Source organism: Capricornis sumatraensis, chromosome 8, assembly GCF_032405125.1.
Source record: "Capricornis sumatraensis isolate serow.1 chromosome 8, serow.2, whole genome shotgun sequence".
Lineage (NCBI taxonomy): Eukaryota > Metazoa > Chordata > Mammalia > Artiodactyla > Bovidae > Capricornis > Capricornis sumatraensis.
This window is the reverse complement of record NC_091076.1, coordinates 5371304-5443239: the sequence shown is the minus strand read 5'-3', so window position 1 is coordinate 5443239 and position 71936 is coordinate 5371304. Positions and strand designations below refer to the sequence as shown.

The following is a 71936-nucleotide window of genomic DNA, read 5'->3' as shown; positions in this document are numbered from 1 at the left end:
CCAGTCTCTGGAACTCTTTTCATCTTGCAGAACTGAGAACTTTGTACACATTAAACAGCTTCCTATTCCTCCTTCCATCTGGCCCTGGTGACCACATTCTATTCTCTGTCTCTGTGAATGTGTGTATTCTAGGCACTTCATATAAGTGGAACTATGCAATATGTGTCTGACCTATTTTAATTCTTTTTAAAAAATTGTTTATTTGGCTTTGCTGGGTCTTCGTTGTAGCACATAGGATCTTTAGTTGTGGCACGTGGGATCTAGTTCCCCAACCAGGGATTGAACCCAGGCCCCTGGGTTGGGAGCACAGAGTCTTAGCCACAAGACCACCGGGGAAATCCGTGAGCTATTTTATTTATCACAATGCCTCTGAGGTTCATCCATGTTATGGCATATATCAGAATTTTAATCCTTTTTAGCCCAAAAAAATATTCTACCATATGGTTAGGTCACGTTTTAAAAATCCACCTCTCCATTGACGGACACTAGTTGTTGCTACCTTTTGTGTGTGTTCAGTTGCTCAGTCCTGCCCAACTCTTTGCGACCCCTTGGACTGGGGCCCACCTCTGTCCATGGAATTCTCCAGGCAATAATACTGGAGTGGGTAGTCTCCAGGGGTTCTTCCCAACCCAGGGATCAAACCCAGGTCTCTTACAAAAAGTCTCCTGCATTGGCAGGGAGATTTTTTTACTGTTGTACCACCTGGGAAGTCCCCAAAATAGTGGATGCTAATACATACTGTAGACATTTTAAGAAATCTTCAAAAGGTAAATACATTTATAAAAATACATGTGCCTTGCCATTCATTCAATAAATATGATTTGTTTTAAAATAGGTCACAAAAGTTCAATTTACCAAAATTCTATACCTGTTTCCTGCCTTTTTATTTCAGTCTCAAATATGACTTTAAATCAAAAGCAGTCGTTTAAGAATTGATTCATAAGATTAATCCCAAGAGTTATGTGGGTAGCTTTCAAATTCATTCCTTGTAAATCACTGGAAAGTCTTGACCAGTGGTTTCTTGCATCAGACATATCTGGGGGGCTTCTTAAAATGTGCATAGGCCCTACCTAAGAACTAATGAGTAAAAATCTTCCAGAAACTTGTTTTTTTTTTTTTACGTTTTCAGGTGATAATATGCAGCCTACTGTGGAAGCCTCTGACCTGGATCACCAGATCAGTGGTTCTCAACTTATAAGGTACATCAGAATCACTTGACAAAATTTTTTAAAACAGGGGAAAAGAGAAAAACAAATAGATTTGCTTCAGTAGATTGTGAGTGATGTCCAAGAACCAGGATCTCAAATATTCGTTGCAGCGGGACCGCAAACCACTCCAAGAAACAAGGCGCAGCCTTTGTCAGATCATGAATTCACATTTCAGCTACTGTGAATAACGCTTCCGGGAACATGGCGCCGAAATACTTGTCCATGGGCTTGCTTTCAGTTCTTTGGAGGATATGCCGTGAAGTGGAACTTCTGGATCAAAGGGGAGCTCTGTGCTTAGTGTTTCGAGGAACTGCACACTATTTTCTACAACTGTACCATATGACATTCCCACAATGCACTGGGGTTGTCCTTTCCCCACAATTCACCAACACTTTTCTCTCTCGCTTCAATTTTTAAAATAAGGGTCCTAGGGATTTAGCTGGTGGTTCAGTGGCTAAGACTTCGCACTCTCAATGCAGAGGATTCAGGCTGGATCCCTGGTCAGGGAACTATATCCCACACGCTGCAACTGAGAATTCATATGCCGCAATTCAAGATGCTACATGCTGCAACTGAAGTAAGACCCGGCGCAGCCAAAGTAGAAAAAGAAGGGCATTCTAATGGGTGTGAAGTGGTATCTCCTGTTTTTTTTTTTTCTTTTTGACCATGCCACGTGTATTGTTTGGGGCTTCCCTGGGGGGGGCTCAGATAATAAAGAATCTGCCTGCAATGTGGGAGACCTGGGTTTGACCCCTGAGTTGGGAAGATCCCTTGGAGAAGGGAATGGCTTCCCACTCCAGTATTCTTGCCTGGGAAATCCCATAGACAGAGGAGCCTGGTGGCCTACAGTCCATGGGGTCGTCAAGAGTCGGACATGACTGAGCAACTAACACGTTCACTCTCACGTGTCTTGGGGGATCTTAGTTCCCCATCCGGAGATTGAACCTGGGCCCTTGTCAGAGGAAATGCCAAGTCCTAACGCCTGGACCACCAGGGAAGTCCCTCTCCTGGTGGTTTTGATCTACATCTCCCTGATAATTAGTGATGCTGAGCATTTTTTTATGAACTCATTGATCATTTCATACCTGTGAAAGCTTTTCTTAGAAATAAACATGCAAACGTAACACTGTGCCCAGTCTCCTCCTGTTTCCTGCATGGTAAGTCGCTCAGTTGTGTCTAACTCTTTGCGACCCCATGGAGTGTAACCTGCCAGGCTCCTCTGTTGATGGGATTCTCCAGGCAAGAATACTGGAGTATGTCCTCCTCCAAGGGATCTTACCAACCCAGGGATCTAGCCCAGGTCTCCCGTGCTCCTGCATTGGCAAGCGGGTTCTTTACCACTAGTGCCGCCTGGGAAGCCCCTTTCTCTGTCACCTTCTTCCCAAATTCCATCTTGGACACTGCTTGTGAGGAGGTCCTCCCTGTTCTTATTGCTCATCTTCTCCACCTTGGGGTGGAGCCCCCAGAGCCCTTCCTTCACACCTCTCAGGGCCAGAAGGCTTGGGGGGCACTTTGTTCTACTTCCTTCAGTCACTCACCTCTTCCCCCAGGAGTGTCAAGCCACATTTACAGGACTCAGTTTTGGTCCCCACATTCTGAAAGCCTCTGCTGGACTCAGAGTCCACCCAGGGTCTGAATTGCTCCTGGACAGTGGCATCAGCTTGGGTGCCACTCTTTCTGCTGTCGGAGGATCTCTGTCTTATGGAGAGGCAGACACGGACATTGCCCTGGACTGATGGTCTGCCCTGCAACTCCTCCTCCTTTGCTTTCTCCAGGAGATGGATCTGACGCTTGCTCAGGGACTTCTGAGAGTTTCAGAAAAACATCTACTTCTGCTTCATTGTCTACGCTAAAGCCTTTGCGTGAATCACAAAAGAGAATTCTTAAAGAGACGGGAAACCCACCCCACCTTACTTGCCTTCTGAGAAACCTGTATGCAAGTCAACAAGCATCAGTTAGAGCCGGATGGAACAACGGGCTGGTTCAAAATTGGGAAAAGAGTATGTCAAGGCTGTGTATTGTCATCCTGCTTATTTAACTTACCTGTAGAAATCATGTGAAATGTCAGGCTGGGTGAATCACAAGATGGAATCAAGATTGCCAGGAGAGATATCGACAGCCACAGATATGCAGATGATCCCACTTTAATGGCAGGAAGAGAAGAGGAACTAAAGAGCTTCTTGATGAGGATAAAAGAGAAGAGTGAAAAAACTGGCTTAAAACTCAACATGAAAAAGCTAAGATCATGGCATCCAGTCCCAAATAGATGGGGAAAAAGTGAAAATAGTGACACACTTTATTTTCTTGGGTTCCAAAATCACTGCAGATGCTGACTGCAGCCATGAAATTAAAAAATGCATTTTCCTTGGAAGAAAAGCTATGACAAACTTAGAGTATTAAAAAGCAGAGACATTACTTTGCCAACAAAGATCCATCTAGTCAAAGCAATGGTTTTTCCAGGAGTCATGTATGGATGTGAGAGTTGGACTTAAAGAAGGCTGAGCACCAAAGAACTGATGTTTTCGAAATGTGTTGTTGGAGAAGACTCTTGAGAGTCCCTTGGATAGTAAGGAGATCAAACCAGTCAATCCTAAAGGACATCAAGCCTGAATATTCATTGGAAGGACTGATGCTGAAGCTGAAGTTCCAGTACTTTGACCACCTGATGCAAAGAGCTGACTCATTTGAAAAGACCCTGATGCTGGGAAAGATTGAAGGCAGGAGGAGAAAGGGAAGACAGAGGATGAGATTGTTGGATGGCATCACTGACTTAATGAACATGAGTTTGAGCAAACTCTGAAGGACAGGGAAGCCTGGCATGCTGAGGTCAGAAAGAGGCAGACACGACTGAGTGACGGAATAGCAGTGACTTGTGGGGTTTTCCGGGGGCTCACCCTCCCTAGTGATGCAATTCCCACACCTGCCAATTTCCAAAGGCTAGGGTGAGGGTATAGCCCGCCCTTTACTCCCCCAGCCCTTCCAATGGTTTTGCAGCCCCTGAGGGCCTGAGTTCAGTCCCTCTCTGCTTGAAATCTTACTTTCTTGGTTGAAACTTACCTAAAACAGAACCTGGTAAGGAAGGTGTTAAAGGAAATAGTTGGGTGAAACGAACACGATTTACTTCAATTAAAAAGAAAGGAAATAGTTGGAGACACACTGGCTTTAGAACAGAAAAATCAGGGTTTAAAAACCAGCTCTGTCAGTTCTGTGGGTCTGTGGTATTTTGTGCATACGTGTAATTTGATCCAATCATTGAAGGCATCTTCCTCATTCAGAACATACCAGTGGGGAGGTCCACTGTACAGGGCTGTGGGAGAAATCAAGATAAGATAACAAATGGAAAATGCAAGCCCAGTGCCAACATTTAAGTGACAGCAGACAATTAGCTATGATGATGATGATTCCCATTTGGCAGATGAAAAAAGTAAGGCTCAGAGAAGTGACATTGTGTATCCCAAACCACACAACCAGGAGATGGCAGGGCGTGGATTCAAACCCAGGAGTGGCAAAGGCCCTTCCGGCCGCTGTGCATGCCCAGGCCTGGTGTGGGCAGTGTCCCACGGAAGGTGCAGCAGCTGCCAGCTGTCCTCTATTCTACCCTGGGGCCACCGAGTGGAGCCGGGCAGCCCTAGCCCAGGCCTGTGAGCGTCACAAGGCAGGGGAGGGAGTTGGCCGTTGGCAGAAGCTTGGAGCGGTCGTTGAAGGAAGTAGTTGGGGACACTGGCTTTAGAACGGAAAAGCCAGGGTTCAAACCCCGGCTCTGTTTGTCTTGTGGGTCTGTGGGTTTGGGGCCCAATGCTTGGCCCTGGGTCACTCAGCAGTTCAGTGACCTCACCTCCAACCTCCAACCCCATCACCAGGCCTGGCTTGCCCAGCACAGTAGCGAGGTGTTGAAGGGCTGGAGGACCTGGGCCACAGGCCCAGGTACCTGGGGTTGCAAAGCCGGCTGAATCCAACCTCCCCCCAACCCCCCACCGTGGTGACAAGAACATGGGCGGCAGCTCCCGACTCCCCTCCTGCTGATGAAGCAACCCCAGTGGAGAGAGAGTGCCCCTTGCCTCAGGTTCCCGGCCAAAGTCCCACAGTTGTGTTTCGTTGCCCTAACTTGGTCATAGTTCCTGGGGACAGGTGCTCTGATTGGCCAGCCCTGGAGTCAGGCGGGGATGTGTGGTCCACCCCGAGTCACATGAACTCAGAATGTTCCAAAGAAGGGGAATGGCCACACAGAGGGGCAGGTAGCAAGTGATCCTGACAAGGGAAACAGGGCCCCTGCCAGTGTTGTCCCAGCCCTGCTGACAGTGGCTTCTTTACCCCCTGGGCAGCAGGGGCTGGTGGACTTTGGAGGAGGCGGCCGAGATGTGCCGGAGCAGCTAGCTGTCAGCTCAGGTCCAGGAAGCCGTGAGGGAAGGCACGTCCTCTCTGGGGAGGGGAGATTTGGTCCTCTTCCTGCACACAAACATTGAGTGCCCCGGCCAGCCTTCATTGCAGGGCCCCCCATCTCGGGGGAGGGGGGACCTCTTCTAACAGCCAAGATCTGGGGCTTATCAGGAGCTGAGCAAATGCCAGGCACCAGGCTAAGCTCGAATCCCTGGAGGCTCTGACGGTAAAGAAACTGCCTGCAATGCAGGAGACGCAAGTTCAATCCCTGAGTCAGGAAGATGCTCTGGAGAAGGGAATGGCAACCCACTCCAGTATTCTGGAGCAGCCTGGCCGGCTACAGTCATGGGGTCGCATAGAGTCAGACACGACTGAGCGACTAACACTTTCACCTTCATGCCAAGTGCATGAAGCCAGTCCTCTTATTTAATCCTCCCCCAAGCTCTGCAAGCATCCGTATTACAGATGAGGAAACTGAGGCTCAGAAAGACGAAGGTTGCAGGTGGCACGTGACTGAGCCCAGGCTCAGAGCCAGGTCTCTCTGACCCCAGAGCCTGGCTCTATGACCGCCCTCCCAGGGCCTCCCCTCTTAATATTTTTGAACGTATCATCCATATCATAAAAGCAGAGGTCGGGGGCCGTGCCTGAGGCCTCCACTCTTTGCCCCGGGAGGGGGCTGCTGTAGGGGTGTGGTGATAGAGTGGGAGGGGTCTTTCCTCCTGGGACAGCTGAGAACTTTCCCAGCCCCTCCCCTAAAGGACATTTCCCCGGAGAAGCCTTCCCTGCTGTATTCTCCACCGACCCCTGTGTACCGAGGCCCCTGGGCTGCCCTCATCAGAGGCCCAACCACAGAGTGTCTGTGTGTGTCTGTGTGTCTGTGTGTCTGTCCCTCTGTCTGTCTGTCTGTGGACGAGGAGTTCCCTGGGAAGGGGCGGGGACCAGGGATTCCTGGGTGCACATGGTAGCTCCGCAAACACGCAAACACCCCACAAATGTAGGAATGTCGGTGGGAGGAGGCATCTCATCACGGAGCGAGGGCCCAGCTGGTGGTCCGGGGGTGGCTGGGGCTGGTCCTCCGCCGCTTCCCTTGGCCAGAGTCCAAGATGAGGCCCTTCTAAATCCAGCTGACACCGAGACCTTTGGAAGCCACGTGGCCCATAGCTCGCTGCCTCCTGGGCTGCAGTCTGACCCAGGGCCTGGCCTGGGGCTGCTCACACCCCAGCTCAGCGCATGGCAGCCTGGCCTTCCTCTTCTCGGGCTGAGGGCCAGATGCCAGCCCCGCCGCCCCCCTGTCCTCAGTCTGCCCACTGTCCGGGAGGGCAGGCAGGTGGCAGGCGGGGTGGGACAGCCCCCAGGGCCTCTGGGCAGCCCGCCACCCTGGCCCCCGTATTCCTTATCTCTGGGGTGGGCAGCCGAGGTGGCCCGTCCTCTTGAGCCTCCAGCGTGGCTCTGTGGTCAGGGTGCACTTTCTCCCCCGTGGGGAGGGTGCTTGTCCCAAAGAGAGAGAGTCAGGCCTGCCCTGCCCCTGCCTCGGGCAGACCCTGGCCTGCAGGGGGCCCGTTTCCCTCCCTGAGCTTCCTGGCTGTCTCTAGGCCGATCTGGACAGTTCCCTGAAGCTGGGTGAGGCTGGGTTTGTGCGCTCAGGGCTCACAGGGCTGCGTGGGAAGCCCTGGGAAGCAGGCGTTTCTGTCCCCAGAGCTGGGGGCGGATGCAGTCGGAGGACGGCTTGTGCCCTGCTCTCCCGCTGGCCCCGGCCGGCGGCGCCAGCCGCAGCATGTGGAAGCGAAGAGGCCGCGGCCCCCACCCATGTCCCCCTTGGCCAGCAGCCCCCCACCCCGACCCGGGGAGGGTGCCCAGGCTCTGCTCCCCGCCTCCTTCCCCCCAGGAGCCCCTGTGTGGAGACAAGCGTCCTGGAGCCCCGTCTGCTATGGCCCCTCCTCGCCAGCAGCCCCTGTGCATCCAGCTTCGCCTGGGGGGAGAGGCTGGCTCAGCAGGCTTTGGCTGTGTGTGTGTGTGTGTGTGTGTGTGTGTGTGTGTGTTTGTGTGTGTGTGTCAGGAAGTGGGAGTAGGTGGGGGGTGGTGGTGGAAGCCCCTCCCATCACCTGTGTCCCCTTGCCCAGGCCTTCTTGGGGTTGATACCTCTCCGGCCATGGGGACCCCTTAGGGTACCAGGACTCGGGCTGAGCAGAGAGGAAATCGGGGTGGAGTGGGGGGCAGAGAAGGGTCCAGGCTGAGGGAAAAGCAAGCAAAGACCACCAAGGGAGCCCCAGGTGGAATAGACAGAGCCCCACCCCGTCCCCATACTTCAGGCCACCAGGGCCTCCTAAGAGCTCCCAGCGCCCATCAGCCCGACCCAGACTCCTGTGGGCTTTTGTGAAGCTGGTCCACTCAGCAACCCAGGATCCTCCTCCTCCAGGAGGGCAAGAGGGGCCCACCTGCTGCCTTTGTGCGTCTCTCCCAGAGATCCAAGAGACCCTGGGAGGCCTCACCTCCCCAAGGCCAAGGCCCACTCTTGCCTGGGGGAGGGGCAGAAGGCTGTGGGCCCAGCACTGGCCTGGGGTCTCACTACCCAGCGCCCCCTCCTGCAGCTCCAGGGTTGGAGGGAGTTGAACATTAACCCCCTTGGCAAGTGGCCCCAGCTAAACAAACACCTGTTATCACATGTTCATATCACATATCATATCACAGGAGCGATCTCGATGGCCGGGCTGGCCACTGACTCAGGCCGCAGGGCAGGCCTGCCTGGGCACTGCCTACCGCAGCCAGCGTCTGGGGCTGAGCTGCCTGTACCACCGCGAGTCCAGGTCCCGCCTCTGCCTCCTGCTTGCCGTGTGACCCCCCGGCAAGGCACGGTCCCTCCCAGTGGGCAGTGTTCCTCTCTATGTTGATGGCCTCCTGGGATGCGGGGCCACAGGTGGGGCTGGGGTCTGGAGGAAGACTGAGGAGGTCTGGACTGGACCTGGGTCTGACCAGCTCCCTTTTTCAGAGTAACTGTATCTCGTTTAGCGGACATACAGGTATCAACTCTACTAGTCTCGCGACTTTCTGTTTGAAGTTTTTCAAAACAGACATTTGGAACCACAGAGTCCTAGCTCTGCCATCTTCCTGCACGACCTCGATCAAAATGCAGCGTCTATTGTATCCCCTCAATTGTAAAACGGGGAGAATTGGACTCCAAGAAACCAGAGCGTCTGTTAGTCACCGATCACCACGCGTCTTTCTGCTCCATGAGTTGGACACCACTCCCGTCTCCATTTTACAGGACAGGAGACAAAGGCTGGGAAATTAGGAGGCAATAGAGACAGAATCTGGCCCAAAGATGCCTGACCAGAACACTGCCCCCTCACCCCACAGGGGGCCTGTCTCCCTCCCACCCCCGCCCAGGCTCCCCAGGGCTGAGGGCTGGGCCCACCTCTAGTCTTTCCTTGGAATCTTCTAGAGTGGCCACACTGAACTGCTCATCTTCCTTCCTGGAGGACACCCTGTCGTTTCCCATCTCCAGGACTTTGCACGCGTTGGCTGCCTCTCTGCTCTTTTTGTTTATGAGCTCCTATTCACCCCTCGGGCCCTTCTTAATCTTGAGTTCTCCTTGAAGCCTGCCTTGATTCCCCAGTAGAAGCTGGGGGTCCCCTCCTCTGTACTCCATCGGACTGCTCACACACCAGTCAGGCACTTCTCGTGCTGACCTGCTGTTTGTGAGGGAGGGCTGGGGCCGCATCACTCCTGTGCCCGTGGAGCTGTGGGGGGCAGTTTTCATGTCTTTGGTGCTCAAGGAGGGAAGGGGGTCAAGGGAGCAGGTGGACCTGAGACCCCTGTGGAAGCAGGAGAGGAAGGGGGATGGAACAGCATCCTTTGGTGAGCGGAGGGGGAAAGGACTGGAACCACCTGGTGCCATGCTAACAGCGGAGATCAGCGGAGACCAGCTCCAGCCGCCGGTGTTTTGAGGTTGGGATGGAGGGGGTCGTGATTTAGGCCCTTGGAGCAGGGGTCAGCAGGCGAGGGGGCTTCGCCCATGGCTCAGCGGTAAAGCATCTGTCTGCAATGCAGGAGATGTGGCAAGAGCTGCGGGTTCCATCTCTGGGTCAAGAAGATTCCCCTGGGGAAGGACATGGCGACCCACTCCAGTATTCCTGCCTGGGAAATCCTGTGGATAGAGGAGCCTGGCAGGCTACGGTCCATGGGGTCACAAAGAGTTGGACACGACTGAGAGACTAAATAACCACCACAGCTGGCGAGGGCAGAGGTCAGAGGACATTGAGGGCAGGGAATGCCATACAGGCTGTTGAGCTGGCACTGCTGGCTGGGGTGCCAGGCGCCACATGAAGGCCCAAGTGATGTTCTCACTTAACCCTCAAGCATCCCAGAGCCAAGTGGCAGTGTTACCCCCTGGTACAGGGAGGACAGAGAGAGCAGAGGGCTCAGGTAGCCATGAAAGGTGCTGTCTTGGAGCCCTGTGGGCAGCCTGGGCAGTGGGCGGGGGGTGGGAGGCCAGCTGCGAACCTCCGGCCGTGACCCCAGACCGGGTCATTTCTAGGGCCAGCTCTAGTCCACCTGGAGGCTGGCAAGTCATCCATCCCTCACCCTCGTACCCCATGAGGAAAAATGTGGTTTAACTGGTGAGAGCAGGAAGTCATCTTCTGTTTGGTTTTCTAGAAGAGCAGCTGCGAAGGGCCTCCTCCACCTGCCAGAAGCGGGGAGGGAAGGTAACAGCCTTGGGCTCGAGCCCGGGGACCTCTGCCAGTGGCTGCGTCCAGCCCGCAGCCCCAGGGAGGTCCAGGAGGAAGCACAGAGCCCAATCTCCCCAGGCCGGGGGCCGAGCCCACGCGAACCCGCCTCCTGGGGGGGCTTCAGGACCAGAAATCAGCTTTCTGTCCTAGAATGGAGCCCAGCTGCCCGGGCCTGTCGTGGCAGTGTCCGAAGTCTGTTCCGTCAGAGGCCAGCTGTCCGGAGGGTAACACAGGTGTGTTTCAGGGAATAACACAGAAACCTCCTGGTTGGATCTGGTCCCTCCTCCCCACCTGGACATTTGTGCGAGGTCACTGCCACCACCGCAATCACAGGCTTGCCAGGCTGGAGGAAACCCTGGACTTTTTCTTCTGCTGTCTAGAGGCGTGTTTGATTCACTTTTTCACACACAGACAAGCCTGCACCCCCTCGGGGCCCAGAGAACATGGGTGGGGGCCTCACCCACTCTGGGCAAAGTGGGCGGTCACCCCACATATCTGCACGATAACCTCTGGACAAAGTTCTCCCGGCCCCACAGAACCACGTGGAAATGAGGGTAAAAAGCCGTGATCGCTATTTGTCAGCAGCCAGGGGAATTCTTAGGAGAGAGATGTTTGCAGAATTAACCCGGGGAAGGTGGGGCCTCCAGACTCAGGCTGGAGTGACCCTTGGCTCTGTGACCCTCACCGGCCAGTGTGGTCCTGGCTTGACTCCACCAGGAGCAGTGTCCTGGGGCCACAGCGGCCACTTGCCACCAGCCACGTGGTCTCAGGCAGACTGATTCAGCCTTTTTCTGAACTGTAGTTACTGAGCACGTACTACCCCAGCTCTGGAGGTGGGCAGGGAGAGTCGATGAGACGCCCCTACAGCCTGAACCCGGTGCCCCCTACCCGTGTTTGTCCCCGCCAGGCTCAGCGCTGTCTGGCTTCGGGAGTGCTTGCTTGCTTCCCAGGGCTCACAGACAAGGCCATCTGCTGCCAAGGTTCTGCTCCCTTGGTTCTGCTCAATGTCCTGGCAACTCAGGACCATGACACTCTTCCCCAAACCCCATTGAAAATGCAACTCTTCCAGCCTCGAGAGCCTGCCTTCCAACCTCAGGTGCTTGTCCAGCTACTGCTGAGCTATTCTGACTGCAGGAGTACCACCAGGCCTTGGGCAACTCTACTTTCCCTGGCCAGGGGCCCACTCTTGCTGCAGACTCTTCTTCCCTAACCCAAGTGCATGCCAGCCATCCTCATTCAAGCCCTTTCCCACCCCCTGAAGCCTCCAGCCCTGCTGCCTTCTGAGGTCCCCCACCTGGCTGAGAGCCTCATCCCTGTGCTGAGAAGTGCTGCCACCAGCCTTGGCTCCCGTGGGTCCCTACAACACTGACTGGTACCTAGACTTCGGTGATGCTTCACACTGGGTTTCTGCAGTCAGCTCCCTTCCCCTCTCTTGATTTCAAATCTTCTCCATGCTCCTGAAGCTTTGGGCCCCTCATTTCCTCCCAATCAGATGACCTCACCTCCTGTGCTTTGCTGTGCTTAATACTCAGTCGTGTCTGACTCTTTGAGACCCCATGGACTGTAGCCTGCCAGGATCCTGTCCATGGGGATTCTCCAAGCAAGAATACTGGAGTGGGTTGCTATGCCTTCCTCCAGGGGGATTTTCCCAACCCAGGTCTTCTGCATTGCAGGCAAATTCTTTTCCAGCTGAGTTACCAGGAGGTCTGACCTCACCTCCTCAGTTCAGTTCAGTAGCTCAGTCGTGTCCAACTCTTTGTAACCACAGCACACCAGGCTTCTCTGTCCACCATCAACGCCTGGAGCTGGCTCAAACTCATGTCCATAGAGTCACTGATGCCATCCAACCATCTAATCCTCTGTCGTCCCCTTCTCCTCCTGCCCTCGATCTTTCCCAGCATCAGGGTCTTTTCAATTGAGTCAGCTCTTCGCCTCAGGTGGCCAAAGTATTGGAGCTTCAGCTTCAGCATCAGTCCTTCCAAAGAATCAGACCTCGCCTCCTCCTTTAGACCAAATAGAAACCTAGTGCTGGAACTGGCTCCCGTTGCACGTACCGTCTCTTTACCTCTTGTTGCTAAGACAGACCTGTAATCCTAAGACGACCCCTCCTCACTGACTCTGAGGAAATCACGCCCCACCGCCAGTCCCACCCTGTGGAAGTTTTCTGTCTCCATGGTCAGACCTGCTTGTCCGCACCGCCTTCCTATCTTAATCATTTCCATCTTCAAACGTCCTCTCCGCCTGCTCTCTCCTCAACCTGCCTGTCTCCTCCTGGAAGGGCCTCCCCAGACTGGGCTCCCACAGGTCATGAGGACCAGAGGCTGCACCTGCCACTCTGGTCGGAGCCTGCTCAGGGGCTCAGACCGGGGCAGCCCTCCTGCACGCCTGAGCAGACCCAGCAGTGCTCTGCTCGCCCTTAGCAGGACAGGGTAGGTGACCCCCAAAAGACAGAAGCCACTGTCCACTGCAACTGAGCAGGAAAACTCAGAAATCTGACAAGAAAACAGGGTCTGGTAAAATAAAAACTTTACCAAAGTTATTTTGATGAGGCTGTAGGCTTCCAACTGTTTCCAAGAACGAAAGCTTAACACCCTGGGAGAGTGCGAGGGGCAACAAGCAAGAAGGCAGGTGGAGGGAGCTCGAGCGGGAGACCGCGCCCCTCTTCCCAATTCCGCCCATCTATGTAGCCTGCCCCTTCCAGAAAAGTCAAAACCCACTCTCCCTCTGGGCCCGTCGCTAGCAAACACAAGCGATGCCCAAGCTCTGACATCGGGGAAGGGAGGAGGCTGGAGACCTTTTCGTCCTCCCTTGCAAGAGGGGTCATGCTTCCCAGTCCTGGGGTTTACCCGAGGTCAGAGGCAGGCTTGCACCTCACTGAGTGCCGCTCCAAACACCATGGGTGCACGCTCACAGTTGGCACTGGAGAAACAACTCACAGGAGGACTCTGGACGGCAGGCCACTGGTTATGGAGAAGGAGCAACTTGCTTCAGGCCAGACAGCAGACTCAAGCCTCTGAGAGTGGTTGTGGATTTACCAGGCCACCTCTTAGCTTCTTTTTCACACTGGGAACCCAAGTTCACGGGGGTATTTCAATTATTCAGGAAGTCTTTGCAGCCTGGTTGCACCTCTCACGATGACTGCCCTGAGAGTGGATGCAGCTCGCCCTGCAGCGTCACTGGCAGTAGGACCAGGCGTCCACGCTGACCTACAGGTGCTTCGAAGAGGTGGTCTGGGGGTGAGCAGCTTGTTCAGGGTCACCCACATTTTGCAGAGCTGGGCAAACTCAGGTTTCCTAAGTCAGTCTTACTACAGTAACTGGGAGAGAGACCCACACCAGTCCTGGACGTGCTAGTTCTGTCCAGTTCAATGTGGAAAAAAACCCAAGAAGTGAGGAACCATTAGTTAACTTTCTCAGGTTCAAGGAATTTGGAAGGTATGCAATTTACACGTGGTCTCCCCACTGGGCGGAACATATGCTCACCCTAATCTAATCCAAATGGCCCCAGAGCAGGAGACCAGGGCTCGGAAAACTCAACATGAAGAGACACGGAAAAGCTTCAGAAAGTGTGATTTTTACAAATTCTACTGCAAATGAAAACCTTGTGGACAAAGTCACCACTTTGATCTTCTCAGATACAGTGAACACCGGCCAAACTGTTTTAATTTCCGAATTTATTAAAATGATTAACCTCAATACTGCAAGTGCATGTACAAAATATTTGTAAAAAATGTTTTTTAATGAAACGTTAAAGAACTTACCTCAAATGCTGAAAAAGTCCTTTTTTTTTCATTCTTTCAGTACAAGGAATACATTGTATCTCAAAAGTATTACAACTCAGCAAAACAATTTAAAACAGTAATTTGAAAAATGATTGAAAATTGAATACTTTACATATATTTCTATGATCGTTTCCTAATTCTTACAATGCCACAATCTTTATCAATCATTGCATAAGCTCAGGCTAGTTTTATTGATTGCAACCTCTTCCAAGTGGTCGGCATTGTGTGGACTTGGCCGTTCCACACAGAGTCCTACAGCACAGGCACGCCAACTTCGAGGCCCCTCACTGTAAAAACGGAAGTCAGGTTTCCCTGGAAGGCGTCGGCTATGGCCGCCGAGCGCTTGTGCACACCACCTCCCGAGGCAGTGACCGCCGGGCATCACTGCTCCAGACCCACGGGAAGGTCGGCCCTCAAAGATGGGGCCTCAGTAAAGTTAAATGTCATAAATAAGTTACTAAAGTTAAGCTTAAAAAATGGAGAAAAGTGGGAAATGTGGTATTGTTACTTTTTCCTTTAAGACTGAAATTCCTGAAGTGACTATCGTTGGTATTCCAAAAGAATGGTTCAAGATGTGGTCTCTGAACCTCTTCTAGACTGCAAACTAGGTAGGGTTCCTACCAATCAAGGTGACCCACTGTGCTCCGGTGCTTCCTGGACGCAGGGTCCAAGCGTGACCTTGGCGCGTGAGCCCCCCTGCCACCCCCCACGGCCACCCAGAGACTCGGGAGGGCTGGGTGAGTCTGTAAAGTGCTCTGAGTGCTCGGGGACAGACCTGCAGGGCTGCCCGACTTCGAGAGGTGAAGATTCTAGATGGAGTGAGCCAAGGGGGTGTGAGTGGGTGAGGAGGTGGGCCACCTGATCCCACGTTAATACCTGAGGGATGTAACTGCACCGTAACAAACAGGGACGAGACGAGAGAAGACCACGGAAGTAATTCCTTCAAGGACAGAAGGAGGGGAAAATTTTAAATTCAGAGAACCTTTATGAATATTACCAATTTCTATTTGGAATCTACTAGCAATAGTTTTAAGGAACTTAATTTAAATTATGTCCCCAAGAACCCAGAAGCTGGCAGGAATCACGAAGTCCTAACAGTAAGCATTGAGGTTTTCCCATTGGACTGCTCATTACCTGCAGAGGCCTTTCAGTATCTCAAGATATGGGCTACTCTTCTAGACACTACACGAATTCCCTAAATTGATTTTACTCAGGAACACTGTATATCCGAAAGCACATGTACACATTTCCCAGAAATAAAGAGACCCACTGGTATCAAACACCTGCTACAGATTTATATTCTCAAATCCTTTGTCCAATGATTTGTAAAATAATCCAGAGAAATGGAAGGTTGGTATTGAACATAATCAAAAATTTGCTCATTAAGTTACTTAAAAATTAATTTCTCTTTCAAAGTGCTTCAAAAACAAATTAAATCTGACTCCTCTTTTTTGTTTAACTGAAAATATAGTAAAAAAAAAAAAATCTTTGATATTTTCAAACATAAACTAACATAAGCCAAGAACTCCCACTGATGCAGTGCTTAAAACTATATATTTATAATTTCCTATTTTATTGGCATGAATATTTCTAAACTTAAAAACCTTCCTGGTAAGTTCTTTTAATTTCTTATGACAAAAATTTCTCACAACACAAATATTTACAACATATACACTGTTTTCAGTTCTTTACACTGAATTTCAAAGACGAACATTTTTATAGGTTACCACAGAACAAAAGCTGTGACTCATGTTTTTATTTCATAAACTATTATAAGTTAAAGTGAATAGTTTTTTTTTTAATATTCCTTGTAGCATTTTACAAGTGCAACAGAAAACTCGAAGACCCAAATTAAGAGAGCTGTAGTTCATTAGATAAATGTTGCTTGTTGTCGTCACATTGTTCACAGCAAATTTTTTGAAAAAATAAGCACCAATCATTCTTGCAAAGAACAATTTTATCTAAAAGGATTGAAAAGTGTTAAATACAAGGTCTTTTAATTTACATGACAAGCAATAAATACGCTGTATCGAAACTCATCCTGCACACTGCTATCCTTGTACATGTAATGTACTAAAAATTAGCTGTCACGCATGTAATTGTACTTTTTTTTTTTTTTAAAGAAACCAATTTGACTCCCACCCGATGGTCTGCTATTTAACCAAGGTCACAAACAGTACACCTGGGCCAGCAAACAGCGTGAAACTGACAAAACTCCAAGGGGGAAACACCTAGCAAATAAATCAAAAAGCCAAAGGTCATTGCTGGTGATATTAGCATATACTAGAAAACCTTAATATGCTGCTGCTATGATTTGTTTTAAATTATTGTTTAGTCATATATTAAAGAGCCAGTTGATGCTTTTAAAGTTAAAAAAAAAGAAACTGTGTAGCCACATTATTGGTTTCAATGTCCTGTGTGGAAAGTTGCTATCACTGTACAATTTTGCTTGAGCCTTTATTTTACAACAGGGCTTTACCTCTAACTCAGAATTGCACATAAGAAGGCTATTTAAAAAGTACAATAAAAATTTGCACAAATCAGACTTTTTAAAGAAGAGTCAGTACGCTGTACACTTTCTACAGTATTATGCTGATAAGTGAAGAGACAATAGAAGTGCTGCCACTGAAACGTCTTCAGCTGAGGAATAATTGACTGGAATTTTTTATTTCTTTAACGTAGTTATCCCGGGTCAAGTTAAGACCAAGAGCTTATTATGCGTTAAGCCTCAAAGACTGATCTTCTCTCCTCCTGGAAGAAATGTCAATATCTATAGAGTCTTTCCCGACTATGAGCCTCAACCGCTTGGCCGGAGGCAGAGGGATGAAATCGTCTTCAAAGTCATCGTCATACTCCTCGTCCTCGTCATCTCCCTCTGAAGAGGAGGAGTCGTCTGTGCTCTCCTCCTCATACTGACTGTAGTCATCCACTTCCATACGTGACTCCAGGAGGGACAGGGGGTCACTACAGCACACCCCGTTTTCACGAAGCCCCTCTGTGTACGGCCCCCTACTTTCCTCGTCCCGCTTTAGCTGGATTTTTAACTTTGTGGAACTGCTGCCTGAACCTGAGTTAAATCCATTGTTCAGCTTTGCTACATAGAGGTTATTATCATTTTCATGGTCTTTACTCAACTTGATGCTGATTTTTGAAGAATTCATCCCATCGCTCTCTTGGTCATTTGTCTTGCTGCTGCTGTCATGACGTCTGCGAAGAGTCAACTTGGGAATCCCAGAGTTATTTTCCAGGATTAACTGTGCGTCATACCTCGTGATCCGCCTCTTTTTTTTGCTTTTCGCAGTTCGGAAGCCGTCTTTTGTTTTGAAGCTCTCTGACGTCACCACGGAAGCACTGACAGGCGAAGGGGCCCAGTCGGCGTAGCCCCCGGGCACGCCCTCCACGCCGCTGTGCTCGCCCGAGTCGGGGTGGGCCCCCGCCACCTCTGGCCCCACGCCGGCCCTGCCCGGGGCCTCGTGCACGGGACTGGCTTCCTCGGTCTTTGCCAGCTGCCGCACCAGCTTCCCCGGCTGTGACTTCTTTTTGGGCGTGCTGCTGTCGCTCTTAGGACACCTGGCTTCCCCTTTCTGTGCAGCTTCGTGGGCCAGCTCTTCGTCCGGCGCCGCAGGAGCGGGCTGCTCGCCGCCATGGGGGCAAGGTTCTGTCAAGTCACTTCTATAGCCATCCAGCGTATTTGGTTCAAGCTTGATGTCGGAGGTCTCCTTCAAGGTCATCCTCGTCCTCATGGACCGCCTGGTTGTGTAGGTGCAGGGGCCGCCCTCCGCGTGCGAAGGGGCACCTCGCTCCGAGTTCTGTCTGTGCTCTCTCGCCGCGTGTCTGGTTAAGCACCCGCTGGCCACCGTGGCCTCCACTGGTCCCTCTGGCTCCTTCTCTTTTTTAATGGGCAAATTTTTGTACAGAACGACTTTAGGCTCTTTCAGTACCAAGTTTCCCATTTCGAGTTTTCTCGAAGCACTCTTCGGCTCCAGCCGTTTGCAATGATTTCTTAATTTTATCTTTGATAGTAAAGGCTTTGCAGGTTTTTTCAGTTTCTTTGGTACCCTGGAATTATTTATAGGAGTTAGCTTAGATGAGGTAGAGTTGGGAGGAGCTGGAATTCTTGACATAGACTGCCTTGTTAATGCTCTGCTCTTGCTGTTCTTTTTTACACCAACTGAAGATTTTCGGTTAGAAGCTGTAAAGTTAAAAGAGAAAATAAGGGTGAAAAACAGTCTTGGTAACCCAGTTATGTTCAACAAAACAATGCCAACATCCAGACGATTCGTTGTGAAGTGTTTCACTTCCACACACAGGTGGTACACAGGCCCCAACTGAGCTTCTGTCTGCTCACAAGCAATTCCTACAGTTTTCCTTTATGTTATCCCTCTAATTTCTGCCTCTAACTTAAGAAGCATCGATTCACATTCCAGGTAAGTAAACTCAGGGTTAAAGAGTTCTTAGCACAGCAAGGACCTAGAAGGGTTAAAGAGTTCTTAGCACAGCAAGGACCTAGATTTCACTCTAAGCTTGTCAGGACACTAGTCCAAACTGAGGATTTCTTTTCCTGATTTAATATTTTACTACAGAAAATATGTGAAGTATAACCAGTATTTTCTTTTTTTGTTCATAAATTCTTCTTAAACTCATCATTTAAAATGTTTCCAGAATCCATTATTCATTAACTCAAAGCATAGTACTTGACCAGTAATCCGGAACAGCAACACATGACTAAAGGGCTCCAGGAGACAAATTCCATCACAATGTCTTCAACTGAGAAAGAGATCCTAAAAACCACATGTAGAATGCCAGGCTGGATGAATCCCAGGCTGGAATCAAAAGACTGCCAGGAGAAATAACAACCGCAGATACACAGATGATACCACTCTAATAGCAGAAAGAGGAACTATAGAGCCTCTTGATGAGGGTGAACAGGAGAGTGAAAACACTGACTTAAGACTCAACATTCAAAAAACTAAGAACACGGCATCCGGTCCTATCACTTCACGGCAAACAGAAGGGAAAAAAAGTGGACACAGTGCCAGATTTTCTTTTCTTGGGCTCCAGAAACACTGTGGACGGCAGCTGCAGCCATGAAATCAAAAGACTTGCTCCTTGGAAGGAAAGCTATGACAAACCTAGACAGCATATTAGAAAGCAGAGACACCGCTTTGCTGACAAAGGTTCGTATAGTCAAAGCTATGATTTTTCCAGTGGTCATGTACTGATGTGAGAGTTGGGACTGTAAAGAAGAGTGAGTCCTGAAGGATTGGTGCTTTTGAACTGCGGTGTTGGAGAAGACTCTTGAGAGTCCCTTGGACAGCAAGGAGATCAAATTGGTCAATCCTAAAAGTTACTGGAAGGGCTGGTGCTGAAGCTGAAGCTCCAATACTTTGGCCACCTGATGCAAAGAGCTGACTCGCTGGGAAAGATTGAAAGCAAGAGGAGAAGGGGATGACCGAGGATGATGGCTAGATAGTACCATTGACTCAATGGACATGAAGATGAGCAAATCATGGAGGACAGAGGAGCCTGGTGTGCTGTAGTCCACGGGGTCTCAGAGTTGGACACAACTTAGCGACTGAACAAGAACCACATATTGTCACTCCCAGTAGCTATTTACCCCAAATTTCGCGCTATTGAAACTGTTCCCTTCAGGGCTGCGAGCACCTGCAGACTCTGAGGCTGCAGGGTTTAGCTCACCCCATCCCTCCAGTGACTGCCCACTGCCGACTATTCTGAGAGAAGGAAGAGGGCACAGCTGGAGTCACACTCTGGGGACGGGGGCACCCAAATTCCTTCCTCTGGACAAGGATCCCAAAAGGCTGTAACAATCCCCGTGGGGACAAAACGTGGGAACTAATGTGACAGCTGACGGGCTTCTCGAAAGGCTTACACGCGACTCAAGGCTGAGTTCCCTCCACGGTGGACCTCTGGCCTTGCCGCTGACTTCCGCCTTCCGTTTTTCTCTCTACTTACACTGGATCTGCTATAGTGTTTTACAGGAGCCCTTTTCTCCATGACTTCGTCTGCTTCCCATCCCCCACCTGAAGGCCTCTTCCCATCAAGATACCTCTATAAACCGCTCACTAGGGATGTTGAGGTGACCAAATACTCACCACCTCTTAGGAGGAAACAGAGAATGAAAACCAGTTTACTATGGGTAAGCCCAGTACATTTCCCAACAAGACCATCATTCATTCCATGCTGGGGGTTGCCCAGGGCAACTGCTCTTCCTTCTGCATGGCTGAGCAAGTTAGGTTACCATTAGGTCATTTTTATTGAGAGAGGAGCAAGAATGCCTAACAGAATTCCAAAAGTATCAGACCACCAAGAACAGAAGTCTCTGTACTAAGGAACTGGTTCATAAGTGGCTTTGGAATCTACAAACCAGCAGAATCCCAGGAACAATATCCCCTGACTGAACTAAGAACACACTTCTCCCTGCAGGCTGCCACCAGCAAAGCAACTTACTCTTGGAATAGTAGTAGCAGTAAAGTTTGGTGCCACTCAACTGGAGAACCATTGTATCATGAACTGGAAATACCCAGAACTTGCCAGAAATTATTTTAAAGTATAAGGATATCCAGGGAATCCTTTTGCTAAAGGCTTTCTTTATGCTTACAAGGCTTCCTACAAGGTGAGTGGAGGTGTGTTTATTGATGGAAACGCACCAGTGTTCTGGTGTTCATCCTTCTCAATGTGGTTGCTGGGTGGCCTCTCTCCATGGCTCTTCGAGGACCATTCTGTGATCAAGCTTCACGGTTCTTGTTTCAGATCTACAGTCACCCCTCTGCAACGATTGCGTACTTCTTACATCCTTGACAATAATCCCCCTGAAGTTTGGATCCATTTATCGCCCTCTCTCTCACAGCCTCCTTGCCATGAAAACCCATGAAGACTTTTCAGCAGGGGCCTTTGCTGTTTCTCTGCAGAAGGAGACACTGCTAGCCACTCTTCTTCCTGAGCGGCTCCTCTCCTTGGCTGTTCACGAGAGCCGTCCCCTGGCTGTCTCTCTGTCCCTGGCAGTCTTCCTCCATCTGCCCTGTGGCCTGTACTCCGCAGGCCTCTGCGTCCTAGGCCCCTTCAAAACTCAAGTCTCCCAGGGATAAGCGGCCCCTCCGTCCGGGCTGTCCACACTGACATGCTGGCAGTCCCCATACGGCGTTCTCTAGCCCAAATCCATCCTTAATTACAGATTCACGTCACCAGATGGCCCCTAGACCTTGATCTCCCTCTAAGGTGGTCTCCCAAGCCCCTCGCAAGCCAACATGCCCAAAGGGAGCTCGCCACCAAGCCTCATGCTCCTCCTCCTGCTCTCCATCTGGTTCACTGCCAGCACCAGGCAGCCAGCTGCCTGGGCAGCAACGAGGAGGTTACCCCTGATGCCAGCCGCCCCGTCTCCAAGAGTGCACTCCTGCACTGTCGCCAGACCCACCTCTCTCTCCAATCCCAATGCCACCGTCTCCTGCCATGACTCTGGCACCAGCTCCCGCCTGTCCCTGCCCCTACTGCTTCCCCAGCATTCCACTCCCCACCACACAGCCCAGGGTGATTCTCCTAGGAGTTCTGGTCACCTCTGGGCTTGAAACCTTCCTGTAACCTAAGACCTAAGAATAAAGTCCAAAATTCTCAATTCTGGTCACATCCCTTCTATTCCAGCTTTGATGACTAGACTCAAATCCTACACTGGTCTTCATGTCCTCATCTGGGACGTTCGATCTGCTCTGAGTACGGTCCATTTGGCCAACTTCTCACCCCCTTTCAAGACTCAGCTCAGCAAACACCTCTCAGGAAGCCTTTCATGACTTTCTTGACAGGTTACCCTCCTACGATTCCTCATGGCACCTGAGGTTCTCCACACTCGGCACTTCCTTTTAAGCCCTGGATCAATCTCACTGTGTGGTGATTCTCAATCTGGGCTCTCCCCCTTGCACCCCGCCTTCCAGGAGGCTGTTAGCTGACTGCAGTGAACCACTGACAAAGCCCTTTAGTATGTTTGTGTTCTAAAGAGCACAACAGAGACGTAGGCGATGCTACATCTTATTGCAGTGGAGTTCACTTACCTATTTATGTTATATATCGGTGTATTCTCATTTTGTTTGATAAGTATTATCAAAAGCCCAGCTCAAAGGTGTGCTCAAGTCAAAGGACAGCTGGTAAGACAACTGTGAACAATGGGACTCAGTGCCCAGGGCTCTTCACCATCCCACAGAGGCGCCGCTACCCTCTCTTGCACAGAGTGCCAGCAACAGCAGGCTGAAGGAGAGGCGCTAAGAAAAGTCTATCAAGAGACTGAAGATCCTGACACAGCAGAGGCGGGCAGGGCGGTGGCTCCCCTGGCTTCAGCACTAACACACCGTGTGGTACCCTTCCCTTGTCGGGGACAAATCCCAACCACATTAACCTAGACAGTGATTTGAGGTGGAGACACACACCCTTAGCCATTAGTATATACTAGGTACAGTGCAGGATGGCCAAATTAGTATGTACCTGAATCCTAATAAGCATTCTTTGAAGTAAAAGCTATTACCCTAAGTGAAAACCAGGTTCACATGGACTCACGTGCCAGTCAAGAGTGTCCATCCGGTATGCGGCAGAGATGGGGTTTGAACTGAGGCTTGTGGGTCGACGTTGACCACACTATCACATGGCCTCTAAGGCACACCACAGAGCTATCATGGGGCCAGTGCCAGCTACTAGTAAAGGACCCACGGTATGGCTACCGTGGTGACCTCAGGGTGTCCTCAAAATCATCAGGCAGCTCTGCGTGGGGCTCAAGAATGACAGCCAGAAACAAGCGCAGTGAAACAATGCCAGAGCACCCCAAAGGTTTGGCTGCATCTACGCTCTGCGCTGGAAGAGCCTCAAACACACACGGTGGGACCAAGGGAACAGGAGGCCACGCAGCTTGAGATGTTCACAACATGGGGTCTAAGGACGTCAGTTCAAGGAATTTATCAGGCACCACAAGCAGGCTCCACCTCATGGGGCCACCATGGGCATGTCTGCCTGGAACAGGGTATTGGAAAGGATTAGGAAGCAGCCTGTAGGCCGCTTCATCCAGACTCACTAGAGATGTCTGTGGCGGGAGAGAGTGACAAGTGGCGGCCCAGCCCATCTCTAGGATGGGTGCTCCTCAGTCAAGCTGGATGAGATGGTTCCGCTGGGGGGAGTCCTCCGGGACTTGCACTCACATCCTGAGGCAGCACTGTGGGGAGTGGCCTAGCCACTGAGCCACAAGAGCCAAAAACCCCTGGATCTTCTATTAACAGCGTGTAGTTCAGGTCTGTGGACTGATTCTGTGAAAATGGATCTCTTGCCTCCTCTCTGGATGCTAAAGCAAACAGTCAAGTTGTGGTTCTTGAGAAGATTCCAAAACAGGAGCTGCATGGAAGAAAGAAGTAATTTTTTCTTCCAACTAGGCAGAAATGTCTCTGTAAGAACACGTTCAAAGAAAGCAGCTCCTCTCTAGCTGTGAGCTGCTGGATTCTAAGCAAACCGCGGGATGAGACGGGCGCCTCCGACCTGTACACTTGAGGTTTGCCCATGCCACCCAGGAGGAAGGCTGGGCAGCTCTGGCCCTGCACCAGCTGCAGACTCAAAAGGTCCTCCTTTCAACAGGTAGAGGAACATGGTCAGGACACAAACACCAAAAGAAATACAGCCGAAAAGAACACTTGGAAGAGCCTGAGAAATATTGCTACAAATATACTTAGTGAACAAGCTTCTCAGAGACGGCTGGAGGGAGCCTCGGGCTCCTTCAGAGCCCCCGGCCACGTCCAGTAACTGTCTCATGGCCCTCACATTTACTTACGCCAATCCTTGAATTACTCAAGACAGCCATTCTGTAGAAAGGTAATCTGAATAAAGGAAGCACCCTAATATGAGCAGTCACAGTAAAGGGCTAGTTCTAGTCTGTAATGCTCAGACTACTGCTCAAAGGGTTACCTGCCCCCTCCAGCCTTTAGGAAGTGGAGCTCCTCAGGGTTACTGTGTACTGATCCGGGTCTGGAGCGAAGGCCTAAAGTCCCTGACAGAAGGGCCTGAGCCTCACGCACTTTTCTATTTCTTTAACAAGAGCAGACTTTGAACACATATTTGGTTTATTAACAAATATTCCTGAGATGGTCACATAATATAACACTCAGCACCTTCCAAAATTTTCTTTCCATTTTGATCTTTTAAACTAAGTGGTGTACTGAGTTCAGTATCCGTATATCAGTAATAGAGTTAAGGCATCAGAACACAAAACACCCCCACCAACGTCACAAAGCCATGTGGACAGTGTTGGGGCCATCCCTACTTGCGGATGGCGGCTCGCTCCTAAGTGTTATCACGTAGACACTTATTAAAAGGGGCTTCAGAAGTCTCCAGTTTCACCAAGGAACCAGACTCAGGAAACAAAATGTTGATTATGCTGCATTTATTATTAAAACCAACAGTCAACAGTGAATGACAAACTAACTGCTCTTTTTGGTTCGCTTTGGACATAAAGCCTGAAGAGGAACAGCACTGCCTTCCACACTAGAGGTCAGCCCTGGCTTCCGACTCCAGCAGCAGGCTGATTCGGAAACACATGGCAGTGACATTCTCCATCATGGGAGACACCGTCCCTTCTCTCTGGGACTTTCTGTAGTGGAGAGCACCCAGAGGTGGGCTGAAAACATCAGAAGACAGGAAGAGTCTAAAATAGTCAGACCTCAGAGGGTACTTACTACTCAGAAGTATGTACAGACATTTATAGTGCTAAAATAGGCATATTCTGGGGACTATCAAGTTAAAACTTTTAAATTTTATTCCTATCAGAGATAAGAAAGAGTGAAGAGCCTACTGCTTTAGCGGCCACTAGAGCAAACTGGTGTCACCCAGATGAAGACCAGCAGCGATCAAAATGCTTCCAGGATGTCAAAGCTCCACAAACATGGCGTGTTTTCTTATGCTCATTTGGGATTTCTTCTTTCTTTTCTCTTTATTCTTCATTCTCTTTTTCCAGTTTCCATTAGGTCTTGCCCCCACAAGCCACTGGGATCTTAAAGCTTGTCCCTTTCTCCTTTCCATCTCTCTTCCCACTTTTGGCAGTGGCTACAACTCGTCACAGTACAGTGACATTCAAACTGCCACTCTACCACAACTCTGAGTCTGGGGACTGGTGGCTTGGCGAACTGGGTCAGCTCATTCTGAAAATGGCAAGCAGGCAGTAAAAAGGTGGAAGCCTTGAGGCCAGAAGCTACGAACCCCAAGTCCATCACCCCCGCTAACAGACTGGCCAGCGCGGGACACGCAAGTGCCCGCGGGCCGCGGCCCCGTCCTCTCTCTGTCTTCTTGCAGACCTAACACCACCGCTACAGAGAAACTCACACCGGGAAAGCTTTCTGTCAAACATATGACGACCCTGGAACACATGACGAAGAAATTTAATGTCCTGTTACCAAGTATTCAAAGAAAGCAGACAATTTAGTACCATCTAAAATCTGGAGGCAGGATACAGACTGCTTTGTGCTTGAATCACTTCTAGAACCTTGCAGTGCTGGTGAAGTGCATGAATCCCAGGGTTGCTCTCAATGTTCAAAAGATCAAAACTACTAAACCACGCTTTAGAAAGCAAACTCTGTGAAAATGCTTAAAAAAATAAAAAATAAAAAAAGATACGCTTATGAAACCTCCCTTACTTACTTGTATTGTTTTTTTCCTGAGTGGTATCTGCATCAGTGTTTGAGCTGACAGATTGACTGTCTGAATTTTTGCTGCTGTCACCTAACTTTTTAAGCCTATTTAAACGTTTATCTGTTTCTCTGAGTCCGTATTTGCTATTGATAACAGGAGCAGGCGCAGGCAGTCCCACTCTGGATTTAAAAGCACCAGTTCCCCGTCTGAAAAAGAAACAGCACAGGTTACACACACAGCATACTCACTGCCGTCAGCCTGGTTGCTGAGAGCACCTCTCCACACCAGGGCAGCAGGTGAGATGAACTGATGAGGCTTAATCACTGCAAGCTGCCAAGTCTAGGACTCTCAAAATAAATATGGAGATAAAATTAATGCCCCAAAGCCCCAGACTTAAAACACTTTGTTATGACTATTGTCAATCACTTGAGAAGGTATTGGACCCTGCAGAATTTCAAGTGTAGGTAAAAATAACCCATCTGTTAATTATATCCTAGCTTTGTTCTGCATAATTTAACACTCCATTACTGAATATTGAGAATGAAGGAATTAAAAGGGAAACTAAAGAATTTCCATAAACTAAGTCATTGCTTAGAAGATAATGTTAGATACAAATAAATTCTGATGGAAATTTTATATTAGGAAGGCTAGGCTATCTTAGTGAAAATCTCATTTCTGGAGTAATGAAAACTGTAAAATTCCTCCTTTAAAGTTACTGGATGAACATCATTAAGTTAACAAAATGCTACTAAGTAAGAGACATTAAAAGACCTGTTTTTATCACTAGCTAAGAATGGCTTGTAACTGCTTTGATTATTCCTATTGTTGTTTAGCCGCTAAGCCATGCCCGACACTTTTGTGACCCCATGGACTGTAGCCCTCCAGGCTCCTCTGCTCATAAGATTCCTCAGGCACGAATACTGGAGTGGGTTGCCATTTCCTTCTCCAGGGGATCTGCCTGGCCCAGGGATCAAACCTACCATCTCCTGCATAGGCAGGTGGATTCTTTACTGCTGAGCTGAAGGGAAGCCCAAGATGGGCCACACTTACTAACAAAACAAATGATCAAGGGTGGAATTATCTGGGAATTAATTTTTTAAAGTAAAATGACCATTCATCTGCTTCTCTACTTCCCTGATTTCTTCTTTTTAACTTATGACAGTGATATGTGCTTGCTGCAACCAGTGAGACCGTCCCTGGCTCTGCCTCCCCAAAGCGGAAGTTCCCTGAGCTTCCCAGCCATCTCCATGCGCAGAGCCCCGGCACCTGTGTTAACCACCTGCCAGCACCTCACCTGCTGCTCTGCCGCGAGCTACACACCTAGACCCACTGCTGTTTCTCCTCAAGCAAAAAGAAACCCCAAATAGGTAACATCCCCCTCACATTCCTCTCAGCAAGCAGCTTCCCTGCTTCCCTCCCACCCCACCTCTCTCATCGCTGTATTGTGCACAAGCACTTCTGAACTCACCATGTTTTGAAAGCTGCACCTTTTACACAGACGAAACATACCATAATCTGTTCGGGCACTGGACGGCGATGACTGGAACCTGCAGGTGCTCTGGTGTCTGCCTGCCACCAGGAACACTGCCGCTACACTGCTCTCGAAACCAAACCCAGGCTAACTAGTGCTGCTTCTTCCACAGGACAGATTCTTCCACATGGGACTGACTGCCAGATAAAAGGGTGCTATTATTTTGAACAAATATTGCCAGAATAAGTTCCCAAAAGGTTAAAGCACTTTACAGCCCTACTGACATGGTGTGAGGGCTGGTCTCTCCATATCCTCACCCGCAGCAGAGTATACTTCTCAATGTTACCAATTTGATGGTGGAAATGAATACCTAGCTATTGTTTCGCTTATCTCGTTTATAGCTACCATTCTCTGTGTGGCATCCTCTATACCCCTCTTTCCTCCAGTGGAGCCTATCTTTTCTTTATGAGCTCTAGGAGCTTTCTGTCCTTGGGTTATTAACGTGGCCATATGTGTGCTTTTTCCTCCCTTCAAGTTTATCATTTATCTAACTTTTGCTTTTGACCATTCAATGTTCATACTCACCATTTCTTACACTAACTTCTTCCAGAAAATTCCACTACCAAGTTTAGACATATAAGTCTAAAATTTTTCTAATCATTTTACCTAGTTTTTAAATTTAAAATTTTAATCTATTTGGAATTTATCTTGTATATGGTATGAGATGGGAGGTGAGCTTGGTTTTCTTTCAGACCCATGATGAATTGTACCACCACCTTTTATCAAAGAAATCATCATTTCCCTACACATGGTATTAAGATCTCATGCACACTGAGCTCTGCTTCAGGACTCTGTTCATGTCCTCTTATCTATTTGTTCCTAACTGAGCCAGTATCATCAGGTTTTGAACACAATTATTTCACAGTAACTTTTAATACCTATTAAAGCAAACTGCCCCTAGTATACTGCAAAATGTGATCATCAGACATACTTTCACACACTTTAAAATACTTTGGTCCTTCATATTCTTCAGTCCCTCACTAGATTTCATTCTTCAAATTCTCAGGCTACATTTGCAGCATCTACTTATGAAAAGTATTACTACTGTGTCAGGATGGTCACTGCCCAGAAGCACGCACCCCAGGTATCGTTTGGACACTGCACCCGTGATGTCAGGGCCTTGTCAACACTGCACTCTCCTGTGTTCACCCTTCAGCAGCCAGCACACCACGTGTCCCTTCACAGTACTGTTCTCAGAGCTGGCACTGGGCTGGCCTCGTTTACCCTGCCTCGACAAGGGTTAGCACGAGAACCATTCAGTAACTAGACGATAATAACTGAACGAGTTCCTTTGACTGGTCTCATTTTCTTGCCTAATTTCTGGAAAGGCAGAAACAATCTGTTCCTGAGGATTTCAAGAATATTCCCAGACAACCTTTAAATCAAACTCTCCAATAGTCTGATAAAAGCCGTGCCTACTGCTCCATATGAGGCCTTTCCATTTAAAAGTGATTTGCACATTTCTATTTATTCCTTGCACTAACCCCATCAAGTAAGCAGGATCAGCCCACCTGGCCTGTGATAAACAGTCTCAGGGAGAGCTCAGCTGCCCAAGGAACATGGCGGCACATGCGGTCCTGAGCCAGTGAAAGAGCTACCTCGTGGCTGGTGTGGACTCCTGCGTATGCAGTTACATTTTGTAGGAAGACTCCTAAATATATTCAGCGTATCATTTACTCCATTCATTCATTTACCAAACAGTTATCAAGCACGTAGTTACTACTACGTATCAGGTACTGTTTTGGACGCTAGCAACATAGCAATAAATGAAAAAGATAAAAATCTTTGCCTTCATGGAACTTACACTCTAATAGGAAAATGACCAGAAACCACAAAATACCTTTACACCTAACACCAGTGTGTGTTTTATATACTTATTGTGAGATAAATTTAATCCTCACAGCAACCCTATGATACCCTAGTGTTATCTCCATTTCACAGATGGTGTAATTAAGGCACAAAAGCAGCTAAGCTGCCCAAGACCACAGAGCTAGTAAACTGTAGAGTCCCAGGATCCCAACGTAGGGCGCTGATGTCAGGCCTCAGGTCGGGCTATGCCATGCTGTCTCTGCACAGTGGTTTAAAGCTTTGTTCGACTATAATTAAACGACTTTGGGGGTTAAAGGGTCTTTTTGTGGATTGGTCTAAGATTTAACCAATGTCTGAACCATTTTTTTTAATTTATAAAAAGATAAATTGTATCCCCCCACCCTCCCAACCCCTCCTTTCCTGCCATCCTTTCAAGTCAAGGGCCCAGGAGCTGGGAGAGAAACTGCAGGGGCTGTGCCATGGCTCCATGCCTCTGCTCTCACAACACAAGGGACCTCTGGCTGCCCAGAAAGGAGAGGAAGCCGAGCTCTGGGGAATCAGCACGTCTCCAAAGGCCGGGAGGCTGGCAGCTGGGTGTTCACAGTGAGAGAAACAGCACTACCCCCATCTGCTCCCGTGTGCGAAAAACACGAAGCGGCGAGAGCGCAGGCTCTGAGTCAGGCTGAGCTGGGTCTCTACACCTGCAGTGTCCCACTCTACCATCCTCTCCCAGGACAGCCGAGGACTGAGTCCAGGAGAGTAAAGCACCCGGTACCTCACACAGCACGTAAAATGGGTTCAATAAGTCTACGTGTGCTCACCTGAAGAAGAATGTGTGTGTGTATACACACACACGTATAACTGAATCACTGTGTTGTACAGCTGCAACTAACATGATACTGAGAATCAACTATATTTCAATTAAGAAACTAAAACAATAACAAAAACCAAATCCAGAAGTGCTCCCCGTGTGGCTATGCCAACCCAGACAAGCCTGTGAAGCTGCCTCTGTGAGCTCTACACACACGCTGCCACCAGGAGATGAGCAGTGTGGACAAGGAGTCCTGCTCAGTCAGATCTCGGGGGGTTTCCACAAGGACCCGTCTCGATGTGTCACAAAAGGAAGGTCCTCATCAAGCAGTAGGACTCAGAAATCGTGAAGAGCACATACATCAAAACACAGGGCTTCCAGAAGACACAGCGTGGGGTTTTTAATTGGTGATCAGTGGTGAATCTCACCTGCCATTTTGGAGCAACCCCACCCTGGAACTGTATGTGTGTGTCTCCCACTCTCTGCTGAAGCATATTTGTATTCTGACTCACTCATAAGGGTAACAGCTGGGAACGATTTTAACATTTTAGAAGGCCAGGCACTGGTGCCCCTAAATAGTTCTGTCCTCTCTGGTTTCGCTCCTGTCTGCTGTCCTGGGTGTGATGCTACAGGACACAGAACACTATCTCTGCCTCTAAATGATGAGAGGACGGCGCGCACTCATTCTCACAGTCATCAGGCATTAATTGATACTTTACCTTTCACAAGTGTAACACTCGCAGAATTCATTGTTTTCTCCAAAAAACCCATCTCCATAATAACAAGAAATTTCTTCTCCAGGTTCAATATCTCTTAGGGCCTTCACACATGCTGTATCTCGACCAGTTGACACAAACTGAAATAAAATGAACGCATTAAGAAACGCATACCTGAAGCAAAGACAAAATACTTGAGATAAAGTATTTTTTATGCTTACCTTACAGTTAGGTCTGCAATCTGAAAAATGTCCAAAAGATAAAGTCAATTAACTGTAGATAAGATCTGAAACACGAACAATTATAGAAATCTGAAATAAGCTTTCCACATAATTTCCCCAACTTTTGATAGAAGTTTTTGATCTCGAGTTAAACTACAGGAAGACTTATTTTCATAAGTTTGTGCAAAAAGAATTTCCATTTCCAACCCTCCTTTAAAGGAAGACAGATAAGGTTACTCTCAGTTATAGCAGTGCTACCCAACACTAGAGCTAACACCTCGGAAATAGAGCTTACCATGGTTTATAAACGCAGCAGGACCAAGCCAGAGCTGAGCACAGTTTTTCCTTGTGGAATACATGACACTGAAGTCGTTTTCTCCATGTCTAAGCAGCATATTCTCCTCAATTTCTGAAAGTTCGGCAATACAACCCACCAGTAATTCTATTTTGTCATTTCGTTTCCTATTTAAAATATGTGATGGTAAAAATTACTAGTAATTATAAATAATAAGGCTTTTTTTAATAAAATAAGCCTGTCCAATAAATACCAGGAATTGAGAAGACCTAGCTGTGCGTGTTTTAACTGACTCACGTTGACCGCACCTGGATATCATCTCCTCTTCCCTGGAAGCCCCACAGCCTTGGGCAGCTGCCTGATCCCTACAAGAGACCAGGAAGTCCTGCAGGCATCGTGCTACCTACACCTCTGAAGCCCCTGTGCTCTGCAGGCAGGAAGGACTCAAAAAGCCGCTGCACTGAACTCAGCTTGCTGACCCTGGAGAAGGACACAGATGAGCAGTAAGAGGTCGGGAGCACCCAGAGCTGGGGTGCCGCCCTCTGGAGAGCACCAGCCAAGTGCAGTGCGAGCCCGACACGCACCAATCTAGGGGCTGTGGGAAGAAAGGCAAGTGGAACTGGTGAAAGTACTTTCAGTAGCATGTTTTAACCCAATACAACCCAAATGCTAGTTCAGCAGGTCAGCAGTATGAAATACGAATGAGAAACACAATATAAAATCTGACATGTTTATCACAGCTGCAGCACTTCTCAACTCATTAAGACCAGCCACATTTCAAAAGTCCAATAGCCACGCATGACTGGTGGCCACTGTCCTAGATGGTGCAGTCCAGAACCCAAGACCTCAAACCTCACACCCATCTGCCAGGCAGGGAGCCACGAGAGCCCAGCAGCAGGCTGGGTACCGTCCCACGGCAGACAGACACGCTCACTCACGTACATACACACATTTTTTTCAAGAGGCCAGGAGTCAGGCTCTTTAACGTTCCATTTTCAGGTAACTGACCCTAACATTTTTGCTGCAAAAAAATGTCGGGGGTCTTATAAGAGAGAGGCTACAGGTTTCTTCTGGGAGGTAAGGCAGGGAATAGGCATTCTTCTTTCTAATGAAGAAAGATATAACCACATACTCTCTTTCCTGTATGGCTTTCACTCCTCCTACCTGGGGTCAACTTCACTACATTTGTTTGAGCTGGCACACACATGTATTTTTAGCAGGCAATGTGCTCGTCAGCTTCTACACATGAAACTCCTTGGACCATTAAAACGTCATACATAGCCTTTCTTACAGGCCTGTGAAAGACTGATTCTGGAAGCTAGGTCATCTAACCCCACACCCCTAACCGTTCAGCAGTCCCTTAGCAGGCATCCGGACTTGTCAAGAGGAAAACACAAAGCCCTTGGCTTAGAAGTAGGACCTGGTTCAACTCAGAACTTCCGGCTTCACCACCGTCCCAACCCCAAGTCACTGGGCTGAGGCGCTGGCTCTGCACTGTCTTCTTTAGGGCAAGCTCGGGTTTTATTCCTTCCCACAGCTTTCTTAGCACAGGAATGGTAATTTGAGACAGAACTTTAAGCAAGCTTATTTTATGGGTTTACACTAGTGTAATAGTTACCACTCTTTCGTTGCAACTATCTTGGCTCCATTTTGTTCTGAAGAGTATCTATTACAAGGCAATATTTCAAATCCACTGTCAGTTGCAAACATTCGCAAATAAATAAATACCTAAAACGGAAAAAAAATTTTGATACTTACTTCACACTAAATTATTTACCTTGCTAGACTCTCAGAATTATAAAAGCAAACCACCACTACCAATGAAAAAATTTAAGATTAAGTAACAAATATTGTTATTTTAAAATTTCACATCTTTGTATACTTGGTGACTTGGCTATGTTACTCTAATAAAAGTTCACAGAAGTTTCACTTCTGGACAACAAAGTTTTCTCTATGGATAGTCATAAGTTATCTAATGTATTATTAGACCTTCACATTAATTAGTTTTATGAAAACTGGATTTAAAATTTCAGTGTTCACTAAAATTTACATTTTAGTTTCTTTTAATCTTGTCCAAACAGATAAACAGTATTAATTCTTTCAATAAACTCACATGTTCCTTGAATAATTTCTCCTGCATTTTGTTCTTGTTGAGAAAATAGTGCCGTGCCCATTCTCCTGAAGTCAGACATTTGAAGGCTTTCTCCAAGTGCTCATCTTTCTTAAAACGTTCAATTACTTCTTTGAGTTCTTCCTGCCTTCCTTTAATAGGCCGAAATCTGAAAGAAATCAAAACAACAACTTTAGTTATCTTCCATCATCCCTGGGCCACTGTTAGTTAAAAGATTTTGAGAAAAAAGTAACCTAAAAACAACAGCCAGACCTAACAAGAGAACAATAAGTAGTCTGGATAATGAGTACTAAAGTAATACTGATCACCAAGAAATGTAACTTCCCTTCCTCAAACTGTACTTTAGTATTTTTATTTCACTGTTATCTCATTAACCAAGAGGTGACCAGGTGACTCAAATGAAAGCTAATGCAGGCTTTTAACTGTCACCTAATTCGGGAGGCACAAAATGAGAGATCTAGGACAGAGCTCATCTAATCGAGTTGGAAGGACAAGGATTTTTTAAAACATGCAGAAGCAAGCCAGAAGAGTGCAGGGCACTGAGCTTTAGAAGAAGGATGAAGTAAACAAACTTATGCCATAAACAAAAACACCCTCCATTTACAGTTAGAAAAACCCCAAACTAAGCATCCTGACAGGTCCTGAAACACACTTGTATGGATGTTCTACCAGCCACGTCAAAGGAGTCTGTGATAACTGCATTCCAAGAACAAAAAGCGTGCAAGGGTACAACTTGAGAGGTGGTGCTGTTGTGGTGGTGATGGAAGGAAAAACTGCTGGGGTAAAATTTCAGAAGGCATCTACGTAAAATCAGCTATGACGACTTCAGAACACTACATGGCCAGGCATGTCAAACACACGATACAATCATGGCCCAAGTAAAATTTAAGTTTTACTCATTTTAAAGCTATGTTCTCAATAAAATGTGCACTATGATTAAAAGTTCTTGGAGCTTGACTTCAAAATTTTTTCTCGTTAATGTAGTTTTTTTTTTCAAAATAAAGCTTTTTAAAAACATCAACAGCCAACAAAAAAAAGGAATTATAGACTGCTCTTCAAGTAAAATACATTAAGATTCAGTAAGATTTTAAGCCACAATATTTCACCAAGGATTATTTTTAGGTGCTGTGCATACAGGTGCTATGGTGAAAAATATAAGCTAGAAGACATGGCTACTGTTCTACGGAAACTTTTGCTGGGACTGAAAGATATATCCATGCATCAAACAGAAAAGCAAGGATCAATGTGCAAACACACATTAATGTGGTACAAACAACACTGCTGTGGCACTTCCAGGTGTGGAGATTATACCTAAAGCGTGGTTTGGGGCTGACACTGATATGGACAATGAAGGAAGTGGTGAATTGAGATTTCTAAAGAAAAAACAGACTATCACTAGAAACAGGAAGGAATCAGGAAGAGGAAGGCAAAGGAGAGAAATTCTAAGCAGAGGACCTAAGCAGAAATTCTAAGGCTTGATTCAAAGAGATGACCAGGGCTGAGGGAGTCAGCTGGCGAGCAACAGGACAAGGAATGTTATAGAACAAGGAAGGGGGAAGATGCGAGGAAGAGAATAGGTATAATACAATTTACTGGGCAGGATCTTCAGAGGCCTTCAGGTGGGTGAGCACACTGACACCTCTAGAAACTCATGTGCCCCAGACTCCAGGGTTAGGAAGCTCTCGCGACTCCTAATTCAAGGATCCAAAGCAGCTCTAGAGATAGCACGTGAACAAACAGTGCCCTATTTTATTTCCCATTTCAATCAGTTAGCACACCAGCCCTCACAGACAGATGAGTGGAAGTCCTCTGGACAATTCAGAATGTCTTTAACTAGACTGTCAAGACTATGGTGTCAGGGATCACTAAAATACAGATTTGCAGAACTGTGATGGTATTCAAACTTCCACACAGTTACAGTATTAAACTACTCTTGAAGTGCGGCCATCACAAGTGATTTTGTCAACACTGGGTTTCACTAAGAAACCCAAACCAAACCCTTCTGGCTGCAACCCTGCACTATGGGATTATGTGCATATGAAGGACAGATAAGACCACTCAGCAGCTGTTAGCTGAGGCATACCACTCCAGGCAATACCAAATGACGGGGAACAGAAACTCACATTTTGCACAGTAAAGAGAAAAGTAAAAGTTCCCTGTGAGCAATAATACATGATGTTAAGTGATGGGGCCACAGCAATCTTTACATGTTCAATGTAGGACTGACCAATGGTGATACCTGTAAAGTAACTGCATGGCTGCACACATCAGAGTCAGGACTATATTCACCTCAAAATCTTAAGAACATGACAAAAAACAAGTCACAGACCTGGAACAGACACCAGCTACTCCTGCTCTCCACTTTCTGAAACCTTCTATCTAAAGACACCTGATCCTTTTGTTTACTCTTTGCTTGTGATGGAAACCCTGAATACTCACTGGAAGGACTGATGCTGAAGCTGAAACTCCAGCATTTTGGTCATCTGATGAGAACAACTGACCCACTGGAAAAGTCCCTGATGCTGGGAAAGATTGAGGGCAGAGGAGAAGAGGGCATCAGAGGATGAGAAGGCTGGATGGCAACACAATGCAATGGACATGAGCTTGGGCAAACTTTGGGAGATGGTGAGGGACAGGGAGCCCTGGAGTGCTGCAGCCCATGGGGTCACAAAGAGTTGGGCACAACTAAAGAAGAACAACACGACGCCAAACAATCAATATGCTAAACACACACACACAGCAACCACCTGTTGAGTTACTAACGCTGTACCTTTCACACAACCTGTGACTTTTCTGCTTTCCTGACTTCTACTGCCTCAAACACAAACAAAACCCCCTAAACTATCCCTTGCTGCCCACTGGACAAGAATCTCCATTTTACTTAAAATGTAATTTACAGTCAAAACTTACTGTCATATTTGGCTGCTATAGGCATATGACAGTAAGTTTTGACTGTAAATTGGTGGTTCAGACGGTAAAGCGTCTGTCTACAATGCGGGAGACCCGGGTTCGATCCCTGGGTCGGGAAGATCCGCTGGAGAAGGAAATGGCAATCCACTCCAGTACTACTGCCTGGAAAATCCCATGGACAGAGGAGCCTGGCAGGCTACAGTCCACGGGGTCGCAAAGAGTCAGACACGACTGAGCGACGTTCCTGTATAGGCATGAAATGATAGTGATGAAAAGGAGGAAGAAAATGCTACTGGGTGCAGACAGGAAGGGGAATAGACAGCTGTTTTCGATAACCACATAGAACATCAAAATCACCTGGCTGACAGTTCAAGTTAAATCCCATTATAATAAAAACTGTGAGGAAATAAAAATTATTTAATAACAAGGCTGTTACAACTATCAGGTCCAGAGCAAAAGGCATGGGGGATCTTGGAAAAAATTAATTTTCTATTCTTGAATAGAAAAATATAAAAAAAAAAAGAAAAATATGCTCTGTCCTCTCCTTTATACAGTCATGCTAAATCTCCCATATAAACTGGATAAAGCTATTCTACACCATGGCTCCTAAAGGTAGAAGAAAATTCAGACAATCTAAAAAATTATGTCTGGCTCCACAAATGAGAAAAATAAGGCCCAATGAGGGCCAACTGCTGGAAGGAGGGGCCTGTTACCCAAGCTTTTCTTGGCCCTGCTCTCATCTGAAGCATGGGCGCCCTCTTGTGTGCCTTCACCATGAGAACGGGCTCTGACTTCTAGCTGAGCACCAGCACCAAGCCCCGCCCGAGACCGCGCACCGACCGCGCACCTGCCGCCCTGACAGCACAGCCGAAGGAGTGGAAGCAAGCTGTGTATGGGGCGGCAGGTGGGGCAAGGGAGACAGGTCTTTGGCGTTTCCAAATCAACACGCCCCTCCTCCCTCTTAATATGACATATGCAACTTTCAATAAACCAAACATTTATTTTTCTCTTCCCACACTTCTCTGATCCCATGGCCGGTATAGGAAATTTAAAAATACGGCATTTACAATTACTTACTATTAAAAGGGGCAGGGGAAAAACATATGAATTCACACTCCCACACACCTGTTCCCCACTCTTTCCAGAGACTGACTTCCCAGGTTTTCCTGCTATTTGGTTTTTCTGTTTCCAAACCCAAGAGGCCACTGTGGCAATGAAGAAAAGCTGCAGGTGGGTATTAGCTGCACTACTGCCCTTCCAATGTAAACCAAGAGCTGACTGGAGGGAGGGAAAGAGGAGGGGCACAGAAAAAGGGAGCGAGGGAAAGAGGGAGGGAGAGAGAGAAACATGCTCAAATATTTAAGATAAAAATAAACCCGTGAGGCAACATCGTGACCACATTCCCCCTCTCAAGAAAGTTTAACTGCAAACTGACATTCCGAGATGCTGGGGGGCGAGGGGGAGTTCCGCTAGGACAGCTCTTCATTCCTTCTTGACCTGAAAGTAAACAACAACCAGAAACATACCTGGCTGAGTCCTGCAATCAGTGCTCAGCTAATCCCATGGAGTGCCTCCTGATCTTTGGATGAATGATTTCTCTTAAAATTACCCTGTTATGGAGTACAAGTGGTTTTTTAAATATAGCTAATACTAAAGACCAAATTTTCAAAAGGTTTGCAAAATGTTCTACAAATCTTGTTTACGCTGACACCTCCAAATTACTTAACATAAAAGAACATTATAATGGCTGAAACAAGTTAGTTTGTATCTTATTACTATTTGTAATGCTCTCTACCTACCTTACAGGGTTGTTGTGAGAAAAACTGTCAGATTTTGAAAAATGCCTTGAGCTCCTCGGAGGAAAGGCGCTATATAAATGCAAAAACAAACAATAAAAAACTATTTGTATAATTTGCATTTGTAATTTCTAAACAGACTTACAATAATAGATGTAGCAGAAATCCATAACATGCTGTGATATCTAACAACTTTAAGAAGCCACAGGTTGGCTCAAAATGATAAAAAAGGCCAGGAAGCTAAAATTCTTTCCTTCCCACAAAACATTTTATCCTTGATTATACTAAGAGTTCAAAAACTTTCTTTATGCTTTCCAGTCAAACACTTGATATTAAAGTGACATTTAAAGTGATTTATAAGTTCACATTCAACAGTGGATACAAATGATAAAACAGTGGATATCAAATATATAAATAATGAAAAAAAATTAGATGGTTAGTGTAGTGGAATTAGGTAAGTGAGGAGTGCACAGGCGGAAAGTCTGTGCCCTGCGAGGACTCTTCCTGTTTCTTCACAATGTGATGTCCCCTCAGCTCCTCAGGATACTGTGAAATCACTGGTCACACGGCCTGAACAATGGGGCATCACTGACAACACCTATTCCTGATTCACGACCTTCATCTCTCCACTAGCTTTTTAAAAATCATTAGAGGTATTACTAACAACTCAATTTTCTAGTTAAAAAGATGAATTTAAATTTTATAACTGACAAAAGTCAACTAAATCAAAACATTTCCTGATAAATTGAAATTACTGTTTTGCTTATGCTATTTCTAGGCATTCATACCACAAGTCTGGATTGCCTTGTTAGTAAATACAGGGATATGCTAAGGTTAAAATATAACCAATTCATAACATATCCAGTTTGGGAAAATCTCAAATAATTAAACATCTACTGTTTCTGAACAGTATCACTGAAGGTACAACTGAAGTAAGTAGAAGGGAGGAAGAGGGCATAAAACCAGAAAAACTAAAATCAAATCACAGATCGATAAACATGAGAACAAAGAAGCCACTTATAAGTAACAGATAGCCTGGAGAGTTAAAATCCAAGTTCCACTCACATCCTCCAGTCACTTCTTTGCACCTCAAAGAAAGAGAAGTCCACAAAACACTAATGATTTCAGAAGTATATGTGATTATTCCAAGAAAACACTGCCAAGTTTCCCTACTGCCTATAACATAGCTTTGAAAACCGCGTAAGTGGCATTCTGGCAAATTCTCACTCAGAAGATAAAGAACTAAGCGACAGCTTTATTTTCAAATAGTCCCACTAAGAATGAATGAAGGCCTCTACTGAGGCGGCGGCAGCACACTGTGCTTGACACAGCGGCACTGACCGCTCGCCGCACTGTAAGCGGTGACCCTGTCACTAGGCCAACGGAGTCTAACCGGGGGCAGCAGCATTAGCTACAGCATCAGAGGCTATTTTAGAGCTGTTTGAGTAGAACCAAATGAAGCACTGGAAAATATGAACCTGGGGTACTTGGATACAGTAAGATTTAAAGTTTTAATAATAATATCTGTGTGGTAATCCTAAACTTTCCATTTTAGGACTACATGTCTTAAGATGAGTCCCAGAACTACTGATAAGGGAGTCTCTATCCACTTAGCACATGGCGACAAGGCTCAGCAGGCTCGATGGTTTGGGACTTTGCTTCCCAAGTGTAACTGGGAGTTTGTGACAAACGGAGATTCTCAGGCCCCACCTCAAAGCTACTGAATCAGAACCTGCATCTTAATAAGGTTCCCAAGTGACTCATATGTAAGCTGATTATAAGCAGCAGTTGTCCAGGACTTTTACAGAAAACATGAGTTATTTACTGTTACGGACACCAGTAACAGGTAACTCTTCAGCCTTGGGGACAGTCAAAGCATGAGGGCTTCAGAATACATGGAGTTCTTTCCCAAGCCATTAAGACTTTTGTTGTAATTCTGATGGAAAACTTTCTAAAAGTGGTTTATATGCTTCCATATTTCAGGATACAAGGCATAATAAACATAATCTGTTTCTTGATGACTCCAGGCCGTAATTACAGGCCTTTGAGGTAATATTCTGAATGCCACTAGACTACTGGGTCAAACAGTGAGTGTATCACTTTTTCTTCCAGGCTAACCAGTGAGTTAAATACTACTAGGACTCTACTAGCAGGAGAATGAGCCCCGGCCTCTTATGTTCACTGGGAAATAAGTGATACGGACTCAGAATAATGCAAGCCAGATTTTAGTTAGGCACTAGGGCATCCAATCCTGCTGATTTTAGGAAATCTATGTGCCCCTCTGACGGCAGGGAACCAGTTAAATAATCTCAAGTCCATTCCAAATTTCACTTCATTTTAGTAAGTAAAGATACATGATGGCAGGAAATTACATGAAAATATCAAAGGCATGTTTTAACCGGAATTACTTCTTTGGGAATTTAGAATATAATTGATAAATGAATTATCTGGTTTTAATTGTTAACAAGGGACAGAATTAAAGAGGAAGAAATGAACACATGACTTTCCTCTAACCACCTGTCCCCAGCTAGTTACTGGTGACCATCCGCCTGGTGATCCAGTCCCTCCAGGGCCGTCCCTGACATGGCAGCTACACAGCATCACGCTGGTATGACGCAGCCAAGAGTGAGCAAAGGTCCAGAATTTGCTCCACATTCTGAATGAACCCCCACTGTCCTGCTTTTCCACCAGATTTCAAAACCCTCTGGACATTAAGAGGCAACAAAAAGTTGTAAAGGTCTGACTTCAGTGCTTGGCGGCAGTTAATTATGAAATTATCAAAGGGTCTTTTTGGGAGCAAGATGATGTTTAAGACAATTAAAGAAATTTAAAGGGTGACAGATGTAAAGAGTTATGTAGTATTTTAAATCTGTGGCATGCGATATTCAATAAAGCAGTTACAGATTTATTGATATTTTTTATCTGCATACTGAATATAAGCACGTCTTTACTTCTAATGACTAGCTGAGTCTCAAAGATAAAACATAATGGTAAAACTCCCTATATATAGTAACAATTATTTAAAAGAAGAAAAGTTTGTAATAAAATCATGAAAAAAACTGATGCCACCTAATTTAAGTAGGAAAAAAAATCATCCACATTTTCAAGATTGTACAGGATGCATATAAGCTATTTCTTTCAGCTAAGATAATTCTCATCAACATCTAAAACAGAATATAAAGATATGCCTCCAACTTTATATTTTAATAGAACCATCTCAAGATGAAATAAGAACACAGAATTAAAACACACAGCTCTTGGAAGCTTTTGTTGCTCTTCTTGGCTCACACTTGGAAAATTCTTCTGCAACAAAAACTTTAACATCACTTTAAATTTTGACTTAAAATTAACCATCTATTTTCTCAAGTTCAACGACATCATCTGTTCCACTCAGAATAAAGACTTAAAATTACCTAGTATTCATTTTGTGTGTTTGAAAACCTAAATAGGGATCAAGAACCAAACTGGTTGCTAGGTCATCATTTTCACAGAGTTCCTTGGCAGACATTCCAGAAGATGGTACATATCGACTCTGTCCTTCAAAGCCTGAATTCCCATTACCTGTGAGAAGAAAAGAGAAAAAGTAACTTGCACTGAATACTACTTAAATCTACCTTAAAAACCTTTAGCCTCACTGCCCATTCAAGTTAGTAATTAAGAATTAAAACTGCTACTTCAATCAATTTTACCAATTAAAAACTGAGTACCCTTTGCAAAAATAGAAAAACCAAATGCAGTACATTAACTCAATTATTGAGAACATTTTCATTAGATAATATTATCAAGTTTCCCAAGAACAGGGTCTAGATAGCTGTGATACCCTGGCTCAGATACCTTACTTGCCCATCCAAGGAAGAGCTGAGACACAGGAGACCGGCAGATGTTCGTCACAGTAGCAAGACAGCATCAAGGGCCACTGCAGACGGGGCTGGGGTCAGAAGGAAACAAGAGGAACACAAGAGCCCTCTGCAAGAAGTGCCAGAAGGGCAGATCTCAAAGGAGCCAGAAAGGAACATCACGGTGTTACACCTTCAGCTTCCTGCTTTTGGGCAGATGTGTGATTATCATCCCCACTAAGCAGGAAATTGAGGCCCAGAGGTTAAGAAACTTGCCTATGGTTACAGAGCCAGGTAGCAGAAGAGGGGAGAGAGGTAGAGAGAGACTGAGAGGGCTATTTCTAACTAACCTGCTTGAAACAGATTTTGAAGGAACGGATAAAAATAGAGAAGTGACTGAAAAAGGTAACTAAAGTAAATGGGTTTAACTGTGTAAAAAAAAACAATGTAAAGAGAGGAAAGGAAGACTAAACTTGTACGGCTGAAGCTTCCTCAGTGCTGATTTAGGTCTGATGTACATGTCACTGAGTCTTCATGGAGCCAGCACATGTAATTACAGAGGATACCAGCAGTGTAACTTTAAGCCTCTCAAAATTAAAAGGTGGAAGCATGAGAGACAAAGCGAGAGGTCTAACCATTTCATTCACTCTTCCAGTAAGTAAATAAATAAATACTTACATGTAAGTCCCTGGCAAAGAGTATTTGTTTTCAAGTCAAACTTCTGCATGTAGGTATGTGTACAACTATCAAAGTTGTTACATTTTCTATAACAGCTTTATTAAAATTTAATTCACATACAAGTCACCCATTTACAGTATACAATTCAGAATATGGTTTTACACATATTTACAGAATTGTATAACCATCACTGCAATCAATTCTGGAACATTTTCATCACCCCTAAAAGAAACCCCATACCTACTACAAGTTACTGTCCATTTTTCCCTCCCACACAACCTCCGGCAACCACTCATCTACCCTGCTTCTGTGGATTTGCCTAGCTCTGAAAATTTCCCATGGATGGAATCATACGACATGCTGTCTTCTGTGACTGACTTCCACGCTGTACCATGCATCAGTACTTCATTCCTTATTAAGGCCAAAGAATATTTCACTGTATGAATAGACCACATTTTGTTTTTCATTCATCAGCTGATGGAAACACAGGGGCTGTATCCATTTCTGGCTATGATGAATAAGGTTTCCATGAACATTCAAGTAAAGTTTCTGTGAGTACATATGTTTTCCAACTCTCTTAGGTACATATCCAGGGGTGGAAACTGCTGGGTCATGTGGTAACTCTATGCTGAACCTTTTGAGAAACTGCCAGACTGTTTTCCAAGTGGCTGCACCATTTTATGTTCCCAGAAACAGTGTATGAGGACTCTAAATTCACCACATCATCACCAGCACTCGTTACTATTTGTCCTTTTGATTTCAGACATCCTACTGATTGTGAAGGGGTACCCTATGGTTTTGATTTGAATTTCCCTGATGACTAATGATTTTGAGTATCTTTTTTCAGGTATTGGCTATTTGTATATCTTTGAAGAAATGTCTGTCTATTCAGATCCCTTGCCCATTTAACAATTTAAATTGTCTTTTATTATTTACTTGTAAGAATTCTTTTTAAAATTTATTTGGCTGTGCTGGGTCACTGTTGCTGTGTGAGCTCTTCTCCAGCTGCAGGGTATGGGCTTCCCAGCGATGGCTTCTCTCGTGGCGCATACGGGCTTCGGTAGTGCCACACATGGGCTCGACGGTTGCAGTTCCTGGGCTCTCGAGCACAGGCTCAGTATCGTGGCACACCACCGTAGCTGCCCCACCCCATGCATGTGGAAGCTTCCCAGGCCAGGGATCGAACTGTGTCTCTTGCACTGGCAGGTGGACTCTTTACCACTGAGCCACCAGGGAAGCCCACAAGAGTTCTTTATTCTGGATACTAGTCCTTTATCAGATATGTGATTTGGAAACATTTTCTCCTGTTCTGTAAGCTGTCTTTCCACGTTCTCGATGGTATTCCTTAAAGTCTGCAACTTCAGTGAAATTCACGTTATCCTTTTTCTTCTGATCCCTGTGCCTTTAGCGTCATATCCAAGAAACCACCGCCTAATCCAAAGTCATGGAAACTTACCCATGTGTTTTCTTCTGGGGGTTTTATAGTGTAAGCATTTAATCTAGGTCTTTGGTCCATTTTGAGTTAATGTTGCACATACGATCTGAGGTTCGATCTAACTTCATTCTTTTGCATGTGAGTATACAGTTTGGCCAGAACCAACTGCTAAAAAAACTATTCTTTCCTCGCTTAATTTCATTCACTTCTGTCAAAAATCAATTGACTACAAACATGAGGGTCTTCTCTGGATTCTCAAATCTATTTCATGAATATACGTCTATCCACATGCTAGTATAATGCTATCTTGATTACTGCAGCTTTGTAGTAAGCTCTGAACTGAAAAGTATGAATCTTTCAAGTCTGAGTTTTTTGAAGACTCTTTTAGCTATTGTAGGCCCCTTGAATTTTCTTAAGAGATCTAGGATGGGCCTGTCAATTTCTACAGAGAAGCCAGTTGAGGTTTTGATAGAGATTACATTCAACCTGTGGGGCTTCCCTGGTAGCTCAGCTGGTAAAGAATCTGCCGGTAATGCAGGAGACTCTGGTTCGATTTCTGGGTTGGGAAGATCCCCTGGAGAAGGGATAGGCTACCCACTCCAGTATTCTTGGGCTTCCCTGGTGGCTCAGATAGTAAAGAATCCATCTACAATGCAGGAGACCTGGGTTCGATCCCTGGGTTGAGAAGACCCCCTAGAAGAGGGCATGGAAACCCACTCCAGTATTCTTGCCTGGAGAATCCCACGGACAGAGGAGCCTGTCCATGGGGTCCCAAAGAGTCGGACACGACTCAGCGACTAAGCACAGCACACATTCAATCTGTAGATCATTTGGGGAGTATTACCATCTTAACAATATTAAGTCAATCAATGAATATGGGATGTCTTTCCATTTACTTAGATCTTTCATTTCTTTTCAATAACGTTTTATAGTTGTCAGAGTGTAAGTTTTATACTTTATGTTAAATTTATTGCTGTTTCTTTCTGATGCCATTGTACACGAAACTGTTACTTTTATTTTTGGATTCTTTATTGAAAGTGTATAGACAGACAATTGATTTTTGTACACTTGTATCCTGCAATTTTGCTGAACTCATTTATTCTAATATTTTAGAGGATTCCTTAGGACTTTCTATATACACAATCATGTCATCTTCAAACAGAGATTGTTTTACTTCTTTTCCAATGTAGATGCCTTTAAGTTCATTTTCTTGCTTAACTGCCGTAGTCAGAACTTCTAGTACAATGCTGAACAGAAGTGATGAGAACAGATAAATTTCTGTCTTGTTCCTGACCTCAGGAGAAACCATCCACCATTATACATGACATTAAGCATTATCAGGTTGAAGAATCCCTTTCTATTCCTAGTTTGCTGAGAGTTTTTATCCTGAAAGGATGTTGGATTTTGTCAAATGCTTCTTCTACATCTACTGGGATGATAGTACGGTTTTTGTCCTTTATTCTACTGATACGATTGATATCACATCAGTTGATTCTCAGACATTAAACCAACCTTGCATTCCTGGGACAAATCCCACTTGGGCATGCTACAGAACTCTCTTCATCTGTTGCTGGATCTGGCTGACTAGTATTTCACTGAGGATTTCTGCATCCATATTTATTAGAGACATTGGTCTGCAGGTCTCCTTTTCTCATGATGGCTCTGGTACAAGGATAATACTGGCCTTTTCTGTGCTGGTAGTGTTTTCTGTTTTTGATTTTAAATTTACTGATTCAATCTTCTTTACTTGCTTTATAGGTTTATTCAGATTTTGTATAAATTTCTTTCTAATTCAGTTTCAGTAATTTATTACTTTCTATAAATTTGTTCACTTAATCTTAGCTATTTTATTTCTTGGTATACAGTTGTTCATAGTATTCTAATGCTTTACATTTTGCTAAGGCAGTAGTAATACCCTTCAATCCCACAGCCTCCAGAAGAATTGTTCCTTTCAAATTGTTGTGTTAGAGAAGACTCTTGAGAGTGCCTTGGACTATAGGGAGAGCAAACCAGTCATAAGGAGTTCAGTTCAGTTCAGTCGCTCAGTCGTGTCCGACTCTTTGCGACCCCATGGATCGCAGCACGCCAGGCCTCCCTGTCCATCACCATCTCCTGGAGTTCACTCAGACTCACGTTCATCGAGTCCATGATGCCATCCACCCATCTCATCCTGGGTCGTCCCCTTCTCCTCCTGCCCCCAATCTCTCCCAGCATCAGAGTCTTTTCCAATGAGTCAACTCTTCGCATGAGGTGTCCGAAGTACTGGAGCTTCAGCTTTAGCATCATTCCTTCCAAAGAAATCCCAGGCTTGATCTCCTTCGAATGGACTGGTTGGATCTCTCTGCAGTCCAAGGGACCCTCAAGAGTCTTCTCCAACACCACAGTTCAAACGCACCAATTCTTCAGCGCTCAGCCTTCTCCACAGTCCAACTCTCACATCCATATATGACCAAAGGAAAAACCATAGCCTTGACTAGACGGACTTTAGTCGGCAAAGTAATGTCTCTGCTTTTGAATGTACTATCTAGGTTGGTCATAACTTTTCTTCCAAGGAGTAAGCGTCTTTTAATTTCATGGCTGCAGTCACCATCTGCAGTGATTTTGGAGCCCAAAAAAATAAAGTCTGACACTGTCTCTACTGTTTCCCCATCTATTTCCCATGAAGTGATGGGACCAGATGCCATGATCTTCATTTTCTGAATGTTGAGCTTTAAGCCAACTTTTTCACTCTCCTCTTTCAGTTTCATCAAGAGGCTTTTTAGCTCTTCACTTTCTGCCATAAGGGTGGTGTCATCTGCATATCTGAGTTATTGATATTTCTCCCGGCAATCTTGATTCCAGCTTGTGTTTCTTCCAGTCCAGTGTTTCTCATGATGTACTCTGCATAGAAGTTAAATAAGCAGGGTGACAATATACAGCCTTGATGTCCTCCTTTTCCTATTTGGAACCAGTCTGTTGTTCCATGTCCAGTTCTAACTGCTGCTTCCTGACCTGCATACAGATTTCTCAAGAGGCAGGTCAGGTGGTCTGGTATTCCCATCTCTTTCAGAATTTTCCACAGTTTATTGTGATCCACACAGTCAAAGGCTTTGGCATAGTCAAGAAAGCAGAAATAGATGTTTTTCTGAAACTCTCTTGCTTTTTCCATGATCCAGCGCATGTTGGCAATTTGATCTCTGGTTCCTCTGCCTTTTCTAAAACCAGCTTGAACATCAGGGAGTTCACGGTTCATGTACTGCTGAAGTCTGGCTTGGAGAATTTTCTGCATTACTTTACTAGCGTGTGAGATGAGTGTGATTGTGTGGTAGTTTGAGCATTCTTTTGCATCGCCTTTCTTTGGAATTGGAATGAAAACTGACCTTTTCCAGTCCTGTGGCCACTGCTGAGTTTTCCAAACTTGCTGGCATATTGAGTGCAGCATTTTCATAGCATCATCTTTCAGGATTTGAAACAGCTCAACTGGAATTCCATCACCTCCACTAGCTTTGTTCATAGTGATGCTTTCTAAGGCCCACTTGACTTCACATTCCAGGATGTCTGGCTCTCGATGAGTGATCACATCATCATGATTATCTGGGTCATGAAGATCTTTTTTGTACAGTTCTTCCGTGTATTCTTGCCACCTCTTCTTAATAGCTTCTGCTTCTGTTAGGTCCAGACCATTTCTGTCCTTTATCGAGCCAATCTTTGCATGAAATGTTCCCTTGGTATTTCTAATTTTCTTGAAGACATCTCTAGTCTTTCCCATTCTGTTCTTTTCCTCTATTTCTTTGCATTGATCACTGAGGAAGGCTTTCTTATGTCTTCTTGCTATTCTTTGGAACTCTGCATTCAGATGCTTATACCTTTCCTTTTCTCCTTTGTTTTTCGCCTCCCTTCTTTTCACAACTATTTGTAAGGCCTCCCCAGACAGCCATTTTGCTTCTTTGCATTTCTTTTCCATGGGGATGGTCTTGATCCCTGTCTCCTGTACAATGTCACAAACCTCATTCCATAGTTCATCAGGCACTCTATCTATCAGATCTAGACCCTTAAATCTATTTCTCACTTCCACTGTATAATCATAAGGGATTTGATTTAGGTCATACCTGAATGGTCTAACGGTTTTCCCTACTTTCTTCAATTTAAGTCTGAATTTGGCAATAAGGAGTTCATGATCTGAGCCACAGTCAGCTCCCGGTCTTGTTTTTGACTGTATAGAGCTTCTCCATCTTTGGCTGCAAAGAATATAATCAATCTGATTTCGGTGTTGACCATCTGGTGATGTCCATGTGTAGAGTCTTCTCTCGTGTTGTTGGAAGAGGGTGTTTGCTATGACCAGTGCATTTTCTTGGCAAAACTCTATTAGTTTTTGGCTGCGCAGGCACAGGAGGGCCTAGAGGAGCTATCCCACGTTGAAGGTCAGGAACGGTGGCAGTAAGGAGACACCCCTCGTTCAAGGTAAGGAACAGTGGCTGTGCTTTGCTGGAGCAGCCGTGAAGAGATACCCCACGCCAAGGTAAGAGAAACCCAAGTAAGACAGTAAGTGTTGCAAGAGGGCATCAGAGGGCAGACACACTGAAACCATACTCACAGAAAACTAGTCAATCTAATCACACCAGGACCACAGCCTTGTCTAACTCAATGAAACCAAGCCATGCCTGCGGGGCAACCCAAGACGGGCGGGTCATGGTGGAGAGGCCTGACAGAACGTGGTCCACTGGAGAAGGGAATGGCAAGCCACTTCAGTATTCTTGCCTTGAGAACCCCATGAACAGTAGGAAAAGGAAAAATGATAGGATACCAAAAAGAGGAACTCCCCAGGTCATTAGATGCCCAACATGCTACTGGAGATCAGTGGAGAAATAACTCCAGAAAGAATGAATGGATGGAGCCAAAGCAAAAACAATACCCAGTTGCGGATGTGACTGGTGATAGAAGCAAGATCCGATGCTGTAAAGAGCAATATTGCATAGGAACCTGGAATGTCAGGTCCATGAATCAAGGCACACTGGAAGTGGTCAAACAAGAGATGGCAAGGGTGAACGTCTACATTTTAGAAATCAGCGAACTAAAATGGACTGGAATGGGTGAATTTAACTCAGATGACCATTATACCTACTACTGCGGGCAGGAATCCCTCAGACGAAATGGAGTAGCCATCATGGTCAACAAAAGAGTCCGAAATGCAGTACTTGGATGCAATCTCAAAAACAACAGAATGATCTCTGTTCGTCTCCAAGGCAAACCATTCAATATCACAGTTATCCAAGTCTATGCCCCAACCAGTAACGCTGAAGAAACTGAAGTTGAATGGTTTTATGAAGACCTATAAGATCTTTTAGAACTAACACCCAAAAAAGATGTCCTTTTCATTATAGGGGACCGGAATGCAAAAAAAAAGTCATAAGGAAATCAACTCTAAATATTAATTGGAAGGATTGATGCTGAAGCTGAAGCTCCAATACTTTGGCCACTTGATGCGAAGAGCTGACTCACTGGAAAAGACCCTGACCCTGGGAAAGGTTGAGAGCAGGAGGAAAGGGTGGCAGCAGAGGATGCCATCACTGACTCAATGGACATGAGTCTGAGCAAAATCCATGAGACAGTGAAGGACGGGGAAGGCTGCTGTGCTACAGTCCGTGGAGTAGCAGAGAGCTGGACATGACTTAATAACTGAACAACAACAGTCATGTCCCTTCTGCTGTTGATTCTTCAGCCTTCTTTTTCTTAATCAATCCTGCTTAAAGGTTTGCCAATTCTTGTTGATCTTTTCAAAGAATGAACTTCTTGAGCTTTTTTTCATTTTCTTTGATTTCTATTTTGTTAATTTCTGCTCTATTTCCTTCCTTCTTCCTGCTTTGGGTTTAGTTTTGCTCTTTTTCTGGTGTTTTAAGGTGAAAGGTTAGATTATTGATTGATTCCTTCTTTTTAAAATACAGGTGTTCACAACTATAATTTCCCTCAGGCACTGCTTTTGCTGCATTCCGTAAGTTTTTGGTATGTTGTATCTTCATTTTCAATCGTCTCAAACTATTCACTTATTTCCCTTCTGATTTCTTCTCTAATCCACTGGTTATTTAGGAGTGAGTTAATTTCCACCTATTTGTGTACTTCCCAGGTTTCTGTTATTCATTTCTAATCTTACTCCACTCTGATCAGAACATATATTGTATGATTTCAATCCTTTTAATTTACTGAGGCTTAAAGTATGGCCTAGTCTATGGTCTATCCTGAACGCTTCACATCCACTTAAAAAGAATGTGTGTTCTGCTCCTGTTAAGTGGAGTGTTCTATAGAGGTCTGTCAGGAATAGCTGGTTTAGAGTACTGTTTGAGTCTTCTTTCCTTCATCTTCTGCTTATCCGTTCTATGCATTATTGAAAGTGGGGAACTGAAGTCCCACATTATTGCCGAATCGTCTATTCCTCCCTTCGGCTTTGTGAGTGTTTGCTCCATGTATTCTGTGGTTCTGGTGTTAGATGAAGTCACTAAAGTCTTTAATCTAAGATGATGCATCTCCTCACCACTGACACTCTTTCTGCACCATTCTTGCCCAATAACATCCAGTGTAATGCTGTTCGTCCTCACAGGTTTACATTCATCCTGGGGCAACTTACTACTCCTAAAAGAGCTCTGAAACATGGATCAAATCTACACTTTCTTGAACTCTCAATATGTAGCCTCATTATCAACCCAAAGATACTGAGATAAAAAAGTAATTCATTGTCAACAGTCCTTCTCTATTAGGATATTCATCGTAAATAAACAAGAAACAGTGACAATTTTAACATGTAATGAGGGCTTTAACATGTAAATGAGGGCTGACTTTATCATTCATATCACTCTACAAGTTTTCAAAGAAATACATACTTATACTTACATCAAACATAAAAAAAGTTTAAAATTAAAAGAAATTTAATAGCAGTCTTTTAACATTTTTAATAGAACAAAGCAACCATTCAGGTATAACTTCTACAAAATATAAAGTTATGGATACAAAAACAGTATATTAAGAATTAAATTTGAGTTGTACACAATGTTTGATGAGAATAAAAGTTGACACAACTCTGAAAGAGTAAAAGAACCATACTGTTAATTGAGAAGAGAATACACATGGCAAACTGGAAAGAATTCCTGCCCCATACCACAATTAAAAGAGCGACAGTTGAGGTGTACATACATCTGCTCGACCTCCTCTCGCCTGCGTTTCTGCCAGCCTTCACGCTGTCCTTCCCCGTGTGCTGTAATTTTGCTTGATTCTGCTGATGGTCGTTAGACAACTTGCCTCCATGTCTCCTGCCATTCACCACCATGTTCTTGGATTCTCCCAACCACTTCATACCCACAGGCAGCCTGACCCAGGTGCATTTAGTCACTCTCTTCAAATAGCTTAGAGAATAATTTCAACGTTCTCTCCTGACAGAAACAGAACATGAAAAACAGAGTAAAACGGGGAGGTAAGTACATAGAAGACCGCGCTGCACAGACCCCTGAGCAACTTTCAGCGCATTAAAAGACCACACTGCACAGACCCCTGAGCAACTTTCAGAGCAGTCAAAGACCACGCTGCACAGACCCCTGAGCAACTTTCAGCGCATTAAAAGACCATGCTGCACAGACCCCTGAGCAACTTTCAGAGTAGTAAAAGTAGCTGCACAATCCGTGCTTCCACTCTTCACAGACTGTCCTGGCCCTCCCTCCTTCCATCACGCTGAGCCCTACAGAGCCCCCAGACTCACTCCGCCCTGCTCACTGCTTGTGCTAACAGCGACCGGTAACTAGTAAGTGTTCAATAAATAGTTATCTCTCAGTTACCAATAACAATCATCTTTGCTTCCCATTACCGTGACATCTAGGTAAAGCCAGACATCAATAACTAGCTCAGACTACAAGTTTTGGAAAACTGTTCTAACTCTGTGAATAAACTACAAGAAATATTGCTTCTTCTCTTTTTGAGGAGCTGAAGAAAAGGCCTCTAAGTTAAGCTTTCTCCACAAGAGTTTCGTTAGTCTGAAATCAGTATTAAGGGTATTTAAGAGACCAACATTCAAATATCAAAATACTGCTCATCATGAACTACCTGCCTTAGCTTTCTTTACATTGGCAACAAGAACTGAAATTATATTTGCTAGTACAGTGGTTTCCCTATCTGAATTTTAAATGGCTGAATTTAGGGGCAAAATGACTAGGACAGTGAGTGATGCTTATCATATGTAAGAACCTTTGGAAAAGAAGGTATAATAGATGGTGTTTGCTGGCAGTGAAATAAGAGAGGATGTCCACGTCATCACCTCATTAAGTCAAACTAAAAAGGCTCAAGGAAAGGAAAATACAACAACAGAGCTAAGGGAATTTTGGGATTTCAGCACAACTCTTTCAACGTGCAGAGGGAACTGAGGCAGCACACCCAAGGCGCACCGCCAGCCTGCAGCAGTGTCCAGAGAGGAGCCCAGCACTGCTGCCGAAAGGTCTCTCACTCCAGCAAAGGGCATCGTCCCTCACTTTCCCCAAACACACAGAAAAGTACACGATAAATCATTCTGAAGAACTCCCAGAAATGTAGAGCTGGAGATAATTACTGATACCCAACACAAATACGAAATATTAATTTTTACTTGACCTCCAGTCTCTCTGACATCACAGGAATTCTGTGTGAACTCAGTGAGGTAGAATGTGTGTTAGAGCAACATGCTTAGATATAAGAAGGCAAAAATCAGCTGATCCATATCAAGAATCCTTTTAAATTGTTCTCAAAGATGTATTTTCTCTTAGTTCCTTCACTATTTAAATTCAATTAGTCTACAGCTCTTATTGTACTGATCTTTTGATTCTTCCTGTGGGCTTCACTAAACCTAGAAAAATGCCGCAGCTTAAATAGGTAAAGGCAAGTAAAATACTGATATACCAGTTACAAGCTAAATGTTTTCGAACTAATATACTTTATTAAATAAAACAGTATCTCCTAGCAATGATGGAATATCTTATACTTACACTTAGACAACTGGTCTTTTTGTCTAATTCCTACATGTTCCAGGAAGTCTTCCTTGACCTTCATCCCCAAATCCAGATAGACACCCTACTATAAAACTGGGTGAAAGCCTGTAAGTCACCTTATAGTGGAGGCCTGTCTGTCACCTCCAAAGCTAGCGGAGATGATGGAATTCCAGCTGAGTTATTTCAAATCCTAAAACATGATGCTGTTAAAGAGCTGCACTCAATGTGCCATCAGATTTAGAAAACTCAGCAGTGACCATAGGACCGGAAAAAGTCAGTTTTCATTCCAATCCCAAAGAAAGGCAATGCCACAGAAAGTTCCAACCACCTTAAAGTCACGCTCATCTCACATGCTGGCAAGGTAATGCTCAAAACCCTTCAAGCTAGGCTTTACCAGTAAGCGAGCCAAGAACTTACAGATGTACAAGCTGGATTTAGAAAAGGCAGAGGAAACAGAGATCAAATTGCCAACATCCGCCGGATCACAGAAAAAGCAAGGGAACTGCAGGAAAACATCTACTTCTGCATCACTGACACCCTGCAGCCTCTGACTGTATGGATCACAACTGGAAAATTCTTAAAAAGATGGGAATACCAGACCACCTTACCTACCTATTTCCTGAGAAACCAGTATGCAGGTCAAGAAGCAATAGTTAGAACCAGACATGGAACAATGGACTGGTTTCAAAACTGGGAAAGGAATATGTCAAGGCTAAACATGGTCTCCCTGCTTATTTAACTTCAATGCAGAGTACATTGTGTGAAATGCTGGGCTGGATGAATTACAAGCTGGAATCAAGACCGCCAGGAGAAATATCAATAATATTTGATATCAAATATCTCAGATACACACAGATGATAACACTCTAATGGCAGAAAGTAAAGAGAAATTAAAGAGCCTCTTGATGAGGGTGAAAGAGGAGAGTGAAAAAACAGGCTTAAAGCTCAATATCCAAAAAACTAAGATAATGGCATCCGGTCGAATCACCTCATGGCAACGAGAAGGGGAACAAGTGGAAGCAAAGACAGATTTTATTTTCTTGGAATCCAAAATCACTGAGGACAGTAACTGCAGCCATGAAATTAAAAGATGCTTGTTCCCGGGAAAAAAAGGTATGACAAACCCACACACCATATTAAAAAGCAGACCTTCCGCGACAAAGGTCTGTATAGTCAAGTACACTTTTTCCACTAGTCATGTACAAATGTGAGAGTTCACGAATGTGAACTATCAAGAAGGCTGAGCACTGAAGAATTGATACTTTTGAACTGTGATGTTAGGGAAGACTCTTGAGAGTCCCCTGGACTGCAAGGAGATCAAACCAGTCAAGCCTAAAGGAAATCAACCCTGAATATTCACCGGAGGAACTGATACTAAACCTAAAGCTCCAATACTCTGACCACCTGATGGGAAGAGCCAGCTCATCAGAAGAGACTCTGATGCTGGGAAAGATTGAGGGCAGGGAGAGAAAGGGCCAAAAGAGGATGACGGTTGGATGGCACTGCCGACTCAATGGACATTAATCTGAGCAGATTCCAGGAGACAATGAAGGACAGGGAAGCCTGGCGTGCTGCAGTCCATGGGGTTATGAACAACAACAGTCTGCCTCCTTAAGGGACTGAGGGTTCCTGAAGTCAGGAACGTACTTTTCTTTTCCTTAGCATAGCACGAAGTAGATCAAAGGTACTCAACTGATGAAAGAATAAATTAGGCTGTGATCTAAGCCACCTCACAGGAGCTGCCACGTCCGTATTTTTTTGGACTATAAGTTATAACCTCACCGCCAGCTCTCTTCTTCCTCAAGGTGCCTGTGCTGGCAATGGCAGCTGGAGCAGGGCTGGCACAGGCGGCACAGCTCTCATCACCAGCAACCTCCCGCGCACCTACCACAGTGCTTTCAGGTCCACCCCCGACTCTGTACCTCCAAAGAAAACAGTAAGGAAGTTCATCTCAAGAACGTCTCCGTATATTGGTAACACAGGACCTACAGACAATGATGAAAGAATGTGTTTTTAAGCCTCTTTTAGGACTCCTAATACTCCTCAATGATATAAAAGGTAACTATATGGAATAGAAAAGAGGACCGTGGCTTTAGACAGAATTAAGAGACAAAAGAAAGAGCAAATCACCTCCCCAGAGAACCCTTCAGCCTCAACCAAGCTCCCAGTCAGAGGAAAAAAGCAGAAAATCTGGGACAACGCCCAGCAATCTGTGCTTTAATAAGCCCTCCAGGTGATTCTGATGCAACTCCAGGGTCTGAACTACTTTTCTAAGTTACTTGTTCATCTACTAGGGCAAAGAACAGATGTCAAATTTTTAGGGAAAATTAAAGAATAAAAAATTTTAATTTGAGGAAATTATACCTATCAACCCAATTTCTCCCAAGAATTCAGAAAGTTCACCAATAAATCATTTTAGTAGTACACTCTAACTCAGTTCATGGAGAACAGACTGAGATCCACTCTAACTTACACATAATTTCAATTAAATGTAGGTTAATGACCAAAAAACGGGAGCAAATGCATAATCCGGGGTGTCTCAAGTATATTGCAGTCAATTGATACTATTTTATTTCAACTGAAGGACCCAAAGCACTCTGTCAATCAGAAGACGTGGCTGAATTCCACTGGATGAACACGCTGCAGGGACGTCTGGGTAGGCCCCGTACTCCAGCAGAGGCACCAACACTCTCCACTCGTCTGGGCAACAACAGCTATCGTTACAGCAAAAGACTTCAGCTCATGATGAATATTCTGTGAAAGCAGTTTTAGTAAAGCTAGCAGATTGGGAGCTATGTATAAAATTTTAGCTCAAAATAAACATATCCTCTACTAATCATCAGGTCATCGTCTGCTCTGCCCTCATGAGTACAGGATCTGCTCTTGTTGGCATGATCGTTCCCCCAGGACGATGGGCTGGAAGAACACTTTCATATTAAAGGTGGAGATGGAATTTGAAAAGCTAACACAGGTAGGTATTTTCATAGGAGAAACAGGAGCTCAAGACACGGGGTGGCTCCCCCTCCCAACAGAGGAAGGGTGCAGTCTCTCTGGCCTGGAACCCAGCTGGCTCACATGGAAATACTACCATGGTCTTGACTTGGTTGACAGTATCTGAGCTGTATTTAGAAGTTAAAATCACCTCAAATTTATCTCAAAATTGGCAGAAAAAAAATTTTAAGAAAGGAGTACTGGCTATTCCTTAAATGGCCTAACAAGTTACAAATCACTCTGTTAATTTCCCAATTAAAAAATCATGAAAATTATTACATCTACTACACTCCAGTCACTGAGGACGCAGCAAACAAGGCTTCTGCCCTCATCTGTGCTTAAATTCTAATGAAGAAAGCTCCGGAAAATGACAAATTAGCAAATAAACGCCAGCATCTTGGAGAAAATAAAACCATTTCTAAGTGGCATGAGGTGCTTTAGGTGGAACCCAGGTGGGGCAGGGAAAAGCACCGGGGAGCACTGGAGAGCGAGCACAGGCAAAGGGCAGGTACAAAGCTGGGGGAGAAGGCCCAGCAGAGCCCTGTGCAGCTGGAGCAAAGGAGGCGGTCAGAGGGCAGGAGGCAGGCCAGGCAGGTTCCCAGAAAAAACAGTGTTGACAGGGAGCCTCCAAACCCTGGCTGAGACCTAGGCATTAACTCTCAGTGAGAAAACAGTAGGGATGGGAGCTGAGTGGTAAAGGCCTCTGCTGGCTGCTCTTATGAAGAAGAGCAGCACTAATTAAGCAACTAATAATCTGGGAGGACAAGAGAAAAAGCAGTTAAGAGACCACAGCAATAAATGAGAGGAGAGATGGATACTGGTGGCCCGCAGTAGCAGAGTTGGGGAGAAGGGGTTGAGTTCAGGGGTCCTTTCAGAAGGTTTTGCTGACAAACAGGATTTGCTAACACTGTGTGGAAGAAAGAGGTCTCAGATATGCTTGCAAATGGAAGAAGGGACTCAGAAGTTATGGAGGTGACTGGGGGGCTGTTTTTCCCCACCCCTCTGCCCTGGGAACATGTTCCTGTGAGTCGGGGGTCTGTGGGAGGTGAGCCTAGGGGCTGAGGGGCCAGGGCACTGATGACCTTCGTGGACGGCGTGAAACAGGTGCTGCCCGTGTTCACTGCATGTAAGCCATCACCTGCAGAGACTTACACACCCTGCTGGAACCTCCCCCAGCCACGCCCCAACCCGCGCTTTTAAAGTCTCTTCAGGTGATTCCTAGAGAAGGAAATGGCAACCCACTCCAGTATCCTTGCCCGGAAATCCCATGGATGGAGGAGCCTGGTGGGCTATAGTCCACGGGGTTGCAGAGTCGGACACAACTGAGCGACTTCACTTCAAGACCACAGGAAGATCAGGTTTTGGTAGGGGCTGGGGGGGAAGGAGTTTGGCTTGGTTGTGTTTGAGGTATCTGTTAAAAAGAGTCCAAGCAGAGAGGTCTAGGCAGCCAGACACAAGGCCCTGGAGGTCAGGTCCAGGCTGGATGTACACACTTGGGAACTGGGGACTAGTGAGAGGTCAAACCACAGGACCAAGTGAAATCTCCTAGGGAGGAAGTAAAGAGGAAAGAAGTCAAGGGCCAAGGGGGCCCAGGTATTTAGAGCTCCAGATGATGGAACAGCAGCTGAGGACACCAGAAGGGGCAAAGAGTAAGCAAGGAGGCGAAGCAAGAGTGAATCAGGGACCCGCGTTTCAGGAAGGAGGCCTGGCTGGGCACAGGCTGCAGGGCTCATCAGGCAGATCTCTGAGGGTCCGGGCCGCTGTGAGCCTCTTCTGGAAAGGACAAAGAACCTCTGAAATGGACATGATGTCTTGAAACATGAGCTCATGGGGAAAGAACTAGATGGCAGAAAGGAATATAAAGAATCATGAGTAGAGAGAGTCCTAAGGTCTTTTCATTTGTTTAAAATAAGAGAAAGAAAGTCTAAATTTCAGGTACCAGAAAAGATATCTGTAACATTGAGAGGATGGGAATAGGTCAATTTGAGACAGCATGCTTATCTTTGTTCTGTTGTTTTTAAATGAACAGATTTACTAGTTATCAGGAAGGGACTAAAATCACCAGTATCCTGATGGAAAGAATTCCAAAGTGTCTGTACAAGGCTTTGCCCCGTTTTTACAGGTGTCACAAAAGTGACACAGCTGGGCAGCTGTCAGTGTGCTCTGGGACGGGACACCTTCCCTTACCCCTACCCGCCCCTGGGGTTTCTTCTTGGCGTTATTCAGGCTCCTCTGTCCATGGGATTTCCCAGCAAGAATAATGGAGTGGCTTGCTTTCCTCCTCCAGGGGATCTTCCCCAACCAGGGACTGAACTCGTATCTCCTGCATTGGCAGGTGGGTTCTTTACCACTAAGTCACCAGGGAAGCTCACAGGGGCGTTTACGTGACACTGAAGCAACAGGAAGGGGCTCATTGGACCAGTGCAGGTGGGGAAGGATGCCCGTGCTTCAGATTCTACTGTCAAATGTAAAGGGCTTCCCTTGTAGCTCAGCTGGTCGAGAATCCACCCGCAGTGCAGGAGCTGCTGCTGCTGCTGCTAAGTCGCTTCAGTCGTGTCAGACTCTGTGCAACCCCACAGACGGCAGCCCACCACGCTCCGCTGTCCCCGGGATTCTCCAGGCAAGAGTACTGGAGTGGGGTGCCATTGCCTTCTCCGCAGTGCAGGAGACCGGGGTTCAATCCCTGGGTTGGGAAGAGCCCCTGGAGAAGGGAAAGTATTCTGACCTGGAGAATTCAAATGTAAAGAAAAGGGCACACCACTCATGATGATACAAAACACACCCGAAAACTGCTAAAACAAGAGATGCATTTAAAGAGGAAAGCATATAAAGAATTATTCAGAGTTGTGTTTAAAGAGGAAAGTTTGATCACATTTTAATACCACTAAGGTAAAAAGCACGCGCACACACACCCCCCCATCATGAATTCCAAATCACCAACAGACAGCAATGGCTGTTTTGGGGGAACAGGATTAATATAAAAGACTTTTCCCCAAAACATTTACAGTGAACCTATTTCTTTATAATTGGAAAAAAACAAACAGCCCACTCCGCCTAATACTTGAAATTCAAGTTTTCAAAGAAAGCACCGAGTTGCTTCATAGACAGTGTGTCCAGTGAGGGACCCTCAGCAAATGCCAACATGCTTCCAGACTCCCACTGTGAGAGCGTCCTTTATGCACACTCTCAAGGACCAAAACTGTTCGTGCCTTTGAACTCAGCTGCTCATCTCCAATTTGAAAACTCTAGTTTCAGTTCTTTTTCACTTAAAACTTTTGGACAGGAATTCTTCATACGAGTATCCTAAATACAAATCGGGATTTTAAAAAATCTGTTATAAAAATGAAAACATCAATTCTGAAAGACTACCAAAAATTTTGACACAATTCTGGTAACATCACCCAATAACTCTCTAACCAGTTTCTAACTGAACTTGTCTGAAGGTAGTTTATCTTAGAGAAATTATCCACTGACAAGCAAACAATTTCCCAAGTGGCTGAAACGAAAAAGTTGACACGTTTTTAAAAGCAGGCTCTAGCTTGCTAGAGGACTTTTGAAAATCTTTATTGAGAAAAAGCAGAACAAACATTTTTCAAGTGATTCAGTTACAATTTGCTAAGAAAACAATTCAATACACCAAACAGTTAACAGTCTTATTTTGGAGAAAGAGATTACGAACAATTTTTTGACTGTTATATGATATATTCTTCAAAAGGTTTGACTTTTCAAAATGAGCATACACTTTTGTAATAAAGAATAAGTATAAAAAGGAAAATAAAACAGATCTCACAAAAATCCTTCTGCATCATCCATGTGTATGTAAGTCAAAGCCAATTTCTAAAACTTTACTCACAGCAATTAAAACCAGACTTCTAGGCAGATGGGAAGTGAAAAAATGTCACTGAAATCCTGCAAGTTTTCAATGCTTGTGGACTCTGATGCTCACACTGTCACAACGCCAGACTTCCAGGAGCTTTATATTTCAAATAAGCACAAGAAGACAAACACAAATAAAAGGCATAGAAATGAAAGAAAGCACGGTCCAAAGATGAAACAGCAAACAGACACGCACCCCAAAAGAACAAAGAGCACACCCCGGCTCTGCCGTCAGCGCGCCCAGCAGACTGCCCGATACGTGCTTTCGCGTTTCTCCTTCACGGTGCTTATCACAACCGTACTCACTTCTTCATGCGGTCCTTGATGACGCCTGCCTCTCCCACACAGCGCAACCAAGGTGAGGCACACCTTCACATCACTGGAACCCGTCACAAAGCCCAGCGTGGCACAGGCCCACGCGTACCGTACCCCCTTTCCAGTCGCAACCCTAACTGCTACATATAGCTCATCCGTTCTTTCAAGTCTGAAATGACAACAGGACTCTATAACATACGGACCGAAGAACTCCTGCCAGTCTTTGTCAACGGCCATTCCAAACTCACTCACATCCAACATGTAGCTGAGGTTCCACAGAATCCTCCAGTAATGATTCACGCAATGAGACCAGCTGAAGCCTTGCAAAGCCACCAGAAGCATCTGGGATCACTACTACTCCACTGTTCAGACTTTAACGCAGTTGGTCAGGGTAACTGTGCATTGCCAATTTGTTAGAAAACTACCAGGAAAGCTGCCACACCTGTAACCTTAAAACTTGCTCCTGTAAACACTGCCAGAAAAAAAATCTCAAGAATTCAGATGACCTGTCAGAGTTCAACCAGTGGTAGTGCTAGAAATCTCAGGGATGATTATTCTCTTAAATTCAGCAGCAAGCCCTCACCTAGGGCAGGGCGCTGCTCCAAATCCGGAGTTGTCACGCAGATGCCGTGCTCACCGGGCATCTAACACCAAACTTCAGAGCAAAGAACGGGTCTTGACACTCGTAAAAGAGCTATTAAAAAAGTATCATTTCTGCTTTCCTCTTCCAGCTTTTGTACAAACTCATGTGCATCTTGCTTCAGTCAACTCAACAGCTTTCTCAAGCAGTCTCAGGAGGCGAAACCCCACTCAGACCAGCAAGAGGATGATGCCTGAAGACAGCAGTTCCCCACCAATGCACAATAATACTCCAGCCACCCGGTCAGGATAAAAGGATAGCTAGAGATGGCGTTACTAATCCTGCTAGTGGAGTCAAAGTCGCTCAGTCGTGTTCGACTCTTTGTGACCCCATGGACTGTAGCCCACCGGCTCCTCTGTCCATGGGACTCTCTGGGCAAAAACACTGGAGTGGGTAACCGTTCCCTTCTCCAGGGGATCTTCCCGACCCAGGAATGGAACCAGGTTACTGGCTGCAATAACTTCTCGAAAGGAGGCTGGAAAATGGTTGCCAAAGATAGCTATCATGTCTTAATCTGGAACCTGTGAATGTTAGTTTACAAGCAAAGAGGTCTTTGGAGATATGATTAAGTCAGATTTTTGAGATGAAAGAGATTATCCTGGTGGGCCATAAATGTCATCACAAGTGATCTTAAAAGGGAAGGGCAGAGGGAGATTTGACACCACATACACTTTGAGAAGACGACGAAAAGACTGGAGAGAGGCAGCCACAAGCAAAGGAACGCACGGACACCAGACACTGGGGGAGGCCAAGAACAAGGCTCTCTGAGAGCTTCTGGAGGGAGCCCCGCCCAGCCCCTAACTCCGGTCCACTGGAGCTGTGAGAGAAGATGCGTCTGCTGTTACAAGCCACCACCTCTGTGGTATTTTTACAGCACACCCGGGAAAGCAATATGGAGACCGTGAAAAGGTAAACCGAAGTGTACACACATTCCAGCTAGACTCCAGAAAGGCATGAAATTCCAACACATTAGAGGAGATGTTAAGCACCTTTAAACAGTTGTTAAAATACATTTTTAAGAATCATTTCCCCCTTCAACTGCAGGTATCAACATAGCTAGAGAGAGAGCTGTATGGATTGTGAAGATACAACTGGTGTCTCAACTAAACATCGAATTACTCATGCACTGTTAACCAAGACCTTCCTTAGAAGCATCATACTGAACGTTACATATTTATATATGTTTACAACAGAGGTGAAAATTAAAACTGTTAAATTTTTCATTTAGCAGACCATTTTAAACAGCAAAAGAGCCACCACTGGTAGGCCTACAATCAGATGTTTACAACACTTACACTTATTCAGCCACTGATCTACAGCTGAGCATGTAAAACTCCTCATTACAGAAAATACTGCTTCAAAGCACCTTATTTACGTACACCATAAGTACGCCAGTATGTATCACAACAAAGGATTCTCCGTAAGAAAGATTTGTGCCTCCAACTGTCTCGGCAGCTATCTCTAAAATAAAGGTTTTAGCTGATGTGGTTGCCGAGGGAAGTTCTGCCCCAATCTCCTTCCCTATTTCTCCACATTTGCTCCACCTGCTCACCTAGGAGTGTCCATAAACAAAATCAAGGACGCTTCCTTTGTTACCCTCCTCTCTGGGACCCAAACCACATTTTACTCTTCTATCAACAGATGACACCTAGTGGCAAGACCCTGTAAGCACAGTCCACAGTTCCCGAGAAGCTCTGAGGGAAGTAGAACAAAGAATCATCAATTCTTATGGGCAAAGACAAGGGTGAGAAAAATAAAAAACGTGAATCCCGGGCTGAATCCGAGTCTTGGCCCAAGACTGAGTCTGCCGGGTGGCAGACTGGGCAGAGGGCAGCGCACACCCCGGGGCGGGCTGTGGCTCGGGAGGGCGCAGAGCACCCGGGGCCCACCCTGGCTCCATTCATTACTCTCCAGCAATGTGACCATGGAGAAGTCACTCAACCTCGCTAATGTCTCATTAGTAAAAGGAAGAGAAGTCCGGCACAAGGATTAAATGAGCAGAAACTGCTAATACAATAAAGGTCTCCAGGTATCTCCTCTTTTCATGTAACTAAGTAAGAAACAGAGAAGACCAGGCATGCTGATATACATTCACAAAACTTTCAAGCATCAAATAAAAGTTCCCCGTTCCTCATCCTACCATAATCCCCACAAGAAAACAATAAAAATCACACCACCTCATCCATTAGAAAAAGTACAAAGTTTCAAGAAAATGAAAAGGAGCAAGGTGCTCATTTATGACAGAGTTGAGATCAGCTCTGCTTTTCCTACTGCTCCTGAAGAGGAGGAGCGTGACTTCCGGCACCAATGTATTATTAAACATCACTGAATATACCTCACATGTTAACAGTCAGAGGAACTAGATATTTTGATACAACAGAATAAACATACTTTGTTGTATATCTGATAAAACATTATCTTTCTTACTATAATTCCATTTCTTAAAACAATAATAGTTCCTCCATCCACTTGCTGCTGTTTAGTCACTAAGTTGTGTCCAACTGTTTGTGACCCCATGGACTGTGGCCAGCTGGACTCTCTGTCCATGGGATTTCCTAGGCAAGAATGCTGGAGTGGGTTGCCATTTCCTTCTCCGGGGGATCTTCCCAACCCAGGGATCAAATCCTGTCTCCTGTGTTGGCAGGTGGATTCTTTACCACTGAGCCACCAGGGAAGCCCTCCCTTTCACCTAGTGCTTCCTAAATTAACTTTATCATGTAACTGTCATGCCCCGTAAAGTAGGTACTTTATTTCCCCCCAAGTTATACAGATGAAAGACTAGAGAATATGCTCAACTATACTCCCAGAAGTATCCCACTAGTGGAAAGGCATGTGACTGGGGGCAGAGAGACCACTTAAAAGAATTAAATGCAACGAAGAGTAGCAGTAGATGGGAAGAGAGGAAAGGTTTCACGTTTCAAATACAAGCTTGGCAAGACTTAGTGAGAAATCAGATACGGGTGCCGAGGGACAGAAAGGAACTCACGTCAGAGGTCTCTAGTTGGGACACAAGTTTTAGCTGGGGAGACTGCAAGATGGCCATTAACTGCATTAGGGACTGAAGAAGGAACACATTTGCAGGAAAGATGAGAAAGTCTGGACTTGCTAAATTTGAGGGAGGGGCAGTACCCAGCATTCTAAGATGCTGAAACTCAGGAGAGAAGCGGCTGTGAAGAGAGTAATCAATGGCGCCGCACTCCTGTTTTCTGGTCTGAAGGGATCTCATGCACACAGGGGCCTGGCGGGCCACAGTCCACGGGGCCGCAGAGAGCTGGACGCGGCTGGGTGGCAGCGCGACAGGAGCCTGCAGCTCGGCGAGCAATTCAACGCTGTCTACGCCACAGACTTGCCACTTCTTGACAAAGTAATACGCTACCAACACATGACACCAAAAAGAAGACTTTCTGAGCTTTATCACGGCCACTGAAATAAAAGCGGAGAGAAGAGAAAAGAAAAGAGGCCAGAAGCACACACTGGCATCCTGAGAGGCAGACAGGCCTTGCACAGGAGCCCCCGACTCATAGTGTTTGGGGGTGCGGGCTGCTCAGTGCGCACCGGTGCCCGACACACAGCTGAGCGAGCGTCCGCTCAGACACGAGCGGGGAGCTGAGCGCCACAGGGGCCACCTGGCTGCTCGCACTATGATCCAACAACTGTGCCAATAACTTCATATATATCGTATCATTTATCCCTATCACAGTACCTTCAATATACGATAGGTCTTTAATATTCACAAACACAAAATAGTAAATTATACAACACAATTTGTAACATAAAACATTAGAAATATACAATAACTTATATGACTATTATCACCCTCATTTCACAAATAAGAGGAAGCCTTAAGAGAATGAGAAAAAAACAAAAGGCCACATTGAAAGACTACATATACACTCTTGACCATACAGGAAAGCAATGTAAGCCTGACTCAAAGTTTTAAACATATTTTGCCTCATAGGTGATGAGGAAGACCCTGGTTTCACAGAGCTCAGAGTGCAGTATGAGATGAGAGACAAGCAGGTATGAAACGGTAAGTTCTGGTAAGAGCGATAACGGAGACCAGCAGGATACAGGAGAGACTAACGTGGGGCCAACCTCCAACTGGAGGATCACGAAGGAGGCACCAAACAGCGTGAATACAGAGGCCCAATCACCTCTCTGGATCAAAGACTCCGGTGTCTGTTTACACCCAGAAACAAATGTTTCCTGAGGCAACTGGCTTGGTCTAAATCCTCCTCTGAATGAGGTGTCTTTCTGTCTCTTTTTTGAGGGGAAGGGAGAAGCGGGTTTGTATCTGGCCTCTCTAGCTCCAGCGTCTACCGGCTGAAGGATCAGCCCCCTTTACTCTTCAGCAGGTGGGTGGGGGGAGGGGGTTCCATCTTCCTAACAGTAAGTTGGTTTTCTTGCCAAATATACATATCCCTTCACAACGTGCAACATAAGGGCTTTTCCTGAAAATACTCTTCAGAGGTTAAACTGTATCAGATATTCCAACCTTGTTAAAAATGAGACAGACAAAATGACTCATTCTGCAGACCGAGAATCAACTCAATCCAGTATTCACCAAGAAACTACCCGGAGCCACTAGGCACTGTTCGTGGTGCTGGAATACTGCTTGCATCCAGGAAACACTAGAGGGCGCACGAGAGTTTCAGCTCTCGGGAAACTGCACAAGGCAACTACGGAGCGGGGGACCTTTGCAAAACCAAAGGGAAGCCTGAGAAAGCCAGGTATCTGATGAGCAGACAGAAGAGAGCAGAACAGCAGCAGAATGACCTTCACCTGAAGGGCTCTTCTGCCTTAGACCCGAGAGGCAACCCTAGTGTCACAGAGATCTACAGACCTGGTGCTGCTATAAAGATGCCCACGTCAGCTGTTTGTTTCTATCTGGGGAACCTAACAAGGGTTCCCCATATTGGCAACACTATGAGCTAGGTGAGACAGGTATTATCACTACAAATGAGATGGCTGAAGCTCAGAATGAAGTTGCCTTCCTCAAGTCAAGGTGCCTTAAACAGTAAGCCTGGGTCTAGAACTCGAGCGTCCTGGCTTAAGTCTGGGAGGACGACTTCGAGACTGGAGTCACATGTGCATCACCCACAAAGAGGCTTCTCACTTGCTCTTTTCTCTGTGTGCTCTCATAATACAGAAAATAGGACATCCTGCAGAAATGCAACTGACAAATAGGAGCCACAGAGAGGTGGGAGCCATACAGACCTTAAGAATCAAACTTCTGGGATCCCCGTCTCCAGATTCTAAAACCCGACTGACTATAAGCTGTGCGTGCCCTCGCTGAGCCATGTCCGACTCTTTGCAACCCCGTGGACTGTAGCTCACCAGGCTCCTCATGGGATTTTCCTGGCAAGAATACTGGAATGGGTTGCCACTTCCTTGTCTAGGGGATCTCCCTGACCCAGGAATTGAACCTGCATCTCCTGCACTGCAGGAGGATTCTTTACCACTGGGCCACCAGGGAAGCCTGATTGTAAGCTGTACCATCAAATTAATAATATTTCAAAACAAGGAGGAAAGACTATGTAAACCAATTGGAGAGATGGCAAAGTGACTAAGTTAGCTCTTAGAAGTGAGAAAATGGGTGGTGATTAAGTGTAGAAGAGTATACTTTAGAATTGCAAGTGTGTCAGAGATTAACGTTAAGCTGTTTTACAGATGAAGAAACTAAGGCTTGGCTCCATCAATGCTTTAAACAAATAAGGAGGAGCAGACTGGAACACAGGTATCGATACTTACTCCAGCGGCCCTCCATCCAGCCCCGGGACTGTCTGTCTAGCTATACTATGAAATTATGCACATCCTCAGAGAAGACAGTGCAGTGCTTGCGTCTGCGTCCGTCTCACGCAGATGCTGCCAGCCCCCAATGTGGCTGGCACAGGAGACAGAGGCAGCGAGTGACCAAAGTCCTCCAGCGGCCCCAGGAGCCCTTCAACCCAATGGGAGGAAAATCATGAAGCAAAACATAATTCAGAGCATCAATGACTATGGAAATCAGTGACTTTTTTTCCATTCTGTGAGAATATTTTAGAATTAACGCAAACAGTTCTGCTTCCATCACCAACTATATAAAGACAATATATCCACTGCCTCTGAGCAACATGGGGATCAAAACAAAAGTGTTTTTATTTTTAAACTAGACATTAATGTGGGTTTAGAAAAACAAAGTAATGAGTCTTTCCTGTACAGATGGATTCTCTCTATTCCACACCTTTAAAATAGTAAAGTCCTGTAAAGCAAGTTAAATAAGATGTGCGTGACTAAAATTTGAGGACGTGTCTGTTGAATAAAACAAGATACATTTGTAAGTGAAAAGTTACTCAGACTTTCTGTAATCTGATTTGGACAAAGACAAACTCCAGTCACATTAGTAGAAAAATAGAGTTAGATATTGGTTAAATATGACCATTTCCTCTCAACCAACACTTCTAATCTGCTGCTGCTAAGTCACTTCAGGTGTGTCCGACTCTGTGCGACCCCATAGACGGCAGCCCACCAGGCTCCCCCTGTCCCTGGGATTCTCCAGGCAAGAACACTGGAGTGGGTTGCCATTTCCTTCTCCAACGCATGAAAGTGAAAAGTGAAAGTGAAGTCGCTCAGTCGTGTCCGACCCTTAGCGACCCCATGGACTGCAGCCTACCAGGCTCCTCCATCCATGGGATTTTCCAGGGAAGAGTACTGGAGTGGGGTGCCATTGCCTTCTCCGTCTAATCTTCTAGGAAACACCAAATTACGGGGAAAGGGCTTATAGTAAGAACTCAAATAAAACCAGATTTGTAAAGGGTTTTGTTTTTGGAGGGGAGTTGGGGGGAATGGAATGTAGAGTTGATAGAATTTAAAGAAAGTTGTGAAACTTGCCTAAGCCCAGTGGAACTCCTGACTTGTTCACTAGGACCCTTCCTTGTACAGCTTGTTCCATGGAGCTCGGTCATGAAACCACAGGGTTCAATTCACATTTCATACTTAAGAGCTTCAGAGTATGTTTTTTAAGATTTCAAAGTTGACAGTCTATCCAAGAAAAAAGTTACTTTTCAAATCACTGTGTTTAATGGTTAGAACTCCTGATACTTGCAATTTAAAGTGCACTGGCTAGCTTTACACAGTAGTAAATTTAAGTGTGTGCTTTTTATTGCAATTAAAACCATATCCTACACCAAGACACATCAGCAAATACATTTTCCCTCCAAATAAAAAGTAACTAAAAATCAGGCCGAAAAACTGAGTTACATCTTTACACATAAAGCTTCTACTGCACAGAGCTCCACCTGAGACACAGCTGTCCACGCTCTCTTCATTTCCTTAGTGTGTCTGTGGAACTAAGATACACACTGGAACAAAGACACACGGTCCCTATCTTTAACAATGTGGAAAACTTAGCAATTAGAGTGTTCCAGGGCTGACAAGAGACCTGTAGCTCCTGCCCACCAAAGGATTTTATGAGAGGAGAGAAAGTAAAGCTTATACATGGCAGGCAGCACAGGATAACGGAATCGACAGCATTTGTCTGAAAGGATTTGCTTTCCTAAGCCGTGTGAAGGGCATTCCTGTGGACAGGGAGCTGCTACCATGCTATACACACAAATGGCTTTGCAACACAATCAGGCCACACGCTAATGTCCCACAAGGCCACAAACTGACCCTCTAACAGAAACCAGACTCAATCCCAGATACACAGGACCCAAGGGAAAACGTGTAAACCAACATGCCCCACCCACAAAGCTCAAAGCCACAAACAACCTGCAGCCACTTCCTTCACATGCGTGTTCCGCTAGACCCCCACAATGCCCACTGCTATTTGCTTCCGGTGTGGAGAGTTCAAAACATAAGCACTTCCGCGTGCACAGAAGACGAATGAAAACACAGGCAAGACAGCACTTGGAAATGGCTTTGAGTTTAGTTTCAAAATTTATGGGTAAAAAATGAAGCGTAAATATCCCCATTACTCCTTTCGGTCTCAAACTATGTGGTTTTGTTGACGACAACAACGTTGTAATGATAGTAGAATGCGTGTATTTTGAAGAACTACATATAAATCACCAAGCTCTATTAATAAATTACTATTTTTCATCAAGTGTCTATTGAGCACCTCCTCTGAGCAGAGAAGATAACTCAGTAAGCTACCAAAAAGATGGGATGGGCGGGTAAAAAATCAAATTCAACGTGACAACTGCTCAGGGAACACACAGGAGGTGTGCCTTCTAACCTGAGGGCTGTCTCGGCACCTGTGTTAAGAGCTCTGTGTGGTGTGGAAGAGTTACCCAGAAGGTCACACTCTCATGAGGCCTTTCTGAGGAGTGTCATTCCGGGGTCTGGAGTGCAGGAGTGCTGGGCAAGACATGATCAAAAGACAGCAGAAGGGGAAACGGCTGGGGCTCGAGCTCGGACGTCAGAAGACAATGCTGAGTGATTAGAAACTGGAAAAAGGGCCTGAGTTCCCAGATGAGCTGGGATCAAAGCGTTTGTGGACTTTAATCTTGGAATCTAGAGAGCCCCACAGTGACAGGACCACACCTGTGGTGAAGGGGTAAACATTTGGCTACAAAGTAAACTTGTGTCTATACTAAGTAACTCTTCAATTTCCTGGTAGGTACAAATTATCTGTGATGATTTCAGGCAAAACTGATTCCCCCTTCCTTCTTCAAAATGCTTCAGTTCAGTTCAGTTGCTCAGTCCTGTCCAACTCTTTGCCCATGAATCACAGCACTCCAAGCCTCCCTGTCCATCACCAACTACTGGAGTTCAGGAAAACTCACGTCCATCGAGTCGGTGATGCCCTCCAGCCATCTCATCGACCGTCGTCCCCTTCTCCTCCTGCCCTTAATCCCTCCCAGCATCAGGGTCTTTTCCAATGAGTCAACTCTTCGCATGAGGTGGCCAAAGTACTGGCGTTTCAGCTTTAACATCAGTCCTTCCAATGAACACCCAGGACTGATCTCCTTTAGGATGGACTGGACCTCCTTGCAGTCCAAGGGACTCTCAAGAGTCTTCTCCAATACCACAGTTCAAAAGCATCAATTCTTCGGCGCTCAGCTTTCTTCACAGTCCAACTCTCACATCCATACAACCATAGCGTTGACTAGACGGACCTTTGTTGGCAAAGTAATGTCTCTGCTTTTGAATATGCTATCTAGGTTGGTCATAACTTTCCTTCCAAGGAGTAAGCGTCTTTTAATTTCATGGCTGCAGTCACCATTTGGAGTGATTTTGGAGCCCCAAAAATGAAGTCAATGCTTACACTTGGACAATTAATCACCAGAAGTTATAGGCGTGTTCTTACTATTAAAGACCAAAGGGGGAAGGAAAAAAAGCGCTTCAGCTGGCAACTGTCTCCATTAATGATCTTATTAAGCCATGCTCCACTGTACTTTATATCGAAACGCTTTACGTCTGAAAAAGGTCCTGATGAAAAGTAGCACAATCACAATCAATCAATTCCTCTGCGTCCTACTCTAAATAAAGATCCTCCCCGCCACCCCACCCTCCACCCGCCGCCGGGAGAGAATTTCGTTTGGCAAGTTCTGAAAAACTTAATTTCAAAGAACACACGTTCGCCTCCTCGGTATTCTTTAAAAAGTTTCCCCTACTCAATGGGTCGGAAGCCAGAGCTTCAAAACTGGGGCAAACGAACCCAAACCGACAAAGAGTGACTTCCTCTGGGTCCCAAGTGCTTCTATACCGTCCCAGCAAGTCGGGTCCAGTTGTAACCTTCTTCACGTTTCCCCCACTCGCACGGTTGGGGCTGACGCGGCTCATCATCTCCGGGGATGTAGGGGACCGTATCCTCGGGACCCGAGACACCGACAGACCGAGGGGGACCGGGCCGAAGCGCACGGGGCGGGGGGAGCCCGGGGCCAGGGAAGCCAGCCCGGGCCAAGGTGCCGGGGCCGCCGTCAGGAGAAGGCACGGAGCGGGGCGGACGACGGGCCCGGGAGGAGACCAGGAGTGAGGCTCCAGCCCAAACAAAAACAACCCGAAGTTGAGCGCGGCGGAGACAGCAGATTGGGCGAGACCGTTCACGGCTGCCCATTGGAGAAGAGGGAAAACAGAGTCCCCCAATCGCGAGCGGCGGGGCTGCTCCCCTCGTGCGGCCGCGGGCCGGCCCGGCGCTGCCCGGCGGCCGCTACCGCTCCCTTCCGGCCGCGGCGCCCACTGCAGGGCCCGCGCCCCCCGCTCGCCGCCGCGACCCTCCCCCCGCCGGCCCCACCGCCCGCGCGGCCCCGGCCCCGGCCCCCCCAGCCCCGGCCCGGCCCGGCGCCCCCCGCGCTCCTGCCGGCCCGCCCCCAGCCCGCCGCCCGCGTCCGGCGCCCCGCCGCCCCCCGCACGCCCGCGCCGGCGTCCGCCCCCCTGCTCACCGCCGGGCGCTACCCGTTCCTCCTCGGGGCGCGTCGAGGCCCCGCCGCCCCGCCGCTGCGCCGCTGGGGGGGGGCCCCGCTCTGCCCAGCGACACTTCCTCGTCCCCCAAGAAAATTAATCACCAAAAATAATTCCACAGAAAAATGGGAAGAGTAAAATCCAAGATGGCGGCCCCCGCCGCAGCACCACCCGCTCCATCCGCTGTCGGGAAATGAGTCCCAGCCGCGGCCGGAGCCCCCCGCCCCCACCGCGCCGCGCCCCCCGCGCCCCCGCGCCGCGGGCCTCACCTCGCCTCGCGCGCGGCCTCAGGGAATCCCGGAGGCAGCCGCTGGCCTGGCGACTCCGCGCCCCGGGTCCTGGCGCCGCGCGTGCCGTCTCCGGTGCCCGGGCGCCCTCACCTCATAGCCCCGGAGCCTCACCGTCCGCGCCGCAGACGCGTCGCCGCCCCCGGTGAGCCGCTCGGACGCCGCCCGGGAACGGTGGAAGGACACGAAAAGGAGTACCCTCGGCCGAGCGGAGGGACACCACTTCAGCTCGTGCCTCTTCGGCCGCCTCTGTTGCTTTTACGGGACTGGGGGTTGGGTGGGGGTGGGGGAGGCGGAGAAACCCGAGAAAGAAATGAGTTCCCCCGCCGGCTGCTTCCCGCGGCGGAGGAACAAAAAAGCGAATTTTGAGAGGACGAGGCCCGTCGTCGCTTCGCTTCTCTCGCAGCGGAGGGATTCGTATTGAGCGGTCGGAAAGGATCCCTCCGCCTCTCGCTGCCCTTTAAATCGCGGCTGGAGGCGGCGTCGCCGCGCGCCCCTCGGGCGCTACCTGGGTCTTAGGCCTCTCCGTGCGCTCGGGGTCTCGCG

General features: G+C 46.3%; 1 protein-coding gene across 2 annotated transcripts; it reads right to left on the bottom strand.

Moving 5' to 3' along the window:
• Window positions 1-14016: 14016 nt before the first annotated feature.
• On the bottom strand, window positions 14017-71430 carry KMT5B (lysine methyltransferase 5B). 2 transcript variants are annotated; one of them, XM_068979124.1, is made up of 11 exons: window positions 71373-71430; window positions 51085-51320; window positions 41388-41535; window positions 37978-38046; window positions 33251-33416; window positions 32756-32865; window positions 31138-31304; window positions 30843-30862; window positions 30625-30761; window positions 25764-25960; window positions 14017-18285 (listed from the first exon to the last, which is right to left on the bottom strand). In XM_068979124.1, exons 2-11 carry the CDS (start codon window positions 51242-51244, stop codon window positions 16808-16810), a joined length of 2652 nt encoding a protein of 883 aa, XP_068835225.1. In that variant the 5' UTR covers window positions 51245-51320; window positions 71373-71430; the 3' UTR covers window positions 14017-16807. The 2 variants fall into 2 exon arrangements, with proteins under 2 accessions (XP_068835225.1, XP_068835226.1); XM_068979125.1 differs by lacking the exon at window positions 71373-71430 and adding an exon at window positions 71085-71198.
• Between the last annotated feature and the right edge of the window lie 506 nt (window positions 71431-71936).

Bases quoted from the DNA above. Each gene is read 5' to 3' on its own strand.
- KMT5B (XM_068979124.1), bottom strand. From the start codon at position 51,244: ATGAAGTGGTTGGGAGAATCCAAGAACATGGTGGTGAATGGCAGGAGA. The intron at 33,417-37,977 runs GTAGGTAGAGAG...GATTTCTTTCAG, and splicing joins TCTCACAACAACCCTGTAAG to ATTTCGGCCTATTAAAGGAA. The intron at 30,863-31,137 runs GTAAGCTCTATT...GACATTTTTCAG, and splicing joins TGCTGCGTTTATAAACCATG to ATTGCAGACCTAACTGTAAG.